Below are 72,089 nucleotides of genomic sequence, written 5' to 3'. Positions count from 1 at the left end.
GCGATGACGAGGGAGAAGAAATTATCTTATTTAAAGACAAACATGACCTGTTAGGTCGTTCGTATTTCCGTTGTCTATAAATATAGTTCCTGCCATTTTTATGAATGGAATCTATAAGTACTGTGTCTTTTAGGGGGACATCAATGGCATAAAATGATTAGTTATGCTTTTTTTGTAGGGAAGATTACCATCATTTTTGAAACATTATTTTATTTTTCAGATGGCATTGTGGATTACAGTGTCAGATTTGTATGGATGGCAAATCTGTCTATTCAACAAATGAAATAGAAAATTGTATGTTAAAAAATGCGACTTTTCCAATGTGTCTATTGACGCCATTTAAATATCTAAGCAGTTCAAATGTGTTAATAATTGATTATATGTCCAGATGCCCAATAGATTTTCAACTTTTTCTTCATTTAGTAACTGTTTACCGAAAATGTGTGACACCAAAAAATGTGTCTTCACTGGGAACTCCAGAGCTGAAACATGAAGACTTCAGTTTAGCAGGGACTTAACTCTAAGCTCGTTTTGGTCATTTTTGCACAAAGGACCTTTACAGAAACAGTTAGTATGAAACTGGTGTGCTCCACGACGACATGTCTTCATAACTACAGAATGATGCATTGAAATAGAGACTGTGCGATGCATTCACAGAATTTCGAAACATTTTCGACATATAACACACCCTTTCATTTTGAAAATAAAAATTCTATATCTATTAGTGTGGACCTAAAGTTGTATGACAAGTTTACTTTAACTTTGAAAAGTTTAACTTAATATAGACTTAAGAACAAAAGGTCACAACACATAACCAGTGATGGACATAAAGATCTTAAAAAGCAGGTCCTACCTATATCGTTTTGTCCTTCCAACCCTGTATACTTCTTTACAATGTACTTGTTTTCTTTTTCTTTACATAAAGTTGATTGACGTTTTCAACATACTTCGGGTTTAAAGAATATTTTGTTAGAGGTATTGAAGAAATCATTTATTTCCATGAAACTGTTTCATGACCAGCGGCAAATATTACAGTCATAATGCAAAATATATAGTAACAAGTGTGTGATGCAAAACATTGCTCTAGTGAAATAACAACTCCAGTTGATAGATTCGTGGTACCAAAGGAATGAGCGGGGTAGAACACGTCTGAAATAAACAATGATGGATTTATCGATTTTTAGTGTGTAATGCCACTTTTATCAGTATGCACACAGTAATTTTTATTATGGGAAAATACCAACAAATCGAGAGAGAAAAATAATAATTGGAAGCATGAGACAAGTTAATAGTTCATTCATACCTATATTGTGTCGCTGGGATGCTATCTCATTTAATGAAACTCGCATCGATTTGTTTAACGTCAAACTTGCACACGTCTTTTGGTTATTTGTGTCGGTAGGATGCGGCTCATTGACGTTTACACCACACTTGTTTTTGATGTAAATTGTAAATTTTCAAACATACAATTAAGGTTTTATTTTATATCTGATAAGCGATGAAGAGGAGACAAAAGGATCCAATAGAAAGGAGAAAAAATGATCTTATTTAAAGACAAAAATGACCTGTTTGGTCGTTCGTATTTCCGCTGTCTATAAATTTAGTTCCTGTCATTTTTATGAATGGAGTCTATACATACTGTGTCTTTTAGGTGGACAGCAATGGCTTAACATGATTAGTTACGCTTTTTTTTTGTAGGGAAGATGACCATCATTTTTGAAACATTATTTTATTTTTCAGATGGCATTGTGGATTACAGTGTCAGATTTGTATGGATGGCAAATCTGTCTATTCAACAAATGAAATAGAAAATTGTATGTTAAAAAATGCGACTTTTCCAATGTGTCTATTGACGCCATTTAAATATCTAAGCAGTTAAAATGTGTTAAATATTGAGTATATTTCAAGATGCTCAAGAGATTGTCAACTTTTTCTTCATTTAGTAACTGTATACCGATAATGTGTGAAACCAAAAAATATGTCTTCATTGGACACTCCAGAGCTGCAACATGAAGACTTCAGTTTAGCAGAGACTTAACTCTAAGCTAGTTTTTGTCATTTTTGCACATAGAAACTTGACAGAAACAGTTATTGTGGAACTGATGTGCTCCACGACGACATTTCTTCTTAACTACAGAATGATGCATTGAAATAGAGACTATGCGATGCATTCACAGAATTGTGGAAAATTTTCGACATAACACACCCTTTCATTTTGAAAATAAAAATTCTATATCTATTATTGTGGACCTAAAATTGTTTGACAAGTTTACTTTACCTTTGAAAAGTTTAACTTAATATAGACTTAAGAACAAAAGGTCACCACACATAACCTGTGATGGACACAAAGACTTTAAAAAACAGGTCCTACCTTTATCGTTTTGTCCTTCCAACCCTTTATACTTCTTTACCATTTTTTCAGATGGCATTGTGGATTACAGTGTCAGATTTGTATGGATGGCAAATCTGTCTACTCAACAAATGTAATAGACAATTGTATGTTAAAAAATGCGACTTTTCCAATGTGTCTATTGACGCCATTTAAATATCTAAGCAGTTCAAATGTGTTAATAATTGAGTATATGTCAAGATGCTCAATAGATTTTCAACTTTTTCTTTCATTTAGTAACTGTATACCGATAATGTGTGAAACTAAAAAATATGTCTTCACTGGGAACTCCAGAGCTGAAACATGAAGACTTCAGTTTAGCAGGGACTTAACTCTAAGCTAGATTTGGTCATTTTTGCACATAGGAACTTTACAGAAACAGTTAGTGTGAAACTGTTGTGCTCCACGACGACATGTCTTCTTAACTACAGAAAGATGCATTGAAATAGAGACTGTGCAATGCATTCTCAGAATTTTGGAAAATTTTCGACATATAACACACCCTTTCATTTTGAAAATAAAAATTCTATATCTATTAGTGTGGACCTATGGTTGTATGACAAGTTTACTTTAACTTTGAAAAGTTTAACTTAATATAGACTTAAGAACTTAATATAGGCTTAAGGACAAAAGGTCACCACACATAACCTATGATGGACACAAAGACCTTAAAAGCAGGTCCTACCTATATCGTTTTGTCCTTCCAACCGTTTATTCTTCTTACCATATACTTTTTTTCTTTTTCTTTACATAAAGTTGATTGACGTTTTCATCATACTTCGGGTTTAAAAAATCTTTTGTTAGAGGTATTGAAGACATCATTTATTTCCATGAAACTTCTTCATGACCAGCGGCAAATATTACAGTAATAATGCAAAATATATAGTAACAAGTGTGTGCTGCAAAACATTGCAATAGTGAAAAAACAACTCCAGTTGATAGATTCTTGTTACCAAAGGAATGAGCGGGGTAGAACACGTCTGAAATAAACAATGATGGATTTATCGATTTTTAGTGTGTAATGCCACTTTCATCAGTATGCAAACAGTAAAATTTATTATGGGAAAATACCAACAAATCGAGAGAGAAAAAATAATAATTGGAAGCATGAGACAAGTTAATAGTTCATTCATACCTACATTTTGTCGCTGGGATGCTATCTCATTGAAGGAAACTCGCATCTATTTGTTTAACGTCAAACTTGCACACGTCTTTTGGTTATTTGTGTCGGTAGGATGCGGCTCATTGACGTTTACACCACACTTGTTTTTGATGGACATTGTAAATTTTCAAACAAACAGTTATGGTGTTATTTTATATCTGATAAGTGATGAAGAGGAGACAAAGGGACCTAATGGAAAGGAGAAGAAATGATCTAATTTAAAGACAAAAATGACCTGTTTGGTCGTTCGTATTTCCGTTGCCTATAAATATAGTTCCTGCCATTTTTATGAATGGAATCTATAAGTACTGTGACATTAGGGGGACATCAATGGCTTAAAATGATTAGTTATGCTTTTTTGTAGGAAGATTACCATCATTTTTGAAACATTATTTTATTTTTTAAGATTGCATTGTGGATTACAGTGTCAGATTTGTATGGATGGCAAATCTGTCTATTCAACAAATGAAATAGACAATTGTATGTTAAAAAATGTGACTTTTCCAATGTGTCTATTGACGCCATTTAAATATCTCTGCAGTTCAAATGTGTTAATAATTGAGTATATTTCAAGATGCTCAAGAGATTGTCAACTTTTTCTTCATTTAGTAACTGTATACCGATAATGTGTGAAACCAAAAAATATGTCTTCACTGGGAACTCCAGACCTGAAACATGAAGACTTCATTTTAGCAGAGACTTAACTCTCAGCTTTTTTTGGTCATTTTTACACATAGGAACTTTACAGAAACAGTTAGTGTGAAACTGTTGTGCTCCACGACGACATGTCTTCTTAACTACAGAAAGATGCATTGAAATAGAGACTGTGCGATGCATTCTCAGAATTTTGGAACGTTTTCATCATACGTCGGGTTTAAAAGAATCTTTTGTTAGAGGTATTGAAGAAATCATTTATTTCCCTGAAACTGCTTCATGACCAGCGGCAAATATTACAGTCATAATGCAAAATATATAGTAACAAGTGTGTGATGCAAAACATTGCTCTATTGAAATAACAACTCCAGTTGATAGATTCGTGTTACCAAAGGAACGAGCGGGGTAAAACACGTCTGAAATAAACAATGATGGATTTATCGATTTTTAGTGTGTAATGCCACTTTCATCAGTATGCAAACAGTAATTTTTATTATGGGAAAATACCAACAAATCGAGAGAGAGAAAATGATAAGTGGAAGCATGAGACAAGTTAATAGTCCATTCATACCTATATTTGGTCGCTGGGATGCTGTCTCATTGAAGGAAACTCGCATCTATTTGTTTAACGTCAAACTTGCACACGTCTTTTGTTTTTTTGTGTCGGTAGGATACGGCTCATTGACGTTTACACCACACTTGTTTTTGATGGACATTGTTAATTTTCAAACATACAGTAAAGGTGTTATTTCATATCTGATAAGCGATGAAGAGGAGACGAAAGGACCCAATAGAAAGGAAAAGAAATGATCTTATTTAAAGACAAAAATGACCTGTTTGGTCGTTCGTATTTCCGTTGTCTATAAATATAGTTCCTGCCATTTTTATGAATGGAATCCATAAGTACTGTGTCTTTTAGGGGGACATCAATGGCCAACAATGATTAGTTTTGCTTTTTTTGTAGGGAAGATTACCATCATTTTTGAAACATTATTTTATTTTTCAGATGGCATTGTGGATTACAGTGTCAGATTTGTATGGATGGCAAATCTGTCTATTCAACAAATGAAATAGAAAATTGTATGTTAAAAAATGCGACTTTTCCAATGTGTCTATTGACGCCATTTAAATATCTAAGCAGTTCAAATGTGTTAATAATTGAGTATATGTCAAGATGCTCAAGAGATTTTCAACTTTTTCTTCATTTAGTAACTGTATACCGATAATGTGTGAAACCAAAAAATATGTCTTCACTGGGAACTCCAGAGCTGAAACATGAAGACTTCAGTTTAGCAGGGACTTAACTCTAAGCTAGTTTTGGTCATTTTTGCACATAGGAACTTTACAGAAACAGTTAGTGTGAAACTGTTGTGCTCCACGACGACATGTCTTCTTAACTACAGAATGATGCATTGAAATAGAGACTGAATTTCAATGCATCACAGAATTTTGGAAAATTTTCGACATATAACACACCCTTTCATTTTGAAAATAAAAATTCTATATATATTAGTGTGAACCTAAAGTTGAATGACAAGTTTACTTTAACTTTGGAAAGTTTAACTTAATATAGAATTAAGAACTAAAGGTCACCACACATAACCTGTGATGAACACAAAGACCTTAAAAAGCAGGTCCTACCTATATCGTTTTGTCCTTCCAACCCTTTATACTTCTTTTACCATGTACTTTTTTTTTCTTTACATAAAGTTGATTGACGTTTTCATCATACTTCGGGTTTAAAAGAATCTTTTGTTAGAGGTATTGAAGAAATCATTTTTTTCCCTGAAACTGCTTCATGACCAGCGGCAAATATTACAGTCATAATGCAAAATATATAGTAACAAGTGTGTGATGCAAAACATTGCTCTATTGAAATAACAACTCCAGTTGATAGATTCGTGTTACCAAAGGAACGAGCGGGGTAAAACACGTCTGAAATAAACAATGATGGATTTATCGATTTTTAGTGTGTAATGCCACTTTCATCAGTATGCAAACAGTAATTTTTATTATGGGAAAATAACAACAAATCGAGAGAGAGAAAATAATAAGTGGAAGCATGAGACAAGTTAATAGTCCATTCATACCTATATTTGGTCGCTGGGATGCTGTCTCATTGAAGGAAACTCGCATCTATTTGTTTAACGTCAAACTTGCACACGTCTTTTGTTTTTTTGTGTCGGTAGGATACGGCTCATTGACGTTTACACCACACTTGTTTTTGATGGACATTGTAAATTTTCAAACATACAGTAAAGGTGTTATTTCATATCTGATAAGCGATGAAGAGGAGACGAAAGGACCCAATAGAAAGGAAAAGAAATGATCTTATTTAAAGACAAAAATGACCTGTTTGGTCGTTCGTATTTCCGTTGTCTATAAATATAGTTCCTGCCATTTTTATGAATGGAATCTATAAGTACTGTGTCTTTTAGGGAGACATCAATGGCCAACAATGATTAGTTTTGCTTTTTTTGTAGGGAAGATTACCATCATTTTTGAAACATTATTTTATTTTTCAGATGGCATTGTGGATTACAGTGTCAGATTTGTATGGATGGCAAATCTGTCTATTCAACAAATGAAATAGAAAATTGTATGTTAAAAAATGCGACTTTTCCAATGTGTCTATTGACGCCATTTAAATATCTAAGCAGTTCAAATGTGTTAATAATTGAGTATATGTCAAGATGCTCAAGAGATTTTCAACTATTTCTTCATTTAGTAACTGTATACCGATAATGTGTGAAACCAAAAAATATGTCTTCACTGGGAACTCCAGAGCTGAAACATGAAGACTTCAGTTTAGCAGGGACTTAACTCTAAGCTAGTTTTGGTCATTTTTGCACATAGGAACTTTACAGAAACAGTTAGTGTGAAACTGTTGTGCTCCACGACGACATGTCTTCTTAACTACAGAATGATGCATTGAAATAGAGACTGAATTTCAATGCATCACAGAATTTTGGAAAATTTTCGACATATAACACACCCTTTCATTTTGAAAATAAAAATTCTATATATATTAGTGTGAACCTAAAGTTGAATGACAAGTTTACTTTAACTTTGGAAAGTTTAACTTAATATAGAATTAAGAACTAAAGGTCACCACACATAACCTGTGATGGACACAAAGACCTTAAAAAGCAGGTCCTACCTATATCGTTTCGTCCTTCCAACCCTTTATACTTCTTTTACCATGTACTTTTTTTTTCTTTACATAAAGTTGATTGACGTTTTCATCATACTTCGGGTTTAAAAGAATCTTTTGTTAGAGGTATTGAAGAAATCATTTTTTTCCCTGAAACTGCTTCATGACCAGCGGCAAATATTACAGTCATAATGCAAAATATATAGTAACAAGTGTGTGATGCAAAACATTGCTCTATTGAAATAACAACTCCAGTTGATAGATTCGTGTTACCAAAGGAACGAGCGGGGTAAAACACGTCTGAAATAAACAATGATGGATTTATCGATTTTTAGTGTGTAATGCCACTTTCATCAGTATGCAAACAGTAATTTTTATTATGGGAAAATACCAACAAATCGAGAGAGAGAAAATAATAAGTGGAAGCATGAGACAAGTTAATAGTCCATTCATACCTATATTTGGTCGCTGGGATGCTGTCTCATTGAAGGAAACTCGCATCTATTTGTTTAACGTCAAACTTGCACACGTCTTTTGTTTTTTTTGTGTCGGTAGGATACGGCTCATTGACGTTTACACCACACTTGTTTTTGATGGACATTGTAAATTTTCAAACATACAGTAAAGGTGTTATTTCATATCTGATAAGCGATGAAGAGGAGACGAAAGGACCCAATAGAAAGGAAAAGAAATGATCTTATTTAAAGACAAAAATGACCTGTTTGGTCGTTCGTATTTCCGTTGTCTATAAATATAGTTCCTGCCATTTTTATGAATGGAATCTATAAGTACTGTGTCTTTTAGGGGGACATCAATGGCCAACAATGATTAGTTTTGCTTTTTTTGTAGGGAAGATTACCATCATTTTTGAAACATTATTTTATTTTTCAGATGGCATTGTGGATTACAGTGTCAGATTTGTATGGATGGCAAATCTGTCTATTCAACAAATGAAATAGAAAATTGTATGTTAAAAAATGCGACTTTTCCAATGTGTCTATTGACGCCATTTAAATATCTAAGCAGTTCAAATGTGTTAATAATTGAGTATATGTCAAGATGCTCAAGAGATTTTCAACTTTTTCTTCATTTAGTAACTGTATACCGATAATGTGTGAAACCAAAAAATATGTCTTCACTGGGAACTCCAGAGCTGAAACATGAAGACTTCAGTTTAGCAGGGACTTAACTCTAAGCTAGTTTTGGTCATTTTTGCACATAGGAACTTTACAGAAACAGTTAGTGTGAAACTGTTGTGCTCCACGACGACATGTCTTCTTAACTACAGAATGATGCATTGAAATAGAGACTGAATTTCAATGCATCACAGAATTTTGGAAAATTTTCGACATATAACACACCCTTTCATTTTGAAAATAAAAATTCTATATGTATTAGTGTGAACCTAAAGTTGAATGACAAGTTTACTTTAACTTTGGAAAGTTTAACTTAATATAGAATTAAGAACTAAAGGTCACCACACATAACCTGTGATGGACACAAAGACCTTAAAAAGCAGGTCCTACCTATATCGTTTCGTCCTTCCAACCCTTTATACTTCTTTTACCATGTACTTTTTTTTTCTTTACATAAAGTTGATTGACGTTTTCATCATACTTCGGGTTTAAAAGAATCTTTTGTGAGAGGTATTGAAGAAATCATTTTTTTCCCTGAAACTGCTTCATGACCAGCGGCAAATATTACAGTCATAATGCAAAATATATAGTAACAAGTGTGTGATGCAAAACATTGCTCTATTGAAATAACAACTCCAGTTGATAGATTCGTGTTACCAAAGGAACGAGCGGGGTAAAACACGTCTGAAATAAACAATGATGGATTTATCGATTTTTAGTGTGTAATGCCACTTTCATCAGTATGCAAACAGTAATTTTTATTATGGGAAAATACCAACAAATCGAGAGAGAGAAAATAATAAGTGGAAGCATGAGACAAGTTAATAGTCCATTCATACCTATATTTGGTCGCTGGGATGCTGTCTCATTGAAGGAAACTCGCATCTATTTGTTTAACGTCAAACTTGCACACGTCTTTTGTTTTTTTTGTGTCGGTAGGATACGGCTCATTGACGTTTACACCACACTTGTTTTTGATGGACATTGTAAATTTTCAAACATATAGTAAAGGTATTATTTCATATCTGATAAGCGATGAAGAGGAGACGAAAGGACCCAATAGAAAGGAAAAGAAATGATCTTATTTAAAGACAAAAATGACCTGTTTGGTCGTTCGTATTTCCGTTGTCTATAAATATAGTTCCTGCCATTTTTATGAATGGAATCTATAAGTACTGTGTCTTTTAGGGGGACATCAATGGCCAACAATGATTAGTTTTGCTTTTTTTGTAGGGAAGATTACCATCATTTTTGAAACATTATTTTATTTTTCAGATGGCATTGTGGATTACAGTGTCAGATTTGTATGGATGGCAAATCTGTCTATTCAACAAATGAAATAGAAAATTGTATGTTAAAAAATGCGACTTTTCCAATGTGTCTATTGACGCCATTTAAATATCTAAGCAGTTCAAATGTGTTAATAATTGAGTATATGTCAAGATGCTCAAGAGATTTTCAACTTTTTCTTCATTTAGTAACTGTATACCGATAATGTGTGAAACCAAAAAATATGTCTTCACTGGGAACTCCAGAGCTGAAACATGAAGACTTCAGTTTAGCAGGGACTTAACTCTAAGCTAGTTTTGGTCATTTTTGCACATAGGAACTTTACAGAAACAGTTAGTGTGAAACTGTTGTGCTCCACGACGACATGTCTTCTTAACTACAGAATGATGCATTGAAATAGAGACTGAATTTCAATGCATCACAGAATTTTGGAAAATTTTCGACATATAACACACCCTTTCATTTTGAAAATAAAAATTCTATATATATTAGTGTGAACCTAAAGTTGAATGACAAGTTTACTTTAACTTTGGAAAGTTTAACTTAATATAGAATTAAGAACTAAAGGTCACCACACATAACCTGTGATGGACACAAAGACCTTAAAAAGCAGGTCCTACCTATATCGTTTCGTCCTTCCAACCCTTTATACTTCTTTTACCATGTACTTTTTTTTTCTTTACATAAAGTTGATTGACGTTTTCATCATACTTCGGGTTTAAAAGAATCTTTTGTGAGAGGTATTGAAGAAATCATTTTTTTCCCTGAAACTGCTTCATGACCAGCGGCAAATATTACAGTCATAATGCAAAATATATAGTAACAAGTGTGTGATGCAAAACATTGCTCTATTGAAATAACAACTCCAGTTGATAGATTCGTGTTACCAAAGGAACGAGCGGGGTAAAACACGTCTGAAATAAACAATGATGGATTTATCGATTTTTAGTGTGTAATGCCACTTTCATCAGTATGCAAACAGTAATTTTTATTATGGGAAAATACCAACAAATCGAGAGAGAGAAAATAATAAGTGGAAGCATGAGACAAGTTAATAGTCCATTCATACCTATATTTGGTCGCTGGGATGCTGTCTCATTGAAGGAAACTCGCATCTATTTGTTTAACGTCAAACTTGCACACGTCTTTTGTTTTTTTTGTGTCGGTAGGATACGGCTCATTGACGTTTACACCACACTTGTTTTTGATGGACATTGTAAATTTTCAAACATACAGTAAAGGTGTTATTTCATATCTGATAAGCGATGAAGAGGAGACGAAAGGACCCAATAGAAAGGAAAAGAAATGATCTTATTTAAAGACAAAAATGACCTGTTTGGTCGTTCGTATTTCCGTTGTCTATAAATATAGTTCCTGCCATTTTTATGAATGGAATCTATAAGTACTGTGTCTTTTAGGGGGACATCAATGGCCAACAATGATTAGTTTTGCTTTTTTTGTAGGGAAGATTACCATCATTTTTGAAACATTATTTTATTTTTCAGATGGCATTGTGGATTACAGTGTCAGATTTGTATGGATGGCAAATCTGTCTATTCAACAAATGAAATAGAAAATTGTATGTTAAAAAATGCGACTTTTCCAATGTGTCTATTGACGCCATTTAAATATCTAAGCAGTTCAAATGTGTTAATAATTGAGTATATGTCAAGATGCTCAAGAGATTTTCAACTTTTTCTTCATTTAGTAACTGTATACCGATAATGTGTGAAACCAAAAAATATATCTTCACTGGGAACTCCAGAGCTGAAACATGAAGACTTCAGTTTAGCAGGGACTTAACTCTAAGCTAGTTTTGGTCATTTTTGCACATAGGAACTTTACAGAAACAGTTAGTGTGAAACTGTTGTGCTCCACGACGACATGTCTTCTTAACTACAGAATGATGCATTGAAATAGAGACTGAATTTCAATGCATCACAGAATTTTGGAAAATTTTCGACATATAACACACCCTTTCATTTTGAAAATAAAAATTCTATATATATTAGTGTGAACCTAAAGTTGAATGACAAGTTTACTTTAACTTTGGAAAGTTTAACTTAATATAGAATTAAGAACTAAAGGTCACCACACATAACCTGTGATGGACACAAAGACCTTAAAAAGCAGGTCCTACCTATATCGTTTTGTCCTTCCAACCCTTTATACTTCTTTTACCATGTACTTTTTTTTTCTTTACATAAAGTTGATTGACGTTTTCATCATACTTCGGGTTTAAAAGAATCTTTTGTTAGAGGTATTGAAGAAATCATTTTTTTCCCTGAAACTGCTTCATGACCAGCGGCAAATATTACAGTCATAATGCAAAATATATAGTAACAAGTGTGTGATGCAAAACATTGCTCTATTGAAATAACAACTCCAGTTGATAGATTCGTGTTACCAAAGGAACGAGCGGGGTGAAACACGTCTGAAATAAACAATGATGGATTTATCGATTTTTAGTGTGTAATGCCACTTTCATCAGTATGCAAACAGTAATTGTTATTATGGGAAAATAACAACAAATCGAGAGAGAGAAAATAATAAGTGGAAGCATGAGACAAGGTAATAGTCCATTCATACCTATATTTGGTCGCTGGGATGCTGTCTCATTGAAGGAAACTCGCATCTATTTGTTTAACGTCAAACTTGCACACGTCTTTTGTTTTTTTGTGTCGGTAGGATACGGCTCATTGACGTTTACACCACACTTGTTTTTGATGGACATTGTAAATTTTCAAACATACAGTAAAGGTGTTATTTCATATCTGATAAGCGATGAAGAGGAGACGAAAGGACCCAATAGAAAGGAAAAGAAATGATCTTATTTAAAGACAAAAATGACCTGTTTGGTCGTTCGTATTTCCGTTGTCTATAAATATAGTTCCTGCCATTTTTATGAATGGAATCTATAAGTACTGTGTCTTTTAGGGGGACATCAATGGCCAACAATGATTAGTTTTGCTTTTTTTGTAGGGAAGATTACCATCATTTTTGAAACATTATTTTATTTTTCAGATGGCATTGTGGATTACAGTGTCAGATTTGTATGGATGGCAAATCTGTCTATTCAACAAATGAAATAGAAAATTGTATGTTAAAAAATGCGACTTTTCCAATGTGTCTATTGACGCCATTTAAATATCTAAGCAGTTCAAATGTGTTAATAATTGAGTATATGTCAAGATGCTCAAGAGATTTTCAACTTTTTCTTCATTTAGTAACTGTATACCGATAATGTGTGAAACCAAAAAATATGTCTTCACTGGGAACTCCAGAGCTGAAACATGAAGACTTCAGTTTAGCAGGGACTTAACTCTAAGCTAGTTTTGGTCAATTTTGCACATAGGAACTTTACAGAAACAGTTAGTGTGAAACTGTTGTGCTCCACGACGACATGTCTTCTTAACTACAGAATGATGCATTGAAATAGAGACTGAATTTCAATGCATCACAGAATTTTGGAAAATTTTCGACATATAACACACCCTTTCATTTTGAAAATAAAAATTCTATATATATTAGTGTGAACCTAAAGTTGAATGACAAGTTTACTTTAACTTTGGAAAGTTTAACTTAATATAGAATTAAGAACTAAAGGTCACCACACATAACCTGTGATGGACACAAAGACCTTAAAAAGCAGGTCCTACCTATATCGTTTTGTCCTTCCAACCCTTTATACTTCTTTTACCATGTACTTTTTTTTTCTTTACATAAAGTTGATTGACGTTTTCATCATACTTCGGGTTTAAAAGAATCTTTTGTTAGAGGTATTGAAGAAATCATTTTTTTCCCTGAAACTGCTTCATGACCAGCGGCAAATATTACAGTCATAATGCAAAATATATAGTAACAAGTGTGTGATGCAAAACATTGCTCTATTGAAATAACAACTCCAGTTGATAGATTCGTGTTACCAAAGGAACGAGCGGGGTAAAACACGTCTGAAATAAACAATGATGGATTTATCGATTTTTAGTGTGTAATGCCACTTTCATCAGTATGCAAACAGTAATTTTTATTATGGGAAAATAACAACAAATCGAGAGAGAGAAAATAATAAGTGGAAGCATGAGACAAGTTAATAGTCCATTCATACCTATATTTGGTCGCTGGGATGCTGTCTCATTGAAGGAAACTCGCATCTATTTGTTTAACGTCAAACTTGCACACGTCTTTTGTTTTTTTGTGTCGGTAGGATACGGCTCATTGACGTTTACACCACACTTGTTTTTGATGGACATTGTAAATTTTCAAACATACAGTAAAGGTGTTATTTCATATCTGATAAGCGATGAAGAGGAGACGAAAGGACCCAATAGAAAGGAAAAGAAATGATCTTATTTAAAGACAAAAATGACCTGTTTGGTCGTTCGTATTTCCGTTGTCTATAAATATAGTTCCTGCCATTTTTATGAATGGAATCTATAAGTACTGTGTCTTTTAGGGGGACATCAATGGCCAACAATGATTAGTTTTGCTTTTTTTGTAGGGAAGATTACCATCATTTTTGAAACATTATTTTATTTTTCAGATGGCATTGTGGATTACAGTGTCAGATTTGTATGGATGGCAAATCTGTCTATTCAACAAATGAAATAGAAAATTGTATGTTAAAAAATGCGACTTTTCCAATGTGTCTATTGACGCCATTTAAATATCTAAGCAGTTCAAATGTGTTAATAATTGAGTATATGTCAAGATGCTCAAGAGATTTTCAACTTTTTCTTCATTTAGTAACTGTATACCGATAATGTGTGAAACCAAAAAATATGTCTTCACTGGGAACTCCAGAGCTGAAACATGAAGACTTCAGTTTAGCAGGGACTTAACTCTAAGCTAGTTTTGGTCAATTTTGCACATAGGAACTTTACAGAAACAGTTAGTGTGAAACTGTTGTGCTCCACGACGACATGTCTTCTTAACTACAGAATGATGCATTGAAATAGAGACTGAATTTCAATGCATCACAGAATTTTGGAAAATTTTCGACATATAACACACCCTTTCATTTTGAAAATAAAAATTCTATATATATTAGTGTGAACCTAAAGTTGAATGACAAGTTTACTTTAACTTTGGAAAGTTTAACTTAATATAGAATTAAGAACTAAAGGTCACCACACATAACCTGTGATGGACACAAAGACCTTAAAAAGCAGGTCCTACCTATATCGTTTTGTCCTTCCAACCCTTTATACTTCTTTTACCATGTACTTTTTTTTTCTTTACATAAAGTTGATTGACGTTTTCATCATACTTCGGGTTTAAAAGAATCTTTTGTTAGAGGTATTGAAGAAATCATTTTTTTCCCTGAAACTGCTTCATGACCAGCGGCAAATATTACAGTCATAATGCAAAATATATAGTAACAAGTGTGTGATGCAAAACATTGCTCTATTGAAATAACAACTCCAGTTGATAGATTCGTGTTACCAAAGGAACGAGCGGGGTAAAACACGTCTGAAATAAACAATGATGGATTTATCGATTTTTAGTGTGTAATGCCACTTTCATCAGTATGCAAACAGTAATTTTTATTATGGGAAAATAACAACAAATCGAGAGAGAGAAAATAATAAGTGGAAGCATGAGACAAGTTAATAGTCCATTCATACCTATATTTGGTCGCTGGGATGCTGTCTCATTGAAGGAAACTCGCATCTATTTGTTTAACGTCAAACTTGCACACGTCTTTTGTTTTTTTGTGTCGGTAGGATACGGCTCATTGACGTTTACACCACACTTGTTTTTGATGGACATTGTAAATTTTCAAACATACAGTAAAGGTGTTATTTCATATCTGATAAGCGATGAAGAGGAGACGAAAGGACCCAATAGAAAGGAAAAGAAATGATCTTATTTAAAGACAAAAATGACCTGTTTGGTCGTTCGTATTTCCGTTGTCTATAAATATAGTTCCTGCCATTTTTATGAATGGAATCTATAAGTACTGTGTCTTTTAGGGGGACATCAATGGCCAACAATGATTAGTTTTGCTTTTTTTGTAGGGAAGATTACCATCATTTTTGAAACATTATTTTATTTTTCAGATGGCATTGTGGATTACAGTGTCAGATTTGTATGGATGGCAAATCTGTCTATTCAACAAATGAAATAGAAAATTGTATGTTAAAAAATGCGACTTTTCCAATGTGTCTATTGACGCCATTTAAATATCTAAGCAGTTCAAATGTGTTAATAATTGAGTATATGTCAAGATGCTCAAGAGATTTTCAACTTTTTCTTCATTTAGTAACTGTATACCGATAATGTGTGAAACCAAAAAATATGTCTTCACTGGGAACTCCAGAGCTGAAACATGAAGACTTCAGTTTAGCAGGGACTTAACTCTAAGCTAGTTTTGGTCAATTTTGCACATAGGAACTTTACAGAAACAGTTAGTGTGAAACTGTTGTGCTCCACGACGACATGTCTTCTTAACTACAGAATGATGCATTGAAATAGAGACTGAATTTCAATGCATCACAGAATTTTGGAAAATTTTCGACATATAACACACCCTTTCATTTTGAAAATAAAAATTCTATATATATTAGTGTGAACCTAAAGTTGAATGACAAGTTTACTTTAACTTTGGAAAGTTTTACTTAATATAGAATTAAGAACTAAAGGTCACCACACATAACCTGTGATGGACACAAAGACCTTAAAAAGCAGGTCCTACCTATATCGTTTTGTCCTTCCAACCCTTTATACTTCTTTTACCATGTACTTTTTTTTTCTTTACATAAAGTTGATTGACGTTTTCATCATACTTCGGGTTTAAAAGAATCTTTTGTTAGAGGTATTGAAGAAATCATTTTTTTCCCTGAAACTGCTTCATGACCAGCGGCAAATATTACAGTCATAATGCAAAATATATAGTAACAAGTGTGTGATGCAAAACATTGCTCTATTGAAATAACAACTCCAGTTGATAGATTCGTGTTACCAAAGGAACGAGCGGGGTAAAACACGTCTGAAAAAAACAATGATGGATTTATCGATGTTTAGTGTGTAATGCCACTTTCATCAGTATGCAAACAGTAATTTTTATTATGGGAAAATACCAACAAATCGAGAGAGAGAAAATAATAAGTGGAAGCATGAGACAAGTTAATAGTCCATTCATACCTATATTTGGTCGCTGGGATGCTGTCTCATTGAAGGAAACTCGCATCTATTTGTTTAACGTCAAACTTGCACACGTCTTTTGTTTTTTTGTGTCGGTAGGATACGGCTCATTGACGTTTACACCACACTTGTTTTTGATGGACATTGTAAATTTTCAAACATACAGTAAAGGTGTTATTTCATATCTGATAAGCGATGAAGAGGAGACGAAAGGACCCAATAGAAAGGAAAAGAAATGATCTTATTTAAAGACAAAAATGACCTGTTTGGTCGTTCGTATTTCCGTTGTCTATAAATATAGTTCCTGCCATTTTTATGAATGGAATCTATAAGTACTGTGTCTTTTAGGGGGACATCAATGGCCAACAATGATTAGTTTTGCTTTTTTTGTAGGGAAGATTACCATCATTTTTGAAACATTATTTTATTTTTCAGATGGCATTGTGGATTACAGTGTCAGATTTGTATGGATGGCAAATCTGTCTATTCAACAAATGAAATAGAAAATTGTATGTTAAAAAATGCGACTTTTCCAATGTGTCTATTGACGCCATTTAAATATCTAAGCAGTTCAAATGTGTTAATAATTGAGTATATGTCAAGATGCTCAAGAGATTTTCAACTTTTTCTTCATTTAGTAACTGTATACCGATAATGTGTGAAACCAAAAAATATGTCTTCACTGGGAACTCCAGAGCTGAAACATGAAGACTTCAGTTTAGCAGGGACTTAACTCTAAGCTAGTTTTGGTCATTTTTGCACATAGGAACTTTACAGAAACAGTTAGTGTGAAACTGTTGTGCTCCACGACGACATGTCTTCTTAACTACAGAATGATGCATTGAAATAGAGACTGAATTTCAATGCATCACAGAATTTTGGAAAATTTTCGACATATAACACACCCTTTCATTTTGAAAATAAAAATTCTATATATATTAGTGTGAACCTAAAGTTGAATGACAAGTTTACTTTAACTTTGGAAAGTTTAACTTAATATAGAATTAAGAACTAAAGGTCACCACACATAACCTGTGATGAACACAAAGACCTTAAAAAGCAGGTCCTACCTATATCGTTTTGTCCTTCCAACCCTTTATACTTCTTTTACCATGTACTTTTTTTTTCTTTACATAAAGTTGATTGACGTTTTCATCATACTTCGGGTTTAAAAGAATCTTTTGTTAGAGGTATTGAAGAAATCATTTTTTCCCCTGAAACTGCTTCATGACCAGCGGCAAATATTACAGTCATAATGCAAAATATATAGTAACAAGTGTGTGATGCAAAACATTGCTCTATTGAAATAACAACTCCAGTTGATAGATTCGTGTTACCAAAGGAACGAGCGGGGTAAAACACGTCTGAAAAAAACAATGATGGATTTATCGATGTTTAGTGTGTAATGCCACTTTCATCAGTATGCAAACAGTAATTTTTATTATGGGAAAATACCAACAAATCGAGAGAGAGAAAATAATAAGTGGAAGCATGAGACAAGTTAATAGTCCATTCATACCTATATTTGGTCGCTGGGATGCTGTCTCATTGAAGGAAACTCGCATCTATTTGTTTAACGTCAAACTTGCACACGTCTTTTGTTTTTTTGTGTCGGTAGGATACGGCTCATTGACGTTTACACCACACTTGTTTTTGATGGACATTGTAAATTTTCAAACATACAGTAAAGGTGTTATTTCATATCTGATAAGCGATGAAGAGGAGACGAAAGGACCCAATAGAAAGGAAAAGAAATGATCTTATTTAAAGACAAAAATGACCTGTTTGGTCGTTCGTATTTCCGTTGTCTATAAATATAGTTCCTGCCATTTTTATGAATGGAATCTATAAGTACTGTGTCTTTTAGGGGGACATCAATGGCCAACAATGATTAGTTTTGCTTTTTTTGTAGGGAAGATTACCATCATTTTTGAAACATTATTTTATTTTTCAGATGGCATTGTGGATTACAGTGTCAGATTTGTATGGATGGCAAATCTGTCTATTCAACAAATGAAATAGAAAATTGTATGTTAAAAAATGCGACTTTTCCAATGTGTCTATTGACGCCATTTAAATATCTAAGCAGTTCAAATGTGTTAATAATTGAGTATATGTCAAGATGCTCAAGAGATTTTCAACTTTTTCTTCATTTAGTAACTGTATACCGATAATGTGTGAAACCAAAAAATATGTCTTCACTGGGAACTCCAGAGCTGAAACATGAAGACTTCAGTTTAGCAGGGACTTAACTCTAAGCTAGTTTTGGTCATTTTTGCACATAGGAACTTTACAGAAACAGTTAGTGTGAAACTGTTGTGCTCCACGACGACATGTCTTCTTAACTACAGAATGATGCATTGAAATAGAGACTGAATTTCAATGCATCACAGAATTTTGGAAAATTTTCGACATATAACACACCCTTTCATTTTGAAAATAAAAATTCTATATATATTAGTGTGAACCTAAAGTTGAATGACAAGTTTACTTTAACTTTGGAAAGTTTAACTTAATATAGAATTAAGAACTAAAGGTCACCACACATAACCTGTGATGAACACAAAGACCTTAAAAAGCAGGTCCTACCTATATCGTTTTGTCCTTCCAACCCTTTATACTTCTTTTACCATGTACTTTTTTTTTCTTTACATAAAGTTGATTGACGTTTTCATCATACTTCGGGTTTAAAAGAATCTTTTGTTAGAGGTATTGAAGAAATCATTTTTTTCCCTGAAACTGCTTCATGACCAGCGGCAAATATTACAGTCATAATGCAAAATATATAGTAACAAGTGTGTGATGCAAAACATTGCTCTATTGAAATAACAACTCCAGTTGATAGATTCGTGTTACCAAAGGAACGAGCGGGGTAAAACACGTCTGAAATAAACAATGATGGATTTATCGATTTTTAGTGTGTAATGCCACTTTCATCAGTATGCAAACAGTAATTTTTATTATGGGAAAATAACAACAAATCGAGAGAGAGAAAATAATAAGTGGAAGCATGAGACAAGTTAATAGTCCATTCATACCTATATTTGGTCGCTGGGATGCTGTCTCATTGAAGGAAACTCGCATCTATTTGTTTAACGTCAAACTTGCACACGTCTTTTGTTTTTTTGTGTCGGTAGGATACGGCTCATTGACGTTTACACCACACTTGTTTTTGATGGACATTGTAAATTTTCAAACATACAGTAAAGGTGTTATTTCATATCTGATAAGCGATGAAGAGGAGACGAAAGGACCCAATAGAAAGGAAAAGAAATGATCTTATTTAAAGACAAAAATGACCTGTTTGGTCGTTCGTATTTCCGTTGTCTATAAATATAGTTCCTGCCATTTTTATGAATGGAATCTATAAGTACTGTGTCTTTTAGGGGGACATCAATGGCCAACAATGATTAGTTTTGCTTTTTTTGTAGGGAAGATTACCATCATTTTTGAAACATTATTTTATTTTTCAGATGGCATTGTGGATTACAGTGTCAGATTTGTATGGATGGCAAATCTGTCTATTCAACAAATGAAATAGAAAATTGTATGTTAAAAAATGCGACTTTTCCAATGTGTCTATTGACGCCATTTAAATATCTAAGCAGTTCAAATGTGTTAATAATTGAGTATATGTCAAGATGCTCAAGAGATTTTCAACTTTTTCTTCATTTAGTAACTGTATACCGATAATGTGTGAAACCAAAAAATATGTCTTCACTGGGAACTCCAGAGCTGAAACATGAAGACTTCAGTTTAGCAGGGACTTAACTCTAAGCTAGTTTTGGTCAATTTTGCACATAGGAACTTTACAGAAACAGTTAGTGTGAAACTGTTGTGCTCCACGACGACATGTCTTCTTAACTACAGAATGATGCATTGAAATAGAGACTGAATTTCAATGCATCACAGAATTTTGGAAAATTTTCGACATATAACACACCCTTTCATTTTGAAAATAAAAATTCTATATATATTAGTGTGAACCTAAAGTTGAATGACAAGTTTACTTTAACTTTGGAAAGTTTAACTTAATATAGAATTAAGAACTAAAGGTCACCACACATAACCTGTGATGGACACAAAGACCTTAAAAAGCAGGTCCTACCTATATCGTTTTGTCCTTCCAACCCTTTATACTTCTTTTACCATGTACTTTTTTTTTCTTTACATAAAGTTGATTGACGTTTTCATCATACTTCGGGTTTAAAAGAATCTTTTGTTAGAGGTATTGAAGAAATCATTTTTTTCCCTGAAACTGCTTCATGACCAGCGGCAAATATTACAGTCATAATGCAAAATATATAGTAACAAGTGTGTGATGCAAAACATTGCTCTATTGAAATAACAACTCCAGTTGATAGATTCGTGTTACCAAAGGAACGAGCGGGGTAAAACACGTCTGAAAAAAACAATGATGGATTTATCGATGTTTAGTGTGTAATGCCACTTTCATCAGTATGCAAACAGTAATTTTTATTATGGGAAAATAACAACAAATCGAGAGAGAGAAAATAATAAGTGGAAGCATGAGACAAGTTAATAGTCCATTCATACCTATATTTGGTCGCTGGGATGCTGTCTCATTGAAGGAAACTCGCATCTATTTGTTTAACGTCAAACTTGCACACGTCTTTTGTTTTTTTGTGTCGGTAGGATACGGCTCATTGACGTTTACACCACACTTGTTTTTGATGGACATTGTAAATTTTCAAACATACAGTAAAGGTGTTATTTCATATCTGATAAGCGATGAAGAGGAGACGAAAGGACCCAATAGAAAGGAAAAGAAATGATCTTATTTAAAGACAAAAATGACCTGTTTGGTCGTTCGTATTTCCGTTGTCTATAAATATAGTTCCTGCCATTTTTATGAATGGAATCTATAAGTACTGTGTCTTTTAGGGGGACATCAATGGCCAACAATGATTAGTTTTGCTTTTTTTGTAGGGAAGATTACCATCATTTTTGAAACATTATTTTATTTTTCAGATGGCATTGTGGATTACAGTGTCAGATTTGTATGGATGGCAAATCTGTCTATTCAACAAATGAAATAGAAAATTGTATGTTAAAAAATGCGACTTTTCCAATGTGTCTATTGACGCCATTTAAATATCTAAGCAGTTCAAATGTGTTAATAATTGAGTATATGTCAAGATGCTCAAGAGATTTTCAACTTTTTCTTCATTTAGTAACTGTATACCGATAATGTGTGAAACCAAAAAAATATGTCTTCACTGGGAACTCCAGAGCTGAAACATGAAGACTTCAGTTTAGCAGGGACTTAACTCTAAGCTAGTTTTGGTCAATTTTGCACATAGGAACTTTACAGAAACAGTTAGTGTGAAACTGTTGTGCTCCACGACGACATGTCTTCTTAACTACAGAATGATGCATTGAAATAGAGACTGAATTTCAATGCATCACAGAATTTTGGAAAATTTTCGACATATAACACACCCTTTCATTTTGAAAATAAAAATTCTATATATATTAGTGTGAACCTAAAGTTGAATGACAAGTTTACTTTAACTTTGGAAAGTTTTACTTAATATAGAATTAAGAACTAAAGGTCACCACACATAACCTGTGATGGACACAAAGACCTTAAAAAGCAGGTCCTACCTATATCGTTTTGTCCTTCCAACCCTTTATACTTCTTTTACCATGTACTTTTTTTTTCTTTACATAAAGTTGATTGACGTTTTCATCATACTTCGGGTTTAAAAGAATCTTTTGTTAGAGGTATTGAAGAAATCATTTTTTTCCCTGAAACTGCTTCATGACCAGCGGCAAATATTACAGTCATAATGCAAAATATATAGTAACAAGTGTGTGATGCAAAACATTGCTCTATTGAAATAACAACTCCAGTTGATAGATTCGTGTTACCAAAGGAACGAGCGGGGTAAAACACGTCTGAAAAAAACAATGATGGATTTATCGATGTTTAGTGTGTAATGCCACTTTCATCAGTATGCAAACAGTAATTTTTATTATGGGAAAATACCAACAAATCGAGAGAGAGAAAATAATAAGTGGAAGCATGAGACAAGTTAATAGTCCATTCATACCTATATTTGGTCGCTGGGATGCTGTCTCATTGAAGGAAACTCGCATCTATTTGTTTAACGTCAAACTTGCACACGTCTTTTGTTTTTTTGTGTCGGTAGGATACGGCTCATTGACGTTTACACCACACTTGTTTTTGATGGACATTGTAAATTTTCAAACATACAGTAAAGGTGTTATTTCATATCTGATAAGCGATGAAGAGGAGACGAAAGGACCCAATAGAAAGGAAAAGAAATGATCTTATTTAAAGACAAAAATGACCTGTTTGGTCGTTCGTATTTCCGTTGTCTATAAATATAGTTCCTGCCATTTTTATGAATGGAATCTATAAGTACTGTGTCTTTTAGGGGGACATCAATGGCCAACAATGATTAGTTTTGCTTTTTTTGTAGGGAAGATTACCATAATTTTTGAAACATTATTTTATTTTTCAGATGGCATTGTGGATTACAGTGTCAGATTTGTATGGATGGCAAATCTGTCTATTCAACAAATGAAATAGAAAATTGTATGTTAAAAAATGCGACTTTTCCAATGTGTCTATTGACGCCATTTAAATATCTAAGCAGTTCAAATGTGTTAATAATTGAGTATATGTCAAGATGCTCAAGAGATTTTCAACTTTTTCTTCATTTAGTAACTGTATACCGATAATGTGTGAAACCAAAAAATATGTCTTCACTGGGAACTCCAGAGCTGAAACATGAAGACTTCAGTTTAGCAGGGACTTAACTCTAAGCTAGTTTTGGTCATTTTTGCACATAGGAACTTTACAGAAACAGTTAGTGTGAAACTGTTGTGCTCCACGACGACATGTCTTCTTAACTACAGAATGATGCATTGAAATAGAGACTGAATTTCAATGCATCACAGAATTTTGGAAAATTTTCGACATATAACACACCCTTTCATTTTGAAAATAAAAATTCTATATATATTAGTGTGAACCTAAAGTTGAATGACAAGTTTACTTTAACTTTGGAAAGTTTAACTTAATATAGAATTAAGAACTAAAGGTCACCACACATAACCTGTGATGAACACAAAGACCTTAAAAAGCAGGTCCTACCTATATCGTTTTGTCCTTCCAACCCTTTATACTTCTTTTACCATGTACTTTTTTTTTCTTTACATAAAGTTGATTGACGTTTTCATCATACTTCGGGTTTAAAAGAATCTTTTGTTAGAGGTATTGAAGAAATCATTTTTTTCCCTGAAACTGCTTCATGACCAGCGGCAAATATTACAGTCATAATGCAAAATATATAGTAACAAGTGTGTGATGCAAAACATTGCTCTATTGAAATAACAACTCCAGTTGATAGATTCGTGTTACCAAAGGAACGAGCGGGGTAAAACACGTCTGAAATAAACAATGATGGATTTATCGATTTTTAGTGTGTAATGCCACTTTCATCAGTATGCAAACAGTAATTTTTATTATGGGAAAATAACAACAAATCGAGAGAGAGAAAATAATAAGTGGAAGCATGAGACAAGTTAATAGTCCATTCATACCTATATTTGGTCGCTGGGATGCTGTCTCATTGAAGGAAACTCGCATCTATTTGTTTAACGTCAAACTTGCACACGTCTTTTGTTTTTTTGTGTCGGTAGGATACGGCTCATTGACGTTTACACCACACTTGTTTTTGATGGACATTGTAAATTTTCAAACATACAGTAAAGGTGTTATTTCATATCTGATAAGCGATGAAGAGGAGACGAAAGGACCCAATAGAAAGGAAAAGAAATGATCTTATTTAAAGACAAAAATGACCTGTTTGGTCGTTCGTATTTCCGTTGTCTATAAATATAGTTCCTGCCATTTTTATGAATGGAATCTATAAGTACTGTGTCTTTTAGGGAGACATCAATGGCCAACAATGATTAGTTTTGCTTTTTTTGTAGGGAAGATTACCATCATTTTTGAAACATTATTTTATTTTTCAGATGGCATTGTGGATTACAGTGTCAGATTTGTATGGATGGCAAATCTGTCTATTCAACAAATGAAATAGAAAATTGTATGTTAAAAAATGCGACTTTTCCAATGTGTCTATTGACGCCATTTAAATATCTAAGCAGTTCAAATGTGTTAATAATTGAGTATATGTCAAGATGCTCAAGAGATTTTCAACTTTTTCTTCATTTAGTAACTGTATACCGATAATGTGTGAAACCAAAAAATATGTCTTCACTGGGAACTCCAGAGCTGAAACATGAAGACTTCAGTTTAGCAGGGACTTAACTCTAAGCTAGTTTTGGTCATTTTTGCACATAGGAACTTTACAGAAACAGTTAGTGTGAAACTGTTGTGCTCCACGACGACATGTCTTCTTAACTACAGAATGATGCATTGAAATAGAGACTGAATTTCAATGCATCACAGAATTTTGGAAAATTTTCGACATATAACACACCCTTTCATTTTGAAAATAAAAATTCTATATATATTAGTGTGAACCTAAAGTTGAATGACAAGTTTACTTTAACTTTGGAAAGTTTAACTTAATATAGAATTAAGAACTAAAGGTCACCACACATAACCTGTGATGAACACAAAGACCTTAAAAAGCAGGTCCTACCTATATCGTTTTGTCCTTCCAACCCTTTATACTTCTTTTACCATGTACTTTTTTTTTCTTTACATAAAGTTGATTGACGTTTTCATCATACTTCGGGTTTAAAAGAATCTTTTGTTAGAGGTATTGAAGAAATCATTTTTTTCCCTGAAACTGCTTCATGACCAGCGGCAAATATTACAGTCATAATGCAAAATATATAGTAACAAGTGTGTGATGCAAAACATTGCTCTATTGAAATAACAACTCCAGTTGATAGATTCGTGTTACCAAAGGAACGAGCGGGGTAAAACACGTCTGAAATAAACAATGATGGATTTATCGATTTTTAGTGTGTAATGCCACTTTCATCAGTATGCAAACAGTAATTTTTATTATGGGAAAATAACAACAAATCGAGAGAGAGAAAATAATAAGTGGAAGCATGAGACAAGTTAATAGTCCATTCATACCTATATTTGGTCGCTGGGATGCTGTCTCATTGAAGGAAACTCGCATCTATTTGTTTAACGTCAAACTTGCACACGTCTTTTGTTTTTTTGTGTCGGTAGGATACGGCTCATTGACGTTTACACCACACTTGTTTTTGATGGACATTGTAAATTTTCAAACATACAGTAAAGGTGTTATTTCATATCTGATAAGCGATGAAGAGGAGACGAAAGGACCCAATAGAAAGGAAAAGAAATGATCTTATTTAAAGACAAAAATGACCTGTTTGGTCGTTCGTATTTCCGTTGTCTATAAATATAGTTCCTGCCATTTTTATGAATGGAATCTATAAGTACTGTGTCTTTTAGGGGGACATCAATGGCCAACAATGATTAGTTTTGCTTTTTTTGTAGGGAAGATTACCATCATTTTTGAAACATTATTTTATTTTTCAGATGGCATTGTGGATTACAGTGTCAGATTTGTATGGATGGCAAATCTGTCTATTCAACAAATGAAATAGAAAATTGTATGTTAAAAAATGCGACTTTTCCAATGTGTCTATTGACGCCATTTAAATATCTAAGCAGTTCAAATGTGTTAATAATTGAGTATATGTCAAGATGCTCAAGAGATTTTCAACTTTTTCTTCATTTAGTAACTGTATACCGATAATGTGTGAAACCAAAAAATATGTCTTCACTGGGAACTCCAGAGCTGAAACATGAAGACTTCAGTTTAGCAGGGACTTATCTCTAAGCTAGTTTTGGTCATTTTTGCACATAGGAACTTTACAGAAACAGTTAGTGTGAAACTGTTGTGCTCCACGACGACATGTCTTCTTAACTACAGAATGATGCATTGAAATAGAGACTGAATTTCAATGCATCACAGAATTTTGGAAAATTTTCGACATATAACACACCCTTTCATTTTGAAAATAAAAATTCTATATATATTAGTGTGAACCTAAAGTTGAATGACAAGTTTACTTTAACTTTGGAAAGTTTAACTTAATATAGAATTAAGAACTAAAGGTCACCACACATAACCTGTGATGAACACAAAGACCTTAAAAAGCAGGTCCTACCTATATCGTTTTGTCCTTCCAACCCTTTATACTTCTTTTACCATGTACTTTTTTTTTCTTTACATAAAGTTGATTGACGTTTTCATCATACTTCGGGTTTAAAAGAATCTTTTGTTAGAGGTATTGAAGAAATCATTTTTTTCCCTGAAACTGCTTCATGACCAGCGGCAAATATTACAGTCATAATGCAAAATATATAGTAACAAGTGTGTGATGCAAAACATTGCTCTATTGAAATAACAACTCCAGTTGATAGATTCGTGTTACCAAAGGAACGAGCGGGGTAAAACACGTCTGAAATAAACAATGATGGATTTATCGATTTTTAGTGTGTAATGCCACTTTCATCAGTATGCAAACAGTAATTTTTATTATGGGAAAATAACAACAAATCGAGAGAGAGAAAATAATAAGTGGAAGCATGAGACAAGTTAATAGTCCATTCATACCTATATTTGGTCGCTGGGATGCTGTCTCATTGAAGGAAACTCGCATCTATTTGTTTAACGTCAAACTTGCACACGTCTTTTGTTTTTTTGTGTCGGTAGGATACGGCTCATTGACGTTTACACCACACTTGTTTTTGATGGACATTGTAAATTTTCAAACATACAGTAAAGGTGTTATTTCATATCTGATAAGCGATGAAGAGGAGACGAAAGGACCCAATAGAAAGGAAAAGAAATGATCTTATTTAAAGACAAAAATGACCTGTTTGGTCGTTCGTATTTCCGTTGTCTATAAATATAGTTCCTGCCATTTTTATGAATGGAATCTATAAGTACTGTGTCTTTTAGGGGGACATCAATGGCCAACAATGATTAGTTTTGCTTTTTTTGTAGGGAAGATTACCATCATTTTTGAAACATTATTTTATTTTTCAGATGGCATTGTGGATTACAGTGTCAGATTTGTATGGATGGCAAATCTGTCTATTCAACAAATGAAATAGAAAATTGTATGTTAAAAAATGCGACTTTTCCAATGTGTCTATTGACGCCATTTAAATATCTAAGCAGTTCAAATGTGTTAATAATTGAGTATATGTCAAGATGCTCAAGAGATTTTCAACTTTTTCTTCATTTAGTAACTGTATACCGATAATGTGTGAAACCAAAAAATATGTCTTCACTGGGAACTCCAGAGCTGAAACATGAAGACTTCAGTTTAGCAGGGACTTAACTCTAAGCTAGTTTTGGTCATTTTTGCACATAGGAACTTTACAGAAACAGTTAGTGTGAAACTGTTGTGCTCCACGACGACATGTCTTCTTAACTACAGAATGATGCATTGAAATAGAGACTGAATTTCAATGCATCACAGAATTTTGGAAAATTTTCGACATATAACACACCCTTTCATTTTGAAAATAAAAATTCTATATATATTAGTGTGAACCTAAAGTTGAATGACAAGTTTACTTTAACTTTGGAAAGTTTAACTTAATATAGAATTAAGAACTAAAGGTCACCACACATAACCTGTGATGAACACAAAGACCTTAAAAAGCAGGTCCTACCTATATCGTTTTGTCCTTCCAACCCTTTATACTTCTTTTACCATGTACTTTTTTTTTCTTTACATAAAGTTGATTGACGTTTTCATCATACTTCGGGTTTAAAAGAATCTTTTGTTAGAGGTATTGAAGAAATCATTTTTTTCCCTGAAACTGCTTCATGACCAGCGGCAAATATTACAGTCATAATGCAAAATATATAGTAACAAGTGTGTGATGCAAAACATTGCTCTATTGAAATAACAACTCCAGTTGATAGATTCGTGTTACCAAAGGAACGAGCGGGGTAAAACACGTCTGAAATAAACAATGATGGATTTATCGATTTTTAGTGTGTAATGCCACTTTCATCAGTATGCAAACAGTAATTTTTATTATGGGAAAATAACAACAAATCGAGAGAGAGAAAATAATAAGTGGAAGCATGAGACAAGTTAATAGTCCATTCATACCTATATTTGGTCGCTGGGATGCTGTCTCATTGAAGGAAACTCGCATCTATTTGTTTAACGTCAAACTTGCACACGTCTTTTGTTTTTTTGTGTCGGTAGGATACGGCTCATTGACGTTTACACCACACTTGTTTTTGATGGACATTGTAAATTTTCAAACATACAGTAAAGGTGTTATTTCATATCTGATAAGCGATGAAGAGGAGACGAAAGGACCCAATAGAAAGGAAAAGAAATGATCTTATTTAAAGACAAAAATGACCTGTTTGGTCGTTCGTATTTCCGTTGTCTATAAATATAGTTCCTGCCATTTTTATGAATGGAATCTATAAGTACTGTGTCTTTTAGGGGGACATCAATGGCCAACAATGATTAGTTTTGCTTTTTTTGTAGGGAAGATTACCATCATTTTTGAAACATTATTTTATTTTTCAGATGGCATTGTGGATTACAGTGTCAGATTTGTATGGATGGCAAATCTGTCTATTCAACAAATGAAATAGAAAATTGTATGTTAAAAAATGCGACTTTTCCAATGTGTCTATTGACGCCATTTAAATATCTAAGCAGTTCAAATGTGTTAATAATTGAGTATATGTCAAGATGCTCAAGAGATTTTCAACTTTTTCTTCATTTAGTAACTGTATACCGATAATGTGTGAAACCAAAAAATATGTCTTCACTGGGAACTCCAGAGCTGAAACATGAAGACTTCAGTTTAGCAGGGACTTAACTCTAAGCTAGTTTTGGTCATTTTTGCACATAGGAACTTTACAGAAACAGTTAGTGTGAAACTGTTGTGCTCCACGACGACATGTCTTCTTAACTACAGAATGATGCATTGAAATAGAGACTGAATTTCAATGCATCACAGAATTTTGGAAAATTTTCGACATATAACACACCCTTTCATTTTGAAAATAAAAATTCTATATATATTAGTGTGAACCTAAAGTTGAATGACAAGTTTACTTTAACTTTGGAAAGTTTAACTTAATATAGAATTAAGAACTAAAGGTCACCACACATAACCTGTGATGAACACAAAGACCTTAAAAAGCAGGTCCTACCTATATCGTTTTGTCCTTCCAACCCTTTATACTTCTTTTACCATGTACTTTTTTTTTCTTTACATAAAGTTGATTGACGTTTTCATCATACTTCGGGTTTAAAAGAATCTTTTGTTAGAGGTATTGAAGAAATCATTTTTTTCCCTGAAACTGCTTCATGACCAGCGGCAAATATTACAGTCATAATGCAAAATATATAGTAACAAGTGTGTGATGCAAAACATTGCTCTATTGAAATAACAACTCCAGTTGATAGATTCGTGTTACCAAAGGAACGAGCGGGGTAAAACACGTCTGAAATAAACAATGATGGATTTATCGATTTTTAGTGTGTAATGCCACTTTCATCAGTATGCAAACAGTAATTTTTATTATGGGAAAATAACAACAAATCGAGAGAGAGAAAATAATAAGTGGAAGCATGAGACAAGTTAATAGTCCATTCATACCTATATTTGGTCGCTGGGATGCTGTCTCATTGAAGGAAACTCGCATCTATTTGTTTAACGTCAAACTTGCACACGTCTTTTGTTTTTTTGTGTCGGTAGGATACGGCTCATTGACGTTTACACCACACTTGTTTTTGATGGACATTGTAAATTTTCAAACATACAGTAAAGGTGTTATTTCATATCTGATAAGCGATGAAGAGGAGACGAAAGGACCCAATAGAAAGGAAAAGAAATGATCTTATTTAAAGACAAAAATGACCTGTTTGGTCGTTCGTATTTCCGTTGTCTATAAATATAGTTCCTGCCATTTTTATGAATGGAATCTATAAGTACTGTGTCTTTTAGGGGGACATCAATGGCCAACAATGATTAGTTTTGCTTTTTTTGTAGGGAAGATTACCATCATTTTTGAAACATTATTTTATTTTTCAGATGGCATTGTGGATTACAGTGTCAGATTTGTATGGATGGCAAATCTGTCTATTCAACAAATGAAATAGAAAATTGTATGTTAAAAAATGCGACTTTTCCAATGTGTCTATTGACGCCATTTAAATATCTAAGCAGTTCAAATGTGTTAATAATTGAGTATATGTCAAGATGCTCAAGAGATTTTCAACTTTTTCTTCATTTAGTAACTGTATACCGATAATGTGTGAAACCAAAAAATATGTCTTCACTGGGAACTCCAGAGCTGAAACATGAAGACTTCAGTTTAGCAGGGACTTAACTCTAAGCTAGTTTTGGTCATTTTTGCACATAGGAACTTTACAGAAACAGTTAGTGTGAAACTGTTGTGCTCCACGACGACATGTCTTCTTAACTACAGAATGATGCATTGAAATAGAGACTGAATTTCAATGCATCACAGAATTTTGGAAAATTTTCGACATATAACACACCCTTTCATTTTGAAAATAAAAATTCTATATATATTAGTGTGAACCTAAAGTTGAATGACAAGTTTACTTTAACTTTGGAAAGTTTAACTTAATATAGAATTAAGAACTAAAGGTCACCACACATAACCTGTGATGAACACAAAGACCTTAAAAAGCAGGTCCTACCTATATCGTTTTGTCCTTCCAACCCTTTATACTTCTTTTACCATGTACTTTTTTTTTCTTTACATAAAGTTGATTGACGTTTTCATCATACTTCGGGTTTAAAAGAATCTTTTGTTAGAGGTATTGAAGAAATCATTTTTTTCCCTGAAACTGCTTCATGACCAGCGGCAAATATTACAGTCATAATGCAAAATATATAGTAACAAGTGTGTGATGCAAAACATTGCTCTATTGAAATAACAACTCCAGTTGATAGATTCGTGTTACCAAAGGAACGAGCGGGGTAAAACACGTCTGAAATAAACAATGATGGATTTATCGATTTTTAGTGTGTAATGCCACTTTCATCAGTATGCAAACAGTAATTTTTATTATGGGAAAATAACAACAAATCGAGAGAGAGAAAATAATAAGTGGAAGCATGAGACAAGTTAATAGTCCATTCATACCTATATTTGGTCGCTGGGATGCTGTCTCATTGAAGGAAACTCGCATCTATTTGTTTAACGTCAAACTTGCACACGTCTTTTGTTTTTTTGTGTCGGTAGGATACGGCTCATTGACGTTTACACCACACTTGTTTTTGATGGACATTGTAAATTTTCAAACATACAGTAAAGGTGTTATTTCATATCTGATAAGCGATGAAGAGGAGACGAAAGGACCCAATAGAAAGGAAAAGAAATGATCTTATTTAAAGACAAAAATGACCTGTTTGGTCGTTCGTATTTCCGTTGTCTATAAATATAGTTCCTGCCATTTTTATGAATGGAATCTATAAGTACTGTGTCTTTTAGGGGGACATCAATGGCCAACAATGATTAGTTTTGCTTTTTTTGTAGGGAAGATTACCATCATTTTTGAAACATTATTTTATTTTTCAGATGGCATTGTGGATTACAGTGTCAGATTTGTATGGATGGCAAATCTGTCTATTCAACAAATGAAATAGAAAATTGTATGTTAAAAAATGCGACTTTTCCAATGTGTCTATTGACGCCATTTAAATATCTAAGCAGTTCAAATGTGTTAATAATTGAGTATATGTCAAGATGCTCAAGAGATTTTCAACTTTTTCTTCATTTAGTAACTGTATACCGATAATGTGTGAAACCAAAAAATATGTCTTCACTGGGAACTCCAGAGCTGAAACATGAAGACTTCAGTTTAGCAGGGACTTAACTCTAAGCTAGTTTTGGTCAATTTTGCACATAGGAACTTTACAGAAACAGTTAGTGTGAAACTGTTGTGCTCCACGACGACATGTCTTCTTAACTACAGAATGATGCATTGAAATAGAGACTGAATTTCAATGCATCACAGAATTTTGGAAAATTTTCGACATATAACACACCCTTTCATTTTGAAAATAAAAATTCTATATATATTAGTGTGAACCTAAAGTTGAATGACAAGTTTACTTTAACTTTGGAAAGTTTAACTTAATATAGAATTAAGAACTAAAGGTCACCACACATAACCTGTGATGGACACAAAGACCTTAAGAAGCAGGTCCTACCTATATCGTTTTGTCCTTCCAACCCTTTATACTTCTTTTACCATGTACTTTTTTTTTCTTTACATAAAGTTGATTGACGTTTTCATCATACTTCGGGTTTAAAAGAATCTTTTGTTAGAGGTATTGAAGAAATCATTTTTTTCCCTGAAACTGCTTCATGACCAGCGGCAAATATTACAGTCATAATGCAAAATATATAGTAACAAGTGTGTGATGCAAAACATTGCTCTATTGAAATAACAACTCCAGTTGATAGATTCGTGTTACCAAAGGAACGAGCGGGGTAAAACACGTCTGAAATAAACAATGATGGATTTATCGATTTTTAGTGTGTAATGCCACTTTCATCAGTATGCAAACAGTAATTTTTATTATGGGAAAATAACAACAAATCGAGAGAGAGAAAATAATAAGTGGAAGCATGAGACAAGTTAATAGTCCATTCATACCTATATTTGGTCGCTGGGATGCTGTCTCATTGAATGAAACTCGCATCTATTTGTTTAACGTCAAACTTGCACACGTCTTTTGTTTTTTTGTGTCGGTAGGATACGGCTCATTGACGTTTACACCACACTTGTTTTTGATGGACATTGTAAATTTTCAAACATACAGTAAAGGTGTTATTTCATATCTGATAAGCGATGAAGAGGAGACGAAAGGACCCAATAGAAAGGAAAAGAAATGATCTTATTTAAAGACAAAAATGACCTGTTTGGTCGTTCGTATTTCCGTTGTCTATAAATATAGTTCCTGCCATTTTTATGAATGGAATCTATAAGTACTGTGTCTTTTAGGGGGACATCAATGGCCAACAATGATTAGTTTTGCTTTTTTTGTAGGGAAGATTACCATCATTTTTGAAACATTATTTTATTTTTCAGATGGCATTGTGGATTACAGTGTCAGATTTGTATGGATGGCAAATCTGTCTATTCAACAAATGAAATAGAAAATTGTATGTTAAAAAATGCGACTTTTCCAATGTGTCTATTGACGCCATTTAAATATCTAAGCAGTTCAAATGTGTTAATAATTGAGTATATGTCAAGATGCTCAAGAGATTTTCAACTTTTTCTTCATTTAGTAACTGTATACCGATAATGTGTGAAACCAAAAAATATGTCTTCACTGGGAACTCCAGAGCTGAAACATGAAGACTTCAGTTTAGCAGGGACTTAACTCTAAGCTAGTTTTGGTCATTTTTGCACATAGGAACTTTACACAAACAGTTAGTGTGAAACTGTTGTGCTCCACGACGACATGTCTTCTTAACTACAGAATGATGCATTGAAATAGAGACTGAATTTCAATGCATCACAGAATTTTGGAAAATTTTCGACATATAACACACCCTTTCATTTTGAAAATAAAAATTCTATATATATTAGTGTGAACCTAAAGTTGAATGACAAGTTTACTTTAACTTTGGAAAGTTTAACTTAATATAGAATTAAGAACTAAAGGTCACCACACATAACATGTGATGAACACAAAGACCTTAAAAAGCAGGTCCTACCTATATCGTTTTGTCCTTCCAACCCTTTATACTTCTTTTACCATGTACTTTTTTTTTCTTTACATAAAGTTGATTGACGTTTTCATCATACTTCGGGTTTAAAAGAATCTTTTGTTAGAGGTATTGAAGAAATCATTTTTTTCCCTGAAACTGCTTCATGACCAGCGGCAAATATTACAGTCATAATGCAAAATATATAGTAACAAGTGTGTGATGCAAAACATTGCTCTATTGAAATAACAACTCCAGTTGATAGATTCGTGTTACCAAAGGAACGAGCGGGGTAAAACACGTCTGAAATAAACAATGATGGATTTATCGATTTTTAGTGTGTAATGCCACTTTCATCAGTATGCAAACAGTAATTTTTATTATGGGAAAATAACAACAAATCGAGAGAGAGAAAATAATAAGTGGAAGCATGAGACAAGTTAATAGTCCATTCATACCTATATTTGGTCGCTGGGATGCTGTCTCATTGAAGGAAACTCGCATCTATTTGTTTAACGTCAAACTTGCACACGTCTTTTGTTTTTTTGTGTCGGTAGGATACGGCTCATTGACGTTTACACCACACTTGTTTTTGATGGACATTGTAAATTTTCAAACATACAGTAAAGGTGTTATTTCATATCTGATAAGCGATGAAGAGGAGACGAAAGGACCCAATAGAAAGGAAAAGAAATGATCTTATTTAAAGACAAAAATGACCTGTTTGGTCGTTCGTATTTCCGTTGTCTATAAATATAGTTCCTGCCATTTTTATGAATGGAATCTATAAGTACTGTGTCTTTTAGGGGGACATCAATGGCCAACAATGATTAGTTTTGCTTTTTTTGTAGGGAAGATTACCATCATTTTTGAAACATTATTTTATTTTTCAGATGGCATTGTGGATTACAGTGTCAGATTTGTATGGATGGCAAATCTGTCTATTCAACAAATGAAATAGAAAATTGTATGTTAAAAAATGCGACTTTTCCAATGTGTCTATTGACGCCATTTAAATATCTAAGCAGTTCAAATGTGTTAATAATTGAGTATATGTCAAGATGCTCAAGAGATTTTCAACTTTTTCTTCATTTAGTAACTGTATACCGATAATGTGTGAAACCAAAAAATATGTCTTCACTGGGAACTCCAGAGCTGAAACATGAAGACTTCAGTTTAGCAGGGACTTAACTCTAAGCTAGTTTTGGTCATTTTTGCACATAGGAACTTTACAGAAACAGTTAGTGTGAAACTGTTGTGCTCCACGACGACATGTCTTCTTAACTACAGAATGATGCATTGAAATAGAGACTGAATTTCAATGCATCACAGAATTTTGGAAAATTTTCGACATATAACACACCCTTTCATTTTGAAAATAAAAATTCTATATATATTAGTGTGAACCTAAAGTTGAATGACAAGTTTACTTTAACTTTGGAAAGTTTAACTTAATATAGAATTAAGAACTAAAGGTCCTCGCATCTATTTTTATGTAAAAAGCAGGTCCTACCTATATCGTTTTGTCCTTCCAACCCTTTATACTTCTTTTACCATGTACTTTTTTTTTCTTTACATAAAGTTGATTGACGTTTTCATCATACTTCGGGTTTAAAAGAATCTTTTGTTAGAGGTATTGAAGAAATCATTTTTTTCCCTGAAACTGCTTCATGACCAGCGGCAAATATTACAGTCATAATGCAAAATATATAGTAACAAGTGTGTGATGCAAAACATTGCTCTATTGAAATAACAACTCCAGTTGATAGATTCGTGTTACCAAAGGAACGAGCGGGGTAAAACACGTCTGAAATAAACAATGATGGATTTATCGATTTTTAGTGTGTAATGCCACTTTCATCAGTATGCAAACAGTAATTTTTATTATGGGAAAATAACAACAAATCGAGAGAGAGAAAATAATAAGTGGAAGCATGAGACAAGTTAATAGTCCATTCATACCTATATTTGGTCGCTGGGATGCTGTCTCATTGAATGAAACTCGCATCTATTTGTTTAACGTCAAACTTGCACACGTCTTTTGTTTTTTTGTGTCGGTAGGATACGGCTCATTGACGTTTACACCACACTTGTTTTTGATGGACATTGTAAATTTTCAAACATACAGTAAAGGTGTTATTTCATATCTGATAAGCGATGAAGAGGAGACGAAAGGACCCAATAGAAAGGAAAAGAAATGATCTTATTTAAAGACAAAAATGACCTGTTTGGTCGTTCGTATTTCCGTTGTCTATAAATATAGTTCCTGCCATTTTTATGAATGGAATCTATAAGTACTGTGTCTTTTAGGGGGACATCAATGGCCAACAATGATTAGTTTTGCTTTTTTTGTAGGGAAGATTACCATCATTTTTGAAACATTATTTTATTTTTCAGATGGCATTGTGGATTACAGTGTCAGATTTGTATGGATGGCAAATCTGTCTATTCAACAAATGAAATAGAAAATTGTATGTTAAAAAATGCGACTTTTCCAATGTGTCTATTGACGCCATTTAAATATCTAAGCAGTTCAAATGTGTTAATAATTGAGTATATGTCAAGATGCTCAAGAGATTTTCAACTTTTTCTTCATTTAGTAACTGTATACCGATAATGTGTGAAACCAAAAAATATGTCTTCACTGGGAACTCCAGAGCTGAAACATGAAGACTTCAGTTTAGCAGGGACTTAACTCTAAGCTAGTTTTGGTCAATTTTGCACATAGGAACTTTACAGAAACAGTTAGTGTGAAACTGTTGTGCTCCACGACGACATGTCTTCTTAACTACAGAATGATGCATTGAAATAGAGACTGAATTTCAATGCATCACAGAATTTTGGAAAATTTTCGACATATAACACACCCTTTCATTTTGAAAATAAAAATTCTATATATATTAGTGTGAACCTAAAGTTGAATGACAAGTTTACTTTAACTTTGGAAAGTTTAACTTAATATAGAATGAAGAACTAAAGGTCACCACACATAACCTGTGATGGACACAAAGACCTTAAAAAGCAGGTCCTACCTATATCGTTTTGTCCTTCCAACCCTTTATACTTCTTTTACCATGTACTTTTTTTTTCTTTACATAAAGTTGATTGACGTTTTCATCATACTTCGGGTTTAAACGAATCTTTTGTTAGAGGTATTGAAGAAATCATTTTTTTCCCTGAAACTGCTTCATGACCAGCGGCAAATATTACAGTCATAATGCAAAATATATAGTAACAAGTGTGTGATGCAAAACATTGCTCTATTGAAATAACAACTCCAGTTGATAGATTCGTGTTACCAAAGGAACGAGCGGGGTAAAACACGTCTGAAATAAACAATGATGGATTTATCGATTTTTAGTGTGTAATGCCACTTTCATCAGTATGCAAACAGTAATTTTTATTATGGGAAAATAACAACAAATCGAGAGAGAGAAAATAATAAGTGGAAGCATGAGACAAGTTAATAGTCCATTCATACCTATATTTGGTCGCTGGGATGCTGTCTCATTGAAGGAAACTCGCATCTATTTGTTTAACGTCAAACTTGCACACGTCTTTTGTTTTTTTGTGTCGGTAGGATACGGCTCATTGACGTTTACACCACACTTGTTTTTGATGGACATTGTAAATTTTCAAACATACAGTAAAGGTGTTATTTCATATCTGATAAGCGATGAAGAGGAGACGAAAGGACCCAATAGAAAGGAAAAGAAATGATCTTATTTAAAGACAAAAATGACCTGTTTGGTCGTTCGTATTTCCGTTGTCTATAAATATAGTTCCTGCCATTTTTATGAATGGAATCTATAAGTACTGTGTCTTTTAGGGGGACATCAATGGCCAACAATGATTAGTTTTGCTTTTTTTGTAGGGAAGATTACCATCATTTTTGAAACATTATTTTATTTTTCAGATGGCATTGTGGATTACAGTGTCAGATTTGTATGGATGGCAAATCTGTCTATTCAACAAATGAAATAGAAAATTGTATGTTAAAAAATGCGACTTTTCCAATGTGTCTATTGACGCCATTTAAATATCTAAGCAGTTCAAATGTGTTAATAATTGAGTATATGTCAAGATGCTCAAGAGATTTTCAACTTTTTCTTCATTTAGTAACTGTATACCGATAATGTGTGAAACCAAAAAATATGTCTTCACTGGGAACTCCAGAGCTGAAACATGAAGACTTCAGTTTAGCAGGGACTTAACTCTAAGCTAGTTTTGGTCAATTTTGCACATAGGAACTTTACAGAAACAGTTAGTGTGAAACTGTTGTGCTCCACGACGACATGTCTTCTTAACTACAGAATGATGCATTGAAATAGAGACTGAATTTCAATGCATCACAGAATTTTGGAAAATTTTCGACATATAACACACCCTTTCATTTTGAAAATAAAAATTCTATATATATTAGTGTGAACCTAAAGTTGAATGACAAGTTTACTTTAACTTTGGAAAGTTTAACTTAATATAGAATTAAGAACTAAAGGTCACCACACATAACCTGTGATGGACACAAAGACCTTAAAAAGCAGGTCCTACCTATATCGTTTTGTCCTTCCAACCCTTTATACTTCTTTTACCATGTACTTTTTTTTTCTTTACATAAAGTTGAATGACGTTTTCATCATACTTCGGGTTTAAAAGAATCTTTTGTTAGAGGTATTGAAGAAATCATTTTTTTCCCTGAAACTGCTTCATGACCAGCGGCAAATATTACAGTCATAATGCAAAATATATAGTAACAAGTGTGTGATGCAAAACATTGCTCTATTGAAATAACAACTCCAGTTGATAGATTCGTGTTACCAAAGGAACGAGCAGGGTAAAACACGTCTGAAATAAACAATGATGGATTTATCGATTTTTAGTGTGTAATGCCACTTTCATCAGTATGCAAACAGTAATTTTTATTATGGGAAAATAACAACAAATCGAGAGAGAGAAAATAATAAGTGGAAGCATGAGACAAGTTAATAGTCCATTCATACCTATATTTGGTCGCTGGGATGCTGTCTCATTGAAGGAAACTCGCATCTATTTGTTTAACGTCAAACTTGCACACGTCTTTTGTTTTTTTGTGTCGGTAGGATACGGCTCATTGACATTTACACCACACTTGTTTTTGATGGACATTGTAAATTTTCAAACATACAGTAAAGGTGTTATTTCATATCTGATAAGCGATGAAGAGGAGACGAAAGGACCCAATAGAAAGGAAAAGAAATGATCTTATTTAAAGACAAAAATGACCTGTGTGAAACTGCTGTGCTCCACGACGACATGTCTTCTTAACTACAGAATGATGCATTGAAATAGAGACTGAATTTCAATGCATCACAGAATTTTGGAAAATTTTCGACATATAACACACCCTTTCATTTTGAAAATAAAAATTCTATATATATTAGTGTGAACCTAAAGTTGAATGACAAGTTTACTTTAACTTTGGAAAGTTTAACTTAATATAGAATTAAGAACTAAAGGTCACCACACATAACCTGTGATGGACACAAAGACCTTAAAAAGCAGGTCCTACCTATATCGTTTTGTCCTTCCAACCCTTTATACTTCTTTTACCATGTACTTTTTTTTTCTTTACATAAAGTTGATTGACGTTTTCATCATACTTCGGGTTTAAAAGAATCTTTTGTTAGAGGTATTGAAGAAATCATTTTTTTCCCTGAAACTGCTTCATGACCAGCGGCAAATATTACAGTCATAATGCAAAATATATAGTAACAAGTGTGTGATGCAAAACATTGCTCTATTGAAATAACAACTCCAGTTGATAGATTCGTGTTACCAAAGGAACGAGCGGGGTAAAACACGTCTGAAATAAACAATGATGGATTTATCGATTTTTAGTGTGTAATGCCACTTTCATCAGTATGCAAACAGTAATTTTTATTATGGGAAAATACCAACAAATCGAGAGAGAGAAAATAATAAGTGGAAGCATGAGACAAGTTAATAGTCCATTCATACCTATATTTGGTCGCTGGGATGCTGTCTCATTGAAGGAAACTCGCATCTATTTGTTTAACGTCAAACTTGCACACGTCTTTTGTTTTTTTGTGTCGGTAGGATACGGCTCATTGACGTTTACACCACACTTGTTTTTGATGGACATTGTAAATTTTCAAACATACAGTAAAGGTGTTATTTCATATCTGATAAGCGATGAAGAGGAGACGAAAGGACCCAATAGAAAGGAAAAGAAATGATCTTATTTAAAGACAAAAATGACCTGTTTGGTCGTTCGTATTTCCGTTGTCTATAAATATAGTTCCTGCCATTTTTATGAATGGAATCTATAAGTACTGTGTCTTTTAGGGGGACATCAATGGCCAACAATGATTAGTTTTGCTTTTTTTGTAGGGAAGATTACCATCATTTTTGAAACATTATTTTATTTTTCAGATGGCATTGTGGATTACAGTGTCAGATTTGTATGGATGGCAAATCTGTCTATTCAACAAATGAAATAGAAAATTGTATGTTAAAAAATGCGACTTTTCCAATGTGTCTATTGACGCCATTTAAATATCTAAGCAGTTCAAATGTGTTAATAATTGAGTATATGTCAAGATGCTCAAGAGATTTTCAACTTTTTCTTCATTTAGTAACTGTATACCGATAATGTGTGAAACCAAAAAATATGTCTTCACTGGGAACTCCAGAGCTGAAACATGAAGACTTCAGTTTAGCAGGGACTTAACTCTAAGCTAGTTTTGGTCAATTTTGCACATAGGAACTTTACAGAAACAGTTAGTGTGAAACTGTTGTGCTCCACGACGACATGTCTTCTTAACTACAGAATGATGCATTGAAATAGAGACTGAATTTCAATGCATCACAGAATTTTGGAAAATTTTCGACATATAACACACCCTTTCATTTTGAAAATAAAAATTCTATATATATTAGTGTGAACCTAAAGTTGAATGACAAGTTTACTTTAACTTTGGAAAGTTTTACTTAATATAGAATTAAGAACTAAAGGTCACCACACATAACCTGTGATGGACACAAAGACCTTAAAAAGCAGGTCCTACCTATATCGTTTTGTCCTTCCAACCCTTTATACTTCTTTTACCATGTACTTTTTTTTTCTTTACATAAAGTTGATTGACGTTTTCATCATACTTCGGGTTTAAAAGAATCTTTTTTTAGAGGTATTGAAGAAATCATTGTTTTCCCTGAAACTGCTTCATGACCAGCGGCAAATATTACAGTCATAATGCAAAATATATAGTAACAAGTGTGTGATGCAAAACATTGCTCTATTGAAATAACAACTCCAGTTGATAGATTCGTGTTACCAAAGGAACGAGCGGGGTAAAACACGTCTGAAATAAACAATGATGGATTTATCGATTTTTAGTGTGTAATGCCACTTTCATCAGTATGCAAACAGTAATTTTTATTATGGGAAAATAACAACAAATCGAGAGAGAGAAAATAATAAGTGGAAGCATGAGACAAGTTAATAGTCCATTCATACCTATATTTGGTCGCTGGGATGCTGTCTCATTGAAGGAAACTCGCATCTATTTGTTTAACGTCAAACTTGCACACGTCTTTTGTTTTTTTGTGTCGGTAGGATACGGCTCATTGACGTTTACACCACACTTGTTTTTGATGGACATTGTAAATTTTCAAACATACAGTAAAGGTGTTATTTCATATCTGATAAGCGATGAAGAGGAGACGAAAGGACCCAATAGAAAGGAAAAGAAATGATCTTATTTAAAGACAAAAATGACCTGTTTGGTCGTTCGTATTTCCGTTGTCTATAAATATAGTTCCTGCCATTTTTATGAATGGAATCTATAAGTACTGTGTCTTTTAGGGGGACATCAATGGCCAACAATGATTAGTTTTGCTTTTTTTGTAGGGAAGATTACCATCATTTTTGAAACATTATTTTATTTTTCAGATGGCATTGTGGATTACAGTGTCAGATTTGTATGGATGGCAAATCTGTCTATTCAACAAATGAAATAGAAAATTGTATGTTAAAAAATGCGACTTTTCCAATGTGTCTATTGACGCCATTTAAATATCTAAGCAGTTCAAATGTGTTAATAATTGAGTATATGTCAAGATGCTCAAGAGATTTTCAACTTTTTCTTCATTTAGTAACTGTATACCGATAATGTGTGAAACCAAAAAATATGTCTTCACTGGGAACTCCAGAGCTGAAACATGAAGACTTCAGTTTAGCAGGGACTTAACTCTAAGCTAGTTTTGGTCATTTTTGCACATAGGAACTTTACAGAAACAGTTAGTGTGAAACTGTTGTGCTCCACGACGACATGTCTTCTTAACTACAGAATGATGCATTGAAATAGAGACTGAATTTCAATGCATCACAGAATTTTGGAAAATTTTCGACATATAACACACCCTTTCATTTTGAAAATAAAAATTATATATATATTAGTGTGAACCTAAAGTTGATTGACAAGTTTACTTTAACTTTGGAAAGTTTAACTTAATATAGAATTAAGAACTAAAGGTCACCACACATAACCTGTGATGGACACAAAGACCTAAAAAAGCAGGTCCTACCTATATCGTTTTGTCCTTCCAACCCTCTATACTTCTTTTACCATGTACTTTTTTTTTCTTTACATAAAGTTGATTGACGTTTTCATCATACTTCGGGTTTAAAAGAATCTTTTGTTAGAGGTATTGAAGAAATCATTTTTTTCCCTGAAACTGCTTCATGACCAGCGGCAAATATTACAGTCATAATGCAAAATATATAGTAACAAGTGTGTGATGCAAAACATTGCTCTATTGAAATAACAACTCCAGTTGATAGATTCGTGTTACCAAAGGAACGAGCGGGGTAAAACACGTCTGAAATAAACAATGATGGATTTATCGATTTTTAGTGTGTAATGCCACTTTCATCAGTATGCAAACAGTAATTTTTATTATGGGAAAATACCAACAAATCGAGAGAGAGAAAAAAATAAGTGGAAGCATGAGACAAGTTAATAGTCCATTCATACCTATATTTGGTCGCTGGGATGCTGTCTCATTGAAGGAAACTCGCATCTATTTGTTTAACGTCAAACTTGCACACGTCTTTTGTTTTTTTGTGTCGGTAGGATACGGCTCATTGACGTTTACACCACACTTGTTTTTGATGGACATTGTAAATTTTCAAACATACAGTAAAGGTGTTATTTCATATCTGATAAGCGATGAAGAGGAGACGAAAGGACCCAATAGAAAGGAAAAGAAATGATCTTATTTAAAGACAAAAATGACCTGTTTGGTCGTTCGTATTTCCGTTGTCTATAAATATAGTTCCTGCCATTTTTATGAATGGAATCTATAAGTACTGTGTCTTTTAGGGGGACATCAATGGCCAACAATGATTAGTTTTGCTTTTTTTGTAGGGAAGATTACCATCATTTTTGAAACATTATTTTATTTTTCAGATGGCATTGTGGATTACAGTGTCAGATTTGTATGGATGGCAAATCTGTCTATTCAACAAATGAAATAGAAAATTGTATGTTAAAAAATGCGACTTTTCCAATGTGTCTATTGACGCCATTTAAATATCTAAGCAGTTCAAATGTGTTAATAATTGAGTATATGTCAAGATGCTCAAGAGATTTTCAACTTTTTCTTCATTTAGTAACTGTATACCGATAATGTGTGAAACCAAAAAATATGTCTTCACTGGGAACTCCAGAGCTGAAACATGAAGACTTCAGTTTAGCAGGGACTTAACTCTAAGCTAGTTTTGGTCATTTTTGCACATAGGAACTTTACAGAAACAGTTAGTGTGAAACTGTTGTGCTCCACGACGACATGTCTTCTTAACTACAGAATGATGCATTGAAATAGAGACTGAATTTCAATGCATCACAGAATTTTGGAAAATTTTCGACATATAACACACCCTTTCATTTTGAAAATAAAAATTATATATATATTAGTGTGAACCTAAAGTTGAATGACAAGTTTACTTTAACTTTGGAAAGTTTAACTTAATATAGAATTAAGAACTAAAGGTCACCACACATAACCTGTGATGGACACAAAGACCTAAAAAAGCAGGTCCTACCTATATCGTTTTGTCCTTCCAACCCTCTATACTTCTTTTACCATGTACTTTTTTTTTCTTTACATAAAGTTGATTGACGTTTTCATCATACTTCGGGTTTAAAAGAATCTTTTGTTAGAGGTATTGAAGAAATCATTTTTTTCCCTGAAACTGCTTCATGACCAGCGGCAAATATTACAGTCATAATGCAAAATATATAGTAACAAGTGTGTGATGCAAAACATTGCTCTATTGAAATAACAACTCCAGTTGATAGATTCGTGTTACCAAAGGAACGAGCGGGGTAAAACACGTCTGAAATAAACAATGATGGATTTATCGATTTTTAGTGTGTAATGCCACTTTCATCAGTATGCAAACAGTAATTTTTATTATGGGAAAATACCAACAAATCGAGAGAGAGAAAAAAATAAGTGGAAGCATGAGACAAGTTAATAGTCCATTCATACCTATATTTGGTCGCTGGGATGCTGTCTCATTGAAGGAAACTCGCATCTATTTGTTTAACGTCAAACTTGCACACGTCTTTTGTTTTTTTGTGTCGGTAGGATACGGCTCATTGACGTTTACACCACACTTGTTTTTGATGGACATTGTAAATTTTCAAACATACAGTAAAGGTGTTATTTCATATCTGATAAGCGATGAAGAGGAGACGAAAGGACCCAATAGAAAGGAAAAGAAATGATCTTATTTAAAGACAAAAATGACCTGTTTGGTCGTTCGTATTTCCGTTGTCTATAAATATAGTTCCTGCCATTTTTATGAATGGAATCTATAAGTACTGTGTCTTTTAGGGGGACATCAATGGCCAACAATGATTAGTTTTGCTTTTTTTGTAGGGAAGATTACCATAATTTTTGAAACATTATTTTATTTTTCAGATGGCATTGTGGATTACAGTGTCAGATTTGTATGGATGGCAAATCTGTCTATTCAACAAATGAAATAGAAAATTGTATGTTAAAAAATGCGACTTTTCCAATGTGTCTATTGACGCCATTTAAATATCTAAGCAGTTCAAATGTGTTAATAATTGAGTATATGTCAAGATGCTCAAGAGATTTTCAACTTTTTCTTCATTTAGTAACTGTATACCGATAATGTGTGAAACCAAAAAATATGTCTTCACTGGGAACTCCAGAGCTGAAACATGAAGACTTCAGTTTAGCAGGGACTTAACTCTAAGCTAGTTTTGGTCATTTTTGCACATAGGATCTTTACAGAAACAGTTAGTGTGAAACTGTTGTGCTCCACGACGACATGTCTTCTTAACTACAGAATGATGCATTGAAATAGAGACTGAATTTCAATGCATCACAGAATTTTGGAAAATTTTCGACATATAACACACCCTTTCATTTTGAAAATAAAAATTATATATATATTAGTGTGAACCTAAAGTTGAATGACAAGTTTACTTTAACTTTGGAAAGTTTAACTTAATATAGAATTAAGAACTAAAGGTCACCACACATAACCTGTGATGGACACAAAGACCTAAAAAAGCAGGTCCTACCTATATCGTTTTGTCCTTCCAACCCTCTATACTTCTTTTACCATGTACTTTTTTTTTCTTTACATAAAGTTGATTGACGTTTTCATCATACTTCGGGTTTAAAAGAATCTTTTGTTAGAGGTATTGAAGAAATCATTTTTTTCCCTGAAACTGCTTCATGACCAGCGGCAAATATTACAGTCATAATGCAAAATATATAGTAACAAGTGTGTGATGCAAAACATTGCTCTATTGAAATAACAACTCCAGTTGATAGATTCGTGTTACCAAAGGAACGAGCGGGGTAAAACACGTCTGAAATAAACAATGATGGATTTATCGATTTTTAGTGTGTAATGCCACTTTCATCAGTATGCAAACAGTAATTTTTATTATGGGAAAATACCAACAAATCGAGAGAGAGAAAAAAATAAGTGGAAGCATGAGACAAGTTAATAGTCCATTCATACCTATATTTGGTCGCTGGGATGCTGTCTCATTGAAGGAAACTCGCATCTATTTGTTTAACGTCAAACTTGCACACGTCTTTTGTTTTTTTGTGTCGGTAGGATACGGCTCATTGACGTTTACACCACACTTGTTTTTGATGGACATTGTAAATTTTCAAACATACAGTAAAGGTGTTATTTCATATCTGATAAGCGATGAAGAGGAGACGAAAGGACCCAATAGAAAGGAAAAGAAATGATCTTATTTAAAGACAAAAATGACCTGTTTGGTCGTTCGTATTTCCGTTGTCTATAAATATAGTTCCTGCCATTTTTATGAATGGAATCTATAAGTACTGTGTCTTTTAGGGGGACATCAATGGCCAACAATGATTAGTTTTGCTTTTTTTGTAGGGAAGATTACCATAATTTTTGAAACATTATTTTATTTTTCAGATGGCATTGTGGATTACAGTGTCAGATTTGTATGGATGGCAAATCTGTCTATTCAACAAATGAAATAGAAAATTGTATGTTAAAAAATGCGACTTTTCCAATGTGTCTATTGACGCCATTTAAATATCTAAGCAGTTCAAATGTGTTAATAATTGAGTATATGTCAAGATGCTCAAGAGATTTTCAACTTTTTCTTCATTTAGTAACTGTATACCGATAATGTGTGAAACCAAAAAATATGTCTTCACTGGGAACTCCAGAGCTGAAACATGAAGACTTCAGTTTAGCAGGGACTTAACTCTAAGCTAGTTTTGGTCATTTTTGCACATAGGAACTTTACAGAAACAGTTAGTGTGAAACTGTTGTGCTCCACGACGACATGTCTTCTTAACTACAGAATGATGCATTGAAATAGAGACTGAATTTCAATGCATCACAGAATTTTGGAAAATTTTCGACATATAACACACCCTTTCATTTTGAAAATAAAAATTCTATATATATTAGTGTGAACCTAAAGTTGAATGACAAGTTTACTTTAACTTTGGAAAGTTTAACTTAATATAGAATTAAGAACTAAAGGTCACCACACATAACCTGTGATGGACACAAAGACCTTAAAAAGCAGGTCCTACCTATATCGTTTTGTCCTTCCAACCCTTTATACTTCTTTTACCATGTACTTTTTTTTTCTTTACATAAAGTTGATTGACGTTTTCATCATACTTCGGGTTTAAAAGAATCTTTTGTTAGAGGTATTGAAGAAATCATTTTTTTCCCTGAAACTGCTTCATGACCAGCGGCAAATATTACAGTCATAATGCAAAATATATAGTAACAAGTGTGTGATGCAAAACATTGCTCTATTGAAATAACAACTCCAGTTGATAGATTCGTGTTACCAAAGGAACGAGCGGGGTAAAACACGTCTGAAATAAACAATGATGGATTTATCGATTTTTAGTGTGTAATGCCACTTTCATCAGTATGCAAACAGTAATTTTTATTATGGGAAAATAACAACAAATCGAGAGAGAGAAAATAATAAGTGGAAGCATGAGACAAGTTAATAGTCCATTCATACCTATATTTGGTCGCTGGGATGCTGTCTCATTGAAGGAAACTCGCATCTATTTGTTTAACGTCAAACTTGCACACGTCTTTTGTTTTTTTGTGTCGGTAGGATACGGCTCATTGACGTTTACACCACACTTGTTTTTGATGGACATTGTAAATTTTCAAACATACAGTAAAGGTGTTATTTCATATCTGATAAGCGATGAAGAGGAGACGAAAGGACCCAATAGAAAGGAAAAGAAATGATCTTATTTAAAGACAAAAATGACCTGTTTGGTCGTTCGTATTTCCGTTGTCTATAAATATAGTTCCTGCCATTTTTATGAATGGAATCTATAAGTACTGTGTCTTTTAGGGGGACATCAATGGCCAACAATGATTAGTTTTGCTTTTTTTGTAGGGAAGATTACCATCATTTTTGAAACATTATTTTATTTTTCAGATGGCATTGTGGATTACAGTGTCAGCTTTGTATGGATGGCAAATCTGTCTATTCAACAAATGAAATAGAAAATTGTATGTTAAAAAATGCGACTTTTCCAATGTGTCTATTGACGCCATTTAAATATCTAAGCAGTTCAAATGTGTTAATAATTGAGTATATGTCAAGATGCTCAAGAGATTTTCAACTTTTTCTTCATTTAGTAACTGTATACCGATAATGTGTGAAACCAAAAAATATGTCTTCACTGGGAACTCCAGAGCTGAAACATGAAGACTTCAGTTTAGCAGGGACTTAACTCTAAGCTAGTTTTGGTCATTTTTGCACATAGGAACTTTACAGAAACAGTTAGTGTGAAACTGTTGTGCTCCACGACGACATGTCTTCTTAACTACAGAATGATGCATTGAAATAGAGACTGAATTTCAATGCATCACAGAATTTTGGAAAATTTTCGACATATAACACACCCTTTCATTTTGAAAATAAAAATTATATATATATTAGTGTGAACCTAAAGTTGAATGACAAGTTTACTTTAACTTTGGAAAGTTTAACTTAATATAGAATTAAGAACTAAAGGTCACCACACATAACCTGTGATGGACACAAAGACCTTAAAAAGCAGGTCCTACCTATATCGTTTTGTCCTTCCAACCCTTTATACTTCTTTTACCATGTAATTTTTTTTTCTTTACATAAAGTTGATTGACGTTTTCATCATACTTCGGGTTTAAAAGAATCTTTTGTTAGAGGTATTGAAGAAATCATTTTTTTCCCTGAAACTGCTTCATGACCAGCGGCAAATATTACAGTCATAATGCAAAATATATAGTAACAAGTGTGTGATGCAAAACATTGCTCTATTGAAATAACAACTCCAGTTGATAGATTCGTGTTACCAAAGGAACGAGCGGGGTAAAACACGTCTGAAATAAACAATGATGGATTTATCGATTTTTAGTGTGTAATGCCACTTTCATCAGTATGCAAACAGTAATTTTTATTATGGGAAAATAACAACAAATCGAGAGAGAGAAAATAATAAGTGGAAGCATGAGACAAGTTAATAGTCCATTCATACCTATATTTGGTCGCTGGGATGCTGTCTCATTGAAGGAAACTCGCATCTATTTGTTTAACGTCAAACTTGCACACGTCTTTTGTTTTTTTGTGTCGGTAGGATACGGCTCATTGACGTTTACACCACACTTGTTTTTGATGGACATTGTAAATTTTCAAACATACAGTAAAGGTGTTATTTCATATCTGATAAGCGATGAAGAGGAGACGAAAGGACCCAATAGAAAGGAAAAGAAATGATCTTATTTAAAGACAAAAATGACCTGTTTGGTCGTTCGTATTTCCGTTGTCTATAAATATAGTTCCTGCCATTTTTATGAATGGAATCTATAAGTACTGTGTCTTTTAGGGGGACATCAATGGCCAACAATGATTAGTTTTGCTTTTTTTGTAGGGAAGATTACCATCATTTTTGAAACATTATTTTATTTTTCAGATGGCATTGTGGATTACAGTGTCAGCTTTGTATGGATGGCAAATCTGTCTATTCAACAAATGAAATAGAAAATTGTATGTTAAAAAATGCGACTTTTCCAATGTGTCTATTGACGCCATTTAAATATCTAAGCAGTTCAAATGTGTTAATAATTGAGTATATGTCAAGATGCTCAAGAGATTTTCAACTTTTTCTTCATTTAGTAACTGTATACCGATAATGTGTGAAACCAAAAAATATGTCTTCACTGGGAACTCCAGAGCTGAAACATGAAGACTTCAGTTTAGCAGGGACTTAACTCTAAGCTAGTTTTGGTCATTTTTGCACATAGGAACTTTACAGAAACAGTTAGTGTGAAACTGTTGTGCTCCACGACGACATGTCTTCTTAACTACAGAATGATGCATTGAAATAGAGACTGAATTTCAATGCATCACAGAATTTTGGAAAATTTTCGACATATAACACACCCTTTCATTTTGAAAATAAAAATTATATATATATTAGTGTGAACCTAAAGTTGAATGACAAGTTTACTTTAACTTTGGAAAGTTTAACTTAATATAGAATTAAGAACTAAAGGTCACCACACATAACCTGTGATGGACACAAAGACCTTAAAAAGCAGGTCCTACCTATATCGTTTTGTCCTTCCAACCCTTTATACTTCTTTTACCATGTAATTTTTTTTTCTTTACATAAAGTTGATTGACGTTTTCATCATACTTCGGGTTTAAAAGAATCTTTTGTTAGAGGTATTGAAGAAATCATTTTTTTCCCTGAAACTGCTTCATGACCAGCGGCAAATATTACAGTCATAATGCAAAATATATAGTAACAAGTGTGTGATGCAAAACATTGCTCTATTGAAATAACAACTCCAGTTGATAGATTCGTGTTACCAAAGGAACGAGCGGGGTAAAACACGTCTGAAATAAACAATGATGGATTTATCGATTTTTAGTGTGTAATGCCACTTTCATCAGTATGCAAACAGTAATTTTTATTATGGGAAAATAACAACAAATCGAGAGAGAGAAAATAATAAGTGGAAGCATGAGACAAGTTAATAGTCCATTCATACCTATATTTGGTCGCTGGGATGCTGTCTCATTGAAGGAAACTCGCATCTATTTGTTTAACGTCAAACTTGCACACGTCTTTTGTTTTTTTGTGTCGGTAGGATACGGCTCATTGACGTTTACACCACACTTGTTTTTGATGGACATTGTAAATTTTCAAACATACAGTAAAGGTGTTATTTCATATCTGATAAGCGATGAAGAGGAGACGAAAGGACCCAATAGAAAGGAAAAGAAATGATCTTATTTAAAGACAAAAATGACCTGTTTGGTCGTTCGTATTTCCGTTGTCTATAAATATAGTTCCTGCCATTTTTATGAATGGAATCTATAAGTACTGTGTCTTTTAGGGGGACATCAATGGCCAACAATGATTAGTTTTGCTTTTTTTGTAGGGAAGATTACCATCATTTTTGAAACATTATTTTATTTTTCAGATGGCATTGTGGATTACAGTGTCAGCTTTGTATGGATGGCAAATCTGTCTATTCAACAAATGAAATAGAAAATTGTATGTTAAAAAATGCGACTTTTCCAATGTGTCTATTGACGCCATTTAAATATCTAAGCAGTTCAAATGTGTTAATAATTGAGTATATGTCAAGATGCTCAAGAGATTTTCAACTTTTTCTTCATTTAGTAACTGTATACCGATAATCTGTGAAACCAAAAAATATGTCTTCACTGGGAACTCCAGAGCTGAAACATGAAGACTTCAGTTTAGCAGGGACTTAACTCTAAGCTAGTTTTGGTCATTTTTGCACATAGGAACTTTACAGAAACAGTTAGTGTGAAACTGTTGTGCTCCACGACGACATGTCTTCTTAACTACAGAATGATGCATTGAAATAGAGACTGAATTTCAATGCATCACAGAATTTTGGAAAATTTTCGACATATAACACACCCTTTCATTTTGAAAATAAAAATTATATATATATTAGTGTGAACCTAAAGTTGAATGACAAGTTTACTTTAACTTTGGAAAGTTTAACTTAATATAGAATTAAGAACTAAAGGTCACCACACATAACCTGTGATGGACACAAAGACCTTAAAAAGCAGGTCCTACCTATATCGTTTTGTCCTTCCAACCCTTTATACTTCTTTTACCATGTAATTTTTTTTTCTTTACATAAAGTTGATTGACGTTTTCATCATACTTCGGGTTTAAAAGAATCTTTTGTTAGAGGTATTGAAGAAATCATTTTTTTCCCTGAAACTGCTTCATGACCAGCGGCAAATATTACAGTCATAATGCAAAATATATAGTAACAAGTGTGTGATGCAAAACATTGCTCTATTGAAATAACAACTCCAGTTGATAGATTCGTGTTACCAAAGGAACGAGCGGGGTAAAACACGTCTGAAATAAACAATGATGGATTTATCGATTTTTAGTGTGTAATGCCACTTTCATCAGTATGCAAACAGTAATTTTTATTATGGGAAAATAACAACAAATCGAGAGAGAGAAAATAATAAGTGGAAGCATGAGACAAGTTAATAGTCCATTCATACCTATATTTGGTCGCTGGGATGCTGTCTCATTGAAGGAAACTCGCATCTATTTGTTTAACGTCAAACTTGCACACGTCTTTTGTTTTTTTGTGTCGGTAGGATACGGCTCATTGACGTTTACACCACACTTGTTTTTGATGGACATTGTAAATTTTCAAACATACAGTAAAGGTGTTATTTCATATCTGATAAGCGATGAAGAGGAGACGAAAGGACCCAATAGAAAGGAAAAGAAATGATCTTATTTAAAGACAAAAATGACCTGTTTGGTCGTTCGTATTTCCGTTGTCTATAAATATAGTTCCTGCCATTTTTATGAATGGAATCTATAAGTACTGTGTCTTTTAGGGGGACATCAATGGCCAACAATGATTAGTTTTGCTTTTTTTGTAGGGAAGATTACCATCATTTTTGAAACATTATTTTATTTTTCAGATGGCATTGTGGATTACAGTGTCAGATTTGTATGGATGGCAAATCTGTCTATTCAACAAATGAAATAGAAAATTGTATGTTAAAAAATGCGACTTTTCCAATGTGTCTATTGACGCCATTTAAATATCTAAGCAGTTCAAATGTGTTAATAATTGAGTATATGTCAAGATGCTCAAGAGATTTTCAACTTTTTCTTCATTTAGTAACTGTATACCGATAATGTGTGAAACCAAAAAATATGTCTTCACTGGGAACTCCAGAGCTGAAACATGAAGACTTCAGTTTAGCAGGGACTTAACTCTAAGCTAGTTTTGGTCATTTTTGCACATAGGAACTTTACAGAAACAGTTAGTGTGAAACTGTTGTGCTCCACGACGACATGTCTTCTTAACTACAGAATGATGCATTGAAATAGAGACTGAATTTCAATGCATCACAGAATTTTGGAAAATTTTCGACATATAACACACCCTTTCATTTTGAAAATAAAAATTCTATATATATTAGTGTGAACCTAAAGTTGAATGACAAGTTTACTTTAACTTTGGAAAGTTTAACTTAATATAGAATTAAGAACTAAAGGTCACCACACATAACCTGTGATGAACACAAAGACCTTAAAAAGCAGGTCCTACCTATATCGTTTTGTCCTTCCAACCCTTTATACTTCTTTTACCATGTACTTTTTTTTTCTTTACATAAAGTTGATTGACGTTTTCATCATACTTCGGGTTTAAAAGAATCTTTTGTTAGAGGTATTGAAGAAATCATTTTTTTCCCTGAAACTGCTTCATGACCAGCGGCAAATATTACAGTCATAATGCAAAATATATAGTAACAAGTGTGTGATGCAAAACATTGCTCTATTGAAATAACAACTCCAGTTGATAGATTCGTGTTACCAAAGGAACGAGCGGGGTAAAACACGTCTGAAATAAACAATGATGGATTTATCGATTTTTAGTGTGTAATGCCACTTTCATCAGTATGCAAACAGTAATTTTTATTATGGGAAAATAACAACAAATCGAGAGAGAGAAAATAATAAGTGGAAGCATGAGACAAGTTAATAGTCCATTCATACCTATATTTGGTCGCTGGGATGCTGTCTCATTGAAGGAAACTCGCATCTATTTGTTTAACGTCAAACTTGCACACGTCTTTTGTTTTTTTGTGTCGGTAGGATACGGCTCATTGACGTTTACACCACACTTGTTTTTGATGGACATTGTAAATTTTCAAACATACAGTAAAGGTGTTATTTCATATCTGATAAGCGATGAAGAGGAGACGAAAGGACCCAATAGAAAGGAAAAGAAATGATCTTATTTAAAGACAAAAATGACCTGTTTGGTCGTTCGTATTTCCGTTGTCTATAAATATAGTTCCTGCCATTTTTATGAATGGAATCTATAAGTACTGTGTCTTTTAGGGGGACATCAATGGCCAACAATGATTAGTTTTGCTTTTTTTGTAGGGAAGATTACCATCATTTTTGAAACATTATTTTATTTTTCAGATGGCATTGTGGATTACAGTGTCAGCTTTGTATGGATGGCAAATCTGTCTATTCAACAAATGAAATAGAAAATTGTATGTTAAAAAATGCGACTTTTCCAATGTGTCTATTGACGCCATTTAAATATCTAAGCAGTTCAAATGTGTTAATAATTGAGTATATGTCAAGATGCTCAAGAGATTTTCAACTTTTTCTTCATTTAGTAACTGTATACCGATAATGTGTGAAACCAAAAAATATGTCTTCACTGGGAACTCCAGAGCTGAAACATGAAGACTTCAGTTTAGCAGGGACTTAACTCTAAGCTAGTTTTGGTCATTTTTGCACATAGGAACTTTACAGAAACAGTTAGTGTGAAACTGTTGTGCTCCACGACGACATGTCTTCTTAACTACAGAATGATGCATTGAAATAGAGACTGAATTTCAATGCATCACAGAATTTTGGAAAATTTTCGACATATAACACACCCTTTCATTTTGAAAATAAAAATTCTATATATATTAGTGTGAACCTAAAGTTGAATGACAAGTTTACTTTAACTTTGGAAAGTTTAACTTAATATAGAATTAAGAACTAAAGGTCACCACACATAACCTGTGATGAACACAAAGACCTTAAAAAGCAGGTCCTACCTATATCGTTTTGTCCTTCCAACCCTTTATACTTCTTTTACCATGTACTTTTTTTTTCTTTACATAAAGTTGATTGACGTTTTCATCATACTTCGGGTTTAAAAGAATCTTTTGTTAGAGGTATTGAAGAAATCATTTTTTTCCCTGAAACTGCTTCATGACCAGCGGCAAATATTACAGTCATAATGCAAAATATATAGTAACAAGTGTGTGATGCAAAACATTGCTCTATTGAAATAACAACTCCAGTTGATAGATTCGTGTTACCAAAGGAACGAGCGGGGTAAAACACGTCTGAAATAAACAATGATGGATTTATCGATTTTTAGTGTGTAATGCCACTTTCATCAGTATGCAAACAGTAATTTTTATTATGGGAAAATTACAACAAATCGAGAGAGAGAAAATAATAAGTGGAAGCATGAGACAAGTTAATAGTCCATTCATACCTATATTTGGTCGCTGGGATGCTGTCTCATTGAAGGAAACTCGCATCTATTTGTTTAACGTCAAACTTGCACACGTCTTTTGTTTTTTTGTGTCGGTAGGATACGGCTCATTGACGTTTACACCACACTTGTTTTTGATGGACATTGTAAATTTTCAAACATACAGTAAAGGTGTTATTTCATATCTGATAAGCGATGAAGAGGAGACGAAAGGACCCAATAGAAAGGAAAAGAAATGATCTTATTTAAAGACAAAAATGACCTGTTTGGTCGTTCGTATTTCCGTTGTCTATAAATATAGTTCCTGCCATTTTTATGAATGGAATCTATAAGTACTGTGTCTTTTAGGGGGACATCAATGGCCAACAATGATTAGTTTTGCTTTTTTTGTAGGGAAGATTACCATCATTTTTGAAACATTATTTTATTTTTCAGATGGCATTGTGGATTACAGTGTCAGCTTTGTATGGATGGCAAATCTGTCTATTCAACAAATGAAATAGAAAATTGTATGTTAAAAAATGCGACTTTTCCAATGTGTCTATTGACGCCATTTAAATATCTAAGCAGTTCAAATGTGTTAATAATTGAGTATATGTCAAGATGCTCAAGAGATTTTCAACTTTTTCTTCATTTAGTAACTGTATACCGATAATGTGTGAAACCAAAAAATATGTCTTCACTGGGAACTCCAGAGCTGAAACATGAAGACTTCAGTTTAGCAGGGACTTAACTCTAAGCTAGTTTTGGTCATTTTTGCACATAGGAACTTTACAGAAACAGTTAGTGTGAAACTGTTGTGCTCCACGACGACATGTCTTCTTAACTACAGAATGATGCATTGAAATAGAGACTGAATTTCAATGCATCACAGAATTTTGGAAAATTTTCGACATATAACACACCCTTTCATTTTGAAAATAAAAATTATATATATATTAGTGTGAACCTAAAGTTGAATGACAAGTTTACTTTAACTTTGGAAAGTTTAACTTAATATAGAATTAAGAACTAAAGGTCACCACACATAACCTGTGATGGACACAAAGACCTTAAAAAGCAGATCCTACCTATATCGTTTTGTCCTTCCAACCCTTTATACTTCTTTTACCATGTACTTTTTTTTTCTTTACATAAAGTTGATTGACGTTTTCATCATACTTCGGGTTTAAAAGAATCTTTTGTTAGAGGTATTGAAGAAATCATTTTTTTCCCTGAAACTGCTTCATGACCAGCGGCAAATATTACAGTCATAATGCAAAATATATAGTAACAAGTGTGTGATGCAAAACATTGCTCTATTGAAATAACAACTCCAGTTGATAGATTCGTGTTACCAAAGGAACGAGCGGGGTAAAACACGTCTGAAATAAACAATGATGGATTTATCGATTTTTAGTGTGTAATGCCACTTTCATCAGTATGCAAACAGTAATTTTTATTATGGGAAAATAACAACAAATCGAGAGAGAGAAAATAATAAGTGGAAGCATGAGACAAGTTAATAGTCCATTCATACCTATATTTGGTCGCTGGGATGCTGTCTCATTGAAGGAAACTCGCATCTATTTGTTTAACGTCAAACTTGCACACGTCTTTTGTTTTTTTGTGTCGGTAGGATACGGCTCATTGACGTTTACACCACACTTGTTTTTGATGGACATTGTAAATTTTCAAACATACAGTAAAGGTGTTATTTCATATCTGATAAGCGATGAAGAGGAGACGAAAGGACCCAATAGAAAGGAAAAGAAATGATCTTATTTAAAGACAAAAATGACCTGTTTGGTCGTTCGTATTTCCGTTGTCTATAAATATAGTTCCTGCCATTTTTATGAATGGAATCTATAAGTACTGTGTCTTTTAGGGGGACATCAATGGCCAACAATGATTAGTTTTGCTTTTTTTGTAGGGAAGATTACCATCATTTTTGAAACATTATTTTATTTTTCAGATGGCATTGTGGATTACAGTGTCAGATTTGTATGGATGGCAAATCTGTCTATTCAACAAATGAAATAGAAAATTGTATGTTAAAAAATGCGACTTTTCCAATGTGTCTATTGACGCCATTTAAATATCTAAGCAGTTCAAATGTGTTAATAATTGAGTATATGTCAAGATGCTCAAGAGATTTTCAACTTTTTCTTCATTTAGTAACTGTATACCGATAATGTGTGAAACCAAAAAATATGTCTTCACTGGGAACTCCAGAGCTGAAACATGAAGACTTCAGTTTAGCAGGGACTTAACTCTAAGCTAGTTTTGGTCAATTTTGCACATAGGAACTTTACAGAAACAGTTAGTGTGAAACTGTTGTGCTCTGGAGTTCCCAGTGAAGACATATTTTTTGGTTTCACACATTATCGGTATACAGTTACTAAATGATGAAAAAGTTGAAAATATCTTGAGCATCTTGACATATACTCAATTATAAACACATTTGAACTGCTTAGATATTTAAATGGCGTCAATAGACACATTGGAAAAGTCGCATTTTTTAACATACAATTTTCTATTTCATTTGTTGAATAGACAGATTTGCCATCCATACAAATCTGGCACTGTAATCCACAATGCCATCTGAAAAATAAAATAATGTTTCAAAAATGATGGTAATCTTCCCTACAAAAAAAGCATAACTAATCATTTTAAGCCATTGATGTCCCCCTAAAAGAAACAGTACTTATAGATTCCATTCATTAAAATGGCAGGAACAATATTTATAGACAACGGAAATACGAACGACAAAACAGGTCATTTTTGTCTTTAAATAAAATAATTTCTTCTCCTTTCTATTGGGTCCTTTTGTCTCCTCTTCATCACTTATCAGATATGAAATAACACCGTAACTGTATATTTGAAAATTTACAATGTCCATCAAAAACAAGTGTGGTGTAAACGTCAATGAGCCGCATCCTACCGACACAAATCACCAAAAGACGTGTGCAAGTTTGACGTTAAACAAGTAGATGCAAGTTTCATTCAATGAGACAGTATCCCAGCGACAAAATATAGGTATGAATGAACTATTAACTTGTCTTACGCTTCCAATTATTAATTTTTCTCTCTCGATTTGTTGGTATTTTCCCATAATAAAAATTACTGTTTGCATACTGATGAAAGTGGCATTACACACCTAAAAATCGATAAATCCATCATTGTTTATTTCAGACGTGTTCTACCCCACTCATTCCTTTGGTAACAAGAATTTATCAACTGTAGTTGTTATTTCACTAGAGCAATGATTTGCATCACACACTTGTTACTATATATTTTGCATTATGACTGTAATATTTGCCGCTGGTCATTAAGCAGTTTCAGGGAAATAAATGATTTCTTCAATACCTCTAACAAAAGATTCTTTTAAACCCGAATCTTATTTAAAGACAGAAATGACCTGTTTGGTCGTTCGTATTTCCGTTGTTTAAAAATATAGTTCCTGACATTTTTAAAAATGGAATCTATAAGTACTGTGTCTTTTGTGGGGACATCAATGGCTTAAAATGATTAGTTATGCTTTTTTTGTAGGGAAGATTACCATCATTTTTGAAACATTATTTTATTTTTCAGATGGCATTGTGGATTACAGTGTCAGATTTGTATGGATGGCAAATCTGTCTATTCAACAAATGAAATAGAAAATTGTATGTTAAAAAATGCGACTTTTCCAATGTGTCTATTGACGCCATTTCAATATCTAAGCAGTTCAAATGTGTAAATAATTGAGTATATGTCAAGATGCTCAAGAGATTTTCAACTTTTTCTTCATTTAGTAACTGTAAACCGATAATGTGTGAAACCAAAAAATATGTCTTCACTGGGAACTCCAGAGCTGAAACATGAAGACTTCAGTTTAGCAGGGACTTAACTCTAAGCTAGTTTTGGTCATTTTTGCACATAGGAACTTTACAGAAACAGTCAGTGTGAAACCGTTTTGCTCCACGACGACATGTCTTCTTAACTAGAGAATGATGCATTGAAATAGAGACTGCGCGATGCATTCACAGAATTTTGGAATTTTCCGACATATAACACACCCTTTCATTTTGAAAATAAAAATTCTATACTACTAGTCAGGACCTAAAGTTGTATGACAAGTTTACTTTAACTTTGAAAAGTTGAACTTAATATAGACTTAAGAACAAAAGGTCACCACACATAACCTGTGATGGACACAAAGACCTTAAAAAGCAGGTCCTACCTATATCGTTTTGTCCTTCCAACCCTTTATACTTCTTTACCATGTACTTTTTTTTCTTTTTCTTTACATAAAGTTGATTGACGTTTTCATCATACTTCGGGTTTAAAAGAATCTTTTGTAAGAGGTATTGAAGAAATCATTTATTTCCCTGAAACTGCTTCATGACCAGCGGCAAATACTACAGTCATAATGCAAAATATATAGTAACAAGTGTGTGATGCAAAACATTGCTCTAGTGAAATAACAACTCCAGTTGATAGATTCTTGTTACCAAAGGAATGAGCGGGGTAGAACACGTCTGAAATAAACAATGAAGGATTTATCGATTTTTAGTGTGTAATGCCACTTTCATCAGTATGCAAACAGTAATTTTTATTATGGGAAAGTACCGACAAATCGAGAGAGAAAAAATAATAATTGGAAGCATGAGACAAGTCAATAGTTCATTCATACCTAAATTTTGTCGCTGGGATACTGTCTCATTGAAGGAAACTCGCATCTATTTGTTTAACGTCAAACTTGCATACGTCTTTTGGTTATTTGTGTCGGTAGGATGCGGCTCACTGACGTTTACACCACGTTTGTTTTTCATGGACATTGTAAATTTTCAAACATACAGTTAAGGTGTTATTTCATATCTGATAAGCGATGAAGAGGAGACAAAGGGACCCAATAGAAAGGAGAAGAAATTATATTATTTAAAGACAAAAATGACCTGTTTGGTCGTTCGTATTTCCGTTGTCTATAAATATAGTTCCTGCCATTTTTATGAATAGAATCTATAAGTACTGTGTCTTTTAGGGGGACATCAATGGCTTAAAATAATTAGTTATGCTTTTTTGTAGGGAAGATTACCATCATTTTTGAAACATTATTTTATTTTTCAGATGGCATTGTGGATTACAGTGTCAGATTTGTAGGGATGGCAAATTTGTCGATTCAACAAATGAAATAGAAAATTGTATGTTAAAAAATGCGACTTTTCCAATGTGTCTATTGACGCCATTTAAATATCTAAACAGTTCAAATGTGTTAATAATTGAGTATAGGTCAAGATGCTCAAGAGATTTTCAACTTTTTCTTCATTTAGTAACTGTATACCGATCATGTGTGAAACCAAAAAATATGTCTTCACTGGGAACTCCAGAGCTGAAACATGAAGACTTCAGTTTAGCAGGGACTTAACTCTAAGCTCGTTTTGGTCATTTTTGCACAAAAGAACTTTACAGAAACAGTTAGTATGAAACTGGTGTGCTCCACGACGACATGTCTTCATAACTACAGAATGATGCATTGAAATAGAGACTGTGCGTTGCATTCACAGAATTTTGGAAAATTTTCGACATATAACACATCCTTTCATTTTGAAAATAACAACTCTATATCTTTTTTTTTTATTTTTATTCCACAACAATTTGCACTTTCTGCTGTTAACAATATACCTCACCAGCTAATGATAAAAAAAATATATATACCTCGCCAGTCCAGCATACCAGTGAAGAGTCCCTGTTTGTTAATACCAGAAATCCAGGGTTGTTTTCTGGTAAGCATCAATATATTAAATCAACATTAGTATTATAATCTAACAGCTAAGTTATAAAATAATCAGCAATGAAATAATAAACAATTAAATATCAACGAGATTTATTTGTTTACCTATACATATAAATAGGAAAAAATACTGTTTGGATATCATCTAGCAATATAAATGATTTTTGAGTATAGTTTCCGGAAACTTTTCATATTTTCTCCGTTAACGTGTGCATTGTTTTTCTTTCGAATAACTTCCTGGTTTGAAACAAAATTGTCACACCGGTTTATGCGACTTTAAAAATAGAACAAACAGATGTGATATAGCATTATAACAGGTATGTCTAAATCAAAATTTATCAATAGTGTAAAGAAGATCAAGAGTAAGACTGGTTTCTTTTTCAAATCTTCTTTTTGTAACGGTAAATTGATATAAATAGCCTCGATATTAATCTTAACATGTGGCGGTGAACAGTAAAATTTATATTACTTCACCAGTTCCTGATGTGTAATTTAAAAAATTTATATCTTTAATTAAGTTCTTTCATTTATTTTTGCTAGATCATATATTTCTCAAACAAACAAAAGATTATTTCAACAATTTGAAAGCTTTTTCTAGGAAACAATTACAATGTGTAGTCTTACATTTTGCCTGTAATTTGTAACTATACATAAATTCTGCTTTAAATACAGCATAAACATTTATAGCTTCTGTTTTCTGTTCAGACATGTAGTAAGCTTTATATATACAAAACATTATTAATGTAATCAAATAATTTATTTCATAATATTGTTCATCATTAATTTTATAACCAAATACTAGATTTTTCAATGTTAGAATATTATTATCAATATTCAGTTTTCCAAAAAGATTTTTAATTTTACTAATTTCAAGAAAATGACATTTCAGAAACATGTGATCATAATCTTCAGTGGTATTGTAAAAATTACAATTTGAAGTATTGCAGATATTCCACTGTTTTAATAAAGTAAACAAGGTAGAATAAAGTGTAACAATTTCCAACGAAACACTTTATACTTATTTTCTTTCAAATAATGGTGTACAAATTTCAATATATTACAGACTGAACTCTTAATATACTCAATATTTAACACTGTTTTCCATCGGTTAAAACAAACAGTAATTTGAATCTCATTCTAAATGAATGTGTTATAAAAAAATTTTGTTTCTAACTTGTCTAATGTTTCTGTATAATTACAATTTCTCTTAATAAATAACACATAATCTGTTTTTACTTGAGTTTTCTTTGAATTTTCTTGTCTTAAAATGTTTAACCATTCTTTTGGTAAAGCTTTCTTCAATTGAGAAAATTCTGACAACCAATTACATTTAATATTGAGTTTTTGTAAAATATATTTCTCTGATATGTTACCATTTTCATCTATAATGTCATTTACATATATGATTTTGCTATTTATCCAGTTTTGAAATATAAGGCTTTTTTTTTTAATCTTGATAAATTGATTTCCCCAGATTACTTGTTGTCGAATAGTTCTAAAGTTTTCTGGTTGCTCTATTTTTTTGTTTTCTACCCATGCTTTTAATATATTCAAATAAAATTCTGGCAGCTTATTTAAACCAGGAATTGAGTTAATACCATCAATGTTCATATGAAAGATAAGGAAATTCTTGCCAAATTTATTAAAATAAAATAATGGTTTTACTTTCCAGTTGGCAAAATTTCCATATATTAATCTTTTAATCCACCCAATTTTTAAAGATTCTATGTATTTATCTATGTCAATCATTTTTAAACCACCATCTAGCAATTCATAGCTTAATACATTACGTTTAACTTTTTCTGTTTTGCTTTTCCATAAGAATTGAAATACAATTTTTTTTAATTTATCAATATATTCTTTTTCTATGTGAGAAACAGATGCTAAAAAAGTAATATTGGGTAGAATCAGTGATTTAATAACTGTTATTTTTCCCAATAAGGTTAGATTTCTTTTCTCCCAGTTTTTAATTATCTTCTCAGATTTTTCTAATTGTTTTTCACCATTGAGCTTTTGACAATCATTTTTATTACAACCAAAAAAAAAACTCCTAAACATTTTACTGGTTTGTTTGTAAAGTTAATGTTTTCATATTTTTCATTACAATGTTTGTGTTTTCCTAACCATATGCCTTCTGTTTTTGATCTGTTTAATTTAAGTCCTGATAATGTGCCAAAGATTTCAATCATATCTAAAATTTTTGAAATGTCTTTTTGTGATTTTAGAAAAAGTGTTGTATCGTCTGCAAGTTGGCTGACTTTTAATGAATGTGTTTTCCCATCTATCTTAATTTCAAAGCCTTTAATGGTATGGTCTTGCCTTATGTTACAGGCTAATATCTCTACTGCAATAACAAAAATTAATGCACTGCACGGACACCCTTGTCGTATACCGCGTTGAATGTTTATGGGTTCAGATATCCATCCATTATTTATTACTGAGCTTTTTATATCTGTATATAAAGTTTTAATCCATTTAAGCATAGAGTTTTGGAATCCAAATTTTGTTAAAGCTGAAAACATAAAATCCCATTCTAAAGAGTCAAATGCTTTAGAGAAATCTAAAAAAAGAAGTGCCCCCTCTATGTTAAATCTTTCTGCATAATCAATTATATCTTGGATTTGTCTAATATTATAACCTATATATCTATTTTTAACATAACCATTTTGATCCTTATGTATAATATTTGGAAGTATATTTTTAATGCGTTGAGCCAATGAATATGCAATTAATTTTGTATCAATATTTAATAAAGTTATGGGTCTATAATTATTTAAGCAAAGTGGATCATTCTTTTTATGTATTAGAGAAATAACTCCTAGTTTTTGAAAACTTGTTAACTCCCCTTTTTTATATGAATCATTAAATGTAGATACAGCAAATTCTTTTAAATCATTCCAAAAAGTCCTATAGAACTCAACACTAAGTCCATCAATTCCATGTGATTTATTAAGTTTCATCTTGAATAACGAACTAGTACATTCTTCAATGGTCAACGTACCTTCCATTATCTCACTCTCTTGTTTATTTAATTTATGATCAATATTTATATCATTAATATATTTATCTATGGGTTTTACATTTGGACATGTGCTATTATAAATATTTTGATAGAATTCTTTTTCTATTTGTAAAATTTTAGAAGACTCTGTATGTATATCTCCTTTTTCATCTTTTAAAGCAGTTATAGTCTTTCTGGTCTGTCTAGCTTTTTCTAGTCCCAAAAACAATTTAGTATTTTTCTCTCCTTCTTCTACCCATTTAATCCTTGACCTTATTTGAGCTCCTTTACTTTTTATTTCATAATTTTTTCTTAGTTTACATTCATTATAAGTTAATTCTTCTTGATAATGTTTAATAACATCATCTTTACAGTTTCTGTTTATATTTTCATTTAATTTTTTTATCTTATTTTCCAATATATGTATTTCACTTTTATTTTTATTTGCATTTCTTTTACAGTATGCAACAGTATGTTCTCGAACTTCAATTTTGAACAGATCCCATTGATGGCCTATTTGATCAGTAAGTTTTGTTTTATTTTTATACTCTGTATTATCTAAGATACTGTTATTAATTTTAAAATAACCTTTCCCTTTTGATTGTGATCTCCCTTTTACTTTTAAAGATATAGCTTGGTGATCTGTATGTGAAATAAGTGCAGGTCTTATATCTGTTGAATAAATATGTGACCTTATTTCTGGACAAACAAGAAAGTAGTCTATGCGTGAAGCTTCGTTTATCTTATTTTTCCGTCTCCATGTAAATTGTATATTATTTCTATGTATGTATCTCCAAATATCTATCAGTTTGTGTGTTTTGATTAACCCCTTTAAACTGTTGACTGGTTTTTGTTTTCTTTTATTATTTCTGTTGTTTTTGTTGTTGTCAATATTAGATAATGTATCATTCATATCTCCCCCTACTATGACCATACCTAAACTGTTTTTCTGTATCATGTCATTTACTTTTTTGAAGAAAACATTCCTATGTTTAGGTAGATTTGGTGCATAAATATTAACTAGAGTATATATACTTTCTGAAATTTCTATGTTAATCAAAATTATGCGCCCCTCCGGTCCTCATCTTGAAATTTATCAATTAATTGATAATCAGTGTGATCACTTATAAAAATAGATACCCCTCTTGATTGAGAATTTCCATAACTGTGGCATGTATCACCTTTGAATTCATTTTTAAATTTTTCCTCTAAAGTAGAAGTAAAATGACTCTCTTGTACAAATAAAATATTACAATTCTGATACTTCATCCACATATGAAGCCTTTGTCTTTTATCTTTTGAACCAAGACCTTGGTAGTTTAATGAACATATATGTATTGTTTCACTCATTGTTTACCATAGATTTCTAGTTAAAAAAAGTAAAGTTTCTTAAATATAATATAACCATAATTTGTTTACAACATGGTATATACAGCTAATATTAATATTAATATACACATTGTACATAACATTGCCAATAGTGCTTACAATAATATTGCAAATAATCATTTTAACATTTATAGTATGATAACTACATTGTTTTCTTTTTATTTCATTGTCTATCTTCAGACCGCATATGGCCTTGACATTACTCAGACACTGACCCAGATTCTGATTAGCAAATTGAAGTGGTATGTCTGAACACCAGATGTTATTAAAAGAAAAGTTAAACAATTTCAGTGATGGTTTTGTGATATACCATATTCCAAATATTAGCCAGAATAGAAATGTATCATTATTGGATTTACCTGTGAATGTTAAAAAAACGTGGATGGCTATACATTTAGTGTCATGTTCTAAAAATAGATTTGGATTTTCCTTTTCTATACATTGAAAACAAGTGTGAAGAATATTACCACTCTGGATTATAATTTAAACGTGGCATAAATGACTGATGGATTTTTTTTCACATGGAGAAAAAAATGTTGGATATAGATATGTGTATTTCTTGCAATTTCAATATCAATGATGTGGTTTTTACCAAAGATACATTCAAATTCTAATGTTCTATTTATAGCGTACCATACTAACAGGTGATTGTTTGAAACATAAACATTTTTTATGATAAACATATATTTGACATTCAAATAGTCATAATCTTTTGAAAGTATGCAATCTTGCATTGCATCACAATCATTTTTTTGTTTTTTTTAATTAATAAAATAAAAATAATAAATTCTATGTACATATAATTGTAGTGTTTTAATTATTTAACAATTGCATTGTAGTGGATTTACATATCGTACTGGCCCTACGGTTTAAATGTCTTTTGTGCAGGACCTGTACGTTCTTGATACTCTTCTGTTGGGGTTGTTGCATTTCTCTTATCGGTTTTATTTCTTGGAGTTTGGTTCGTTCCTTGGAAATATTGGCTTATATCTCCTAGTGTTTTCTTTTGATTATTAGTCAGTTTTTTTTTTTTCTTCTTTTTTTGTGCGAACCATCTATTGGAGTGTTGGTGTTTATAGCTTCCAATCCTGAGTCATGATTGTTCATGTATGTATTGTCGTTGTCTGCACTTTTGTTGGTAGAAGTGTCTGTTTGATCATTACTGAGTGGAGCTATATCTGATACTGTTTGACTGTCATTGGGGATTGGTTGCAGTATTGATTGTGATGTCTGCACCGAGTCTTCTGTTTCTGACTTATCCTCATCTGAATTGTCGTCTTCTGTGTCGTCACTTTCACTTAGATGCGAATTACACTCTGCTTGTCTGTGTCCTTGTTTGTTACAATGAAGACAAACCCAGTCATTTGGACACTGCGAAAATTTGTGACCTTTCTTTAGGCATTTATTGCATGAGATTTCAGCTTGATTGTGATTTTCTTGTCCTTGGTGAATAACTGTTGCCCTGTATTTACCAATAAGGACAGATCTCGGTAAAGCTTTACTTAAAGGAGCTACCATTGCGATTCTGTCTCCAGTTTGGCAATTTGATAACAGGCCATCTACTCGCAATCGTTCTCTGTACATTTTAATAATTAGTTAGAAGTGTTAAATGTTATTGAATTAAACCCTAATTTAGTCCCCAAATGATTCTGATAGAACATATGGGCCATAACATTTTTATCTTTTGATCTAGGTGTTAGGTATTTGGCATGCGGATATAGTCATAAGGTATAGCACTTTTTTGTGTCAAAATAGGGTTTCTTTTACATTCGTCCTTAATTTGAGAGAGCAATTGGTGGTCTGCATCTAAGGTTTATATATTAAATCCCAATTACTAACATTACTATCGTGCATGCAAATAAGTTGTGTTTATATCATCGAACCGATTAATGAATTTTCTATACTTAATCCCACTACAAATGTGTCTGTCTTTAAAACTAATTGTAATTGTTTCAGTCACAAAACCTATTGATTAAATAAATGTTTTTTTATTCAAATCAAGATCAATAATATATCTGTTCTCGACCTCGATTACTAACCTTTTTGTCATCGAACACAATAACGAATATTTATGTCAATATCCTCAATTCCAAAAAAACGAAAACAACACGTTTAAAAGAGGGACGAAAGACACCAAAGGGACAGTCTAAATCATAAATCGACAATAAACTGACAACGCCATGGCCAAAAAATGAAATAGACAAACAGACAAACAGTAGCACACATGACACAACATAGAAAACTAAAGAATAAACAACACGAACCCCACCAAAAACTAGGGGTGATCTCAGGTGCTCCGGAAGAGTAAACACATCCTGTTCCACATGTGGCACCCGTCGTGTTACTTTTGTGATAAGAATTCTGGTAAATAGCTATAGTGTAATTCGGTAGGTCTCATTCATGCAAGGGAAGAGGATTGTAGTTACGACGTAAGGAACCTATCTGATATAATTTCATGCGTCCGAAGCGCTTTTCTGAATTAACCTTTATCAGGAACGATCAAACCCAAACATTTAAAATCCAAAGATGTAAAAGTACAGAAACCTTTGAATAGCTATATTTCAAAAATACCTAAAATAAATAGCCAACATCACCTAAAGTCCATTTTGCCTGAAGGAGTTTAAACCTTAGTTTCTTGATAATTTAAAATTTATAAACGGACAATTTTAGAAAAGTTTGTTAAATCATGTCAGTACCAAAGTACTGACTACTGAGTTGGTGATACCCTCGGTGACTGATAGTCCACCAGCAGAGGTATCCGCCCAGTGATGTGAAAAATTGCAAATGTTTCTGTCCTAGACCCAATTCATAAATGTTTTTAGGCAAAGAAAGATTCAGTTCTAGACACCGATAACGATTTTTTTTTAGGCAGAAAGGATTCTGTTCACAATCGTAAATACTAATGTTTCTGTCCTTCGTCCCAATGACTAATGTATGTGACTTCGACACCAAATGATACAGTGTCTCTCTTTAATTCTGATTAAAATGTTCAATGGTTAACAGTCGACATTATTATATTTATATATTGTTGATAAATTAGTTAAGTGATGTATAAACCAATTTTCTTTTAAAAGAAATAAACAGGGGTAATGTTACAGAAATAAGTTTTAAAGAATCCAATAGGCATGTAAGTCAGCTTTGCATTGACGAGTTCCAATTTTAATTTTTCAATGATATATGAATTAATCAACGAATTAATAAAACATAACAAATTAATGAGTTGTGTCTTCGGGTTATTGACCATGATGTTTTTGTTATAAGTTATATTTATTGAACACTCCGCACATATATAAGCCTAATACGCTGACTTAAACTCTAGTGCGGATTGTTACCCCGAGAAAACATAGTCAATCGCGGCGAAGCCAAGGTTGACAATGCTTTTTCGAGGGATACCAATCTGCCCTATCATCCTCTCATGATCAGCTATGTGTTATTTAATTCATTATACTGAGTGTCCTATCATTATTGTCTTTCACAGATAACTTTTATGTTAATAGTAGTATATATGACGTAACGTACATAACAACGTTACGGGTATTAGAAAAAACTACAAAAGTCAATCAAGATTTTTATTATTTTAACAGTTAAATGATAAAATCTGAGCCAAAACACAGAACTAAGTATTTAATCACTTGATGTTAATTCAATTCATTGTCCTTTAAATTAGCGATTTCCGATTGGTCTTGACAAGAGGGTAACATTTAAAAAAAATAATACCCTCGTATTAGCCAATCAAAGGATAACATTTTTACGTGAAGTAAAACAAATTTATGCGATATTTTAATCTGCCTAGTATACGATATAATAATTTCTAATATCTGTTGCTAGGCTAAATGTCTGTTAAATCTCAAAAAGTTTTGATCGCCTTGTTTCTGCTGAAAGGCATACATAGTGTTCACATTGCATAGCTTCATCATAACACTGATAGGCCATGTCTTTATCACCGGATATTTCACAACATACTCCAAGTATGGTTAATGCATTTGAAAGTGTATTAAATGATATATAATTATCTGTTACTGTTATATATAAATCACGTAATGCCTGTCGTTTGTTGGGCATATCGCCAAGGTGATGATAACATAAAAATCTAAGACAGTTAGACATTACATCTGGAAGTATTTTCAACCGTGTGAATTCTACCTCAAGCTGCAGTTCTTCCGGTAATATTGATGAGTGCTTTTCGTAAATGACATGTTGCGCAGTGGCTATTTTCATCCTTTCATTTAATGTCATTGAAGAATGTACATTGAGTCTGTAATTAATTCTCTGTATGTCACTGCTGTAATCAGAGTCTATTAACAACATAGAAGGCGACCATCTTGAGAGAACATAATCCGTTAATTTGAGTGTTACATTAAACTGTCGTCTTACATAATGAAACGACGCATAAAGCAACCAACCTGACACTGCATCTGTCTTAGGTACGTTTTTGAAAAGTTTATCATAACATCTGAGTATGTTTTTATCCGTTGTATTTCGCTGAAGTAGGTGTGCTATTTCCCGACTTATATAATTATAACAATATTGACATACATCATTAATAAACGTTGACGATTCGGACTTTAGTAAAGACTTACAACATGAAAGTGCTTTATAACAACTTGAAATGTCTTTAGGTATCGTGTCTCTCGTTACTTTCTCACTTCTGTAGAGTAGAACATCTAGCAGAATGAACGAGGATTCACTGTGTGGAACTATCGAATGGAGATTGTCATTGTCAGACGGGAATATATTATGTAGCAATCCATCAATCCCTGCACACTGTATACTCTCAAGTACATGCAGTAGTATAATATTATTAGTCTTATTGATCTTTCCTATGAACATATTGTGCTCAGGTATGAAATAGTTAGGACAGTAACATGTGTTTACCCATGATATTAATTTATCAAGACATAGAGAAAAGCAAAAAAACAGCTTTGATAATTTAAATGTGTCAATATGTACTTCCTCTGATGCCCAGAATAAAGCTGTCTTAAGAAAGTAAGAACATAATAAATCTTGTGTTTCATCATTTGTGTTAATTATACGCTTTAATGATAATTTGAGTAAACTGTAACATAACAGTTGAGTAAAATTAAACGAATGTACAAGTATTTTTTCTGCCACAGAAAAGGACAATCTCCATAAAACATTATTATTTGGTTTAGTTCTTGGTCCTATAGGTACTAACAAACATCCAATATTTATGATCGTCTCAATCACAACATTAGGGGGCCATTGCAATCGATGACGGGATGCTCATGGTATTGCGTTGGCAGGTAGATATTTACTATGTATGCATAATGCTATATCAATCGTCTGTTTTTCATCCGACATACATGGACCGTGTATAACTCCCTTCACATCAGGATACCGTCTGGTATATGAGTCAAGAAAGGAATTTATTCCTAAATAGCATTTACCTGTACATGGACCTGCTGGACAGTCAAAACAAGTTAATTCTCTTGACTGCTTTATCAATCGGAATCAAGCAAATCCTGGATACTCAATATCTGTCTCAATAACAAATGTATCAATTTTTTTTTGCTTGTTAAGGTTACATTCATACTGCATTAGGTCTATGAAATTTTTAACGTACATTATATCCATGTCACTGCCTGGTAAATCCAGCCCTTCTGCCAAACTTCCTCTTGATATTTGAGTTTCACGAAAACATGAATTTACGATCATATCTTGTATGATAAAAAGTCGTTGTCTTGTTCGTATATCTATTTCAGTACCAACTGTTTTGGCCAAGTTATCATACAATTTTTTTTCACTCTGCTGATTTTTGTGCCTATACAATTGACCTAATAAGAATACAATTATGTGTTCATAAAACTGTATAATGGCATTCGTATATAGAAAATTATCTTCCCTAGTTTTTTCCCCCAAGCAATCGTTCTGATCATAACGTTAATGATGATTGTTATGTAGACTCAGTTGATGTCTATATATGTTTTTGAAGACAGGTATTACAATTAACAACCAATTGAATAATACTATCATCATGATCATATTAGCTATTTCGGCCTTGCAAACGAGATGTCATCTCTATAGTATTTAAAAC

The 72,089-nt window shown here is 32.8% G+C and overlaps 1 protein-coding gene and 1 long non-coding RNA gene across 3 annotated transcripts; one reads left to right on the top strand and one right to left on the bottom strand.

Annotated features, from left to right (window-relative positions):
• Positions 1 to 61,562: 61,562 nt before the first annotated feature.
• LOC134694983 (uncharacterized) lies at positions 61,563 to 66,773 on the top strand. 2 transcript variants are annotated; one of them, XR_010102669.1, is made up of 3 exons: positions 61,563 to 61,636; positions 65,107 to 65,169; positions 66,215 to 66,773. It is a non-coding gene; the product is annotated as an uncharacterized LOC134694983 (long non-coding RNA). The 2 variants fall into 2 exon arrangements; XR_010102668.1 differs by lacking the exon at positions 61,563 to 61,636 and adding an exon at positions 61,851 to 61,961.
• Positions 66,774 to 67,051: 278 nt separating this feature from the next.
• On the bottom strand, positions 67,052 to 67,618 carry LOC134694292 (uncharacterized). Its single transcript, XM_063555299.1, has one exon. The coding sequence runs from the start codon at positions 67,616 to 67,618 to the stop codon at positions 67,052 to 67,054; it is 567 nt and encodes a 188-aa protein (XP_063411369.1).
• Positions 67,619 to 72,089: the final 4,471 nt, after the last annotated feature.

Source organism: Mytilus trossulus, chromosome 13, assembly GCF_036588685.1.
Source record: "Mytilus trossulus isolate FHL-02 chromosome 13, PNRI_Mtr1.1.1.hap1, whole genome shotgun sequence".
Classification (NCBI taxonomy): domain Eukaryota; kingdom Metazoa; phylum Mollusca; class Bivalvia; order Mytilida; family Mytilidae; genus Mytilus; species Mytilus trossulus.
The sequence above is the reverse complement of the archived record's forward strand: the minus strand, read 5'-3'. Positions and strand labels throughout refer to the sequence as shown.

Coding starts and splice junctions, on each gene's coding strand:
- LOC134694292 (XM_063555299.1), bottom strand. CDS start 67,618: ATGTACAGAGAACGATTGCGAGTAGATGGCCTGTTATCAAATTGCCAA.